Genomic DNA, 68,878 nt, shown 5'->3' on the forward strand with positions numbered 1-68,878 from the left:
CTTCATCCAAGCATTCCAACCTTCAACATTCAATACAAGAGCTAGCAATCCACTCCAAGACACATTCAAAGCCTCCATCTCTCCAAGTTTCACAATTGAGAAAAGAGATCATTAGTGATTAGTGGCTTGAGAGAGAAAGTGATCCGTGTGTTATTTGTCGCTCTTGTCGCTTGGCTTTTTCAATCGTGCTTTCTTGATTCCTTCATTGCGATCAAACTCACTTGTAATTGAGGCAAGAGACACCAAACTTGTGGTGGTCCTTGTGGGAACTTTGTGTTCCAAGTGATTGAGAAAAGAAAGCTCACTCGATCCGTGGATCGTTTGAGAGAGGGAAGGGTTGAAAGAGACCCGGCCTTTGTGGCCTCCTCAACGGGGACTAGGTTTGCAAGAACCGAACCTCGGTAAAACAAATCTCTGTGTCTCACTTGCTTATTTGCTTGAGATTTGTTTTGCGCCCTCTCTCGCGGACTCGTTTCTTTATTACTAACGTTAACCCTGCTTGTAGTTTTGTTTATATTTGTAAATTTCAGTTTCGCCCTATTCACCCCCCTCTAGGCGACTTTCAATTGGTATCGGAGCCCGGTGCTTCATCAGAGCCTAACCGCTCGAAGTGATGTCGGGAGATCACGCCAAGAAGGAGATGGAGACCGGCGAAAAGCCCGCTACAAGCCAAGGGAGCACTTCATCGGAAGAGTCCCGCACCAAAAAGAGGGAGAAGAAGAAGAGCTCCTCCATCAAAGGGAAGGAGAAGAAATCTTCTTCTCACCACAAAGAGAAGAAGGAAAAATCTTCTTCCCACAAGCCGCACCGGAGTAAGAACAAGGAAAAGAGGATGAGGAAAGTGGTCTACTACGAGACCGACACTTCATCAACATCGACCTCCGACTCCGATGCGCCCTCCGTAACTTCTAAACGCCAAGAGCGTAAGAAGTTTAGTAAGATCCCTTTGCACTACTCGCGTACATCTAAACATACACCTTTACTTTCCGTCCCATTAGGCAAACCACCAACTTTTGATGGTGAAGATTATGCAAGGTGGAGTGATTTAATGCGTTTTCATCTAACCTCACTCCACAAAAGTATATGGGATGTTGTTGAGTTTGGTGCACAGGTACCATCTATAGGGGATAAGGATTATGATGAGGATGAGGTGGCCCAAATCGAGCACTTCAACTCTCAAGCAACAACAATACTCCTCGCCTCTCTAAGTAAAGAGGAGTATAACAAAGTTCAAGGGTTGAAGAGCGCCAAGGAAGTTTGGGATGTGCTCAAAACCGCGCACGAGGGAGACGAGCTCACCAAGATTACCAAGCGGGAAACGATCGAGGGGGAGCTCGGTCGGTTCCGGCTTCTCAAAGGGGAAGAGCCACAACAAATGTACAACCGGCTCAAAACCCTGGTGAACCAAGTGCGCAACCTCGGGAGCATAAAATGGGACGACCACGAAATGGTTAAGGTTATTCTAAGATCTCTCATTTTCCTTAACCCAACTCAAGTTCAATTAATTCGTGGTAATCGTCGATATACAAAAATGACTCCCGAGGAAGTTATCAGGCATTTTGTTAGTTTTGAGTGCATGGTTGAAGGCTCGAGGAAGATCAACGAGCTCGACGAACCCTCCACATCCGGAGCTCAACCCGTCGCATTCAAGGCGACGGAAGACAAGAAGGAGGAAGCTACACCAAGTCGACAACCAATAGACGCTTCCAAGCTTGACAATGAGGAAATGGCGCTCGTCATCAAAAGCTTCCGCCAAATCCTCAAGCAAAGGAGAGGGAAAGACTACAAGTCCCGCTCCAAGAAGGTTTGCTACAAGTGTGGTAAGCCCGGTCATTTTATTGCAAAATATCCTTTATCTAGTGACAGTGACCGAGGCGACGACAAGAAGGGAAGAAGAAAGGAGAAGAAGAGATACTACAAGAAGAAGGGCGGCGATGCCCATGTTTGTCAGGAGTGGGACTCCGACGAAAGCTCAAGCGACTCCTCCGACGACGAGGACGCCGCCAACATCGCCGTCACCAAGGGACTCCTCTTCCCCAACGTCGGCCACAAGTGCCTCATGGCCAAGGACGGCAAAAAGAAGGTAAAATCAAGATCCTCCACTAAATATGAAACCTCTAGTGATGAGGATGATGCTAAAAATGAGGAGGATAACTTGCGCACTCTTTTTGCTAACCTAAACATGCAACAAAAAGAAAAATTAAATGAATTGATTAGTGCTATTCATGAGAAGGATGATCTCTTGGATTCTCAAGAGGACTTCCTTATTAAAGAAAACAAGAAGCATGTTAAGGTTAAGAATGCTTATGCTCTAGAAGTAGAAAAATGTGAAAAATTATCTAGTGAGCTTAGCACTTGCCGTGAGATGATTGACAACCTTAGGAATGAAAATGCTAGTTTAAATGTTAAGGTTGATTCACATGTTTGTAATGTTTCAATTCCCAATCCTAGAGATAATAATAATGATTTGCTTGCTAGGATTGAAGAATTAAACATTTCTCTTGCTAGCCTCAAAGTAGAAAATGAATATTTAATTGCTAAGGCTAAAGAACTAGATGTTTGCAATACTACCATTTCCAATCTTAGGGATAAAAATGATATTCTTCATGCTAAGATTGTTGAACTTAATTCTTGCAAACCCTCTACATCTACCGTTGAGCACACTTCTATTTGCACTAGATGTAGAGATATTAACATTGATGCTATACATGATCACATGGCTTTAATTAAACAACAAAATGATCATATAGCCAAATTAGATGCTAAAATTGCCGAGCACAACTTAGAAAATGAGAAATTTAAATTTGCTCGTAGCATGCTTTATAATGGGAGACGCCCGGGCATCAAGGATGGCATTGGCTTCCAAAGGGGAGACAATGTCAAAATTAGTGCCCCTCCTAAAAGATTGTCCAACTTTGTTAAGGGCAAGGCTCCCATGCCTCAGGATAACAAGGGTTACATTTTATACCCTGTCGGTTATCCCGAGAGCAAAATTAGGAGAATTCATTCTAGGAAGTCTCACTCTGGCCCTAATCATGCTTTTATGTATAAGGGTGAGACATCTAGCTCTAGGCAACCAACCCATGCTAAGTTGCCTAGAAAGAAAACTCCTAGTGCATCAAATGATCATAACATTTCATTTAAAACTTTTGATGCATCGTATGTTTTGACTAACAAATCCGGCAAGGTAGTTGCCAAATATGTTGGGGGCAAGCACAAGGGGTCAAAGACTTGTGTTTGGGTACCCAAAGTTCTTGTGTCTAATGCCAAAGGACCCAAAACCATTTGGGTACCTAAAATCAAGAACTAAACTTGTTTTGTAGGTTTATGCATCCGGGGGCTCAAGTTGGATACTCGACAGCGGGTGCACAAACCACATGACTGGGGAGAAAAAGATGTTCTCCTCATATGAGAAAAACCAAGATCCCCAAAGAGCGATCACATTCGGGGATGGAAATCAAGGTTTGGTCAAAGGTTTGGGTAAAATTGCTATATCTCCTGAACATTCCATTTCCAATGTTTTTCTTGTTGATTCTTTAGATTACAATTTGCTTTCCGTATCTCAATTATGTCAAATGGGCTACAACTGTCTATTCACTGATGTAGGTGTCACTGTCTTTAGAAGAAGTGATGATTCAATAGCATTTAAGGGAGTGTTAGAGGGTCAGCTATACTTAGTAGATTTTGATAGAGCTGAACTCGACACTTGCTTAATTGCTAAGACCAACATGGGTTGGCTCTGGCACCGCCGACTAGCTCATGTTGGGATGAAGAATCTTCACAAGCTTCTAAAGGGAGAACACATTTTAGGATTAACAAATGTTCATTTTGAGAAAGACAGGATTTATAGCGCATGCCAGGCAGGGAAGCAAGTTGGCACTCATCATCCGCATAAGAACATAATGACGACCGACAGGCCACTGGAGCTCCTACACATGGATCTATTTGGCCCGATCGCTTACATAAGCATCGGCGGGAGTAAGTACTGTCTAGTTATTGTGGATGATTATTCTCGCTTCACTTGGGTATTCTTTTTACAGGAAAAATCTCAAACCCAAGAAACCTTAAAGGGATTCTTGAGACGGGCTCAAAATGAGTTCGGCTTAAGGATCAAGAAAATAAGAAGCGACAACGGGACGGAGTTCAAGAACTCTCAAATTGAAGGATTCCTTGAGGAGGAGGGCATCAAGCATGAGTTCTCCTCTCCCTACACTCCACAACAAAATGGTGTAGTGGAGAGGAAGAATAGAACTCTATTGGACATGGCAAGGACCATGCTTGATGAGTACAAGACTTCGGATCGGTTTTGGGCCGAGGCGGTCAACACCGCTTGCTACGCCATCAACCGGTTATATCTACACCGAATCCTCAAGAAGACATCGTATGAACTCCTAATCGGTAAAAAGCCCAATATTTCATATTTTAGGGTCTTTGGTAGCAAATGCTTTATTCTTGTTAAAAGAGGAAGAAAATCTAAATTTGCTCCTAAGACTGTAGAAGGCTTTTTACTTGGTTATGACTCAAACACAAGGGCATATAGGGTCTTTAACAAGTCCACTGGACTAGTTGAAGTCTCATGTGACGTTGTGTTTGATGAGACTAACGGCTCTCAAGTAGAGCAAGTGGATCTTGATGAGATAGGTGAAGAAGAGGCTCCATGCATCGCACTAAGGAACATGTCCATTGGGGATGTGTGTCCTAAGGAATCCGAAGAGCCTCCAAATGCACAAGATCAACCTTCCTCCTCCACGCAAGCATCTCCACCAACTCAAAATGAGGATGAAGCTCAAGTTGATGAAGTAGAAGATCAAGCAAATGAGCCACCTCAAGATAATGGCAATGATCAAGGGGGAGATGCAAATGAGGAAGACAAGGAGGAAGAGGAACAAAGGCCGCCACACCCAAGAGTCCACCAAGCAATTCAACGAGATCACCCCGTCGACACCATCCTCGGCGACATTCATAAGGGGGTAACTACTCGATCTCGTGTTGCACATTTTTGCGAACATTACTCGTTTGTTTCCTCTATTGAGCCACACAGGGTAGAGGAAGCACTCCAAGATTCGGATTGGGTGGTGGCAATGCAAGAGGAGCTCAACAACTTCACTAGAAATGAGGTATGGCATTTAGTTCCACGTCCTAACCAAAATGTTGTAGGAACCAAATGGGTCTTCCGCAACAAGCAAGATGAGCATGGTGTGGTGACAAGGAACAAAGCTCGACTTGTGGCCAAAGGATACTCCCAAGTCGAAGGTTTGGATTTCGGTGAAACCTATGCACCCGTAGCTAGGCTTGAGTCAATTCGCATTTTATTGGCCTATGCTACTTACCATGGCTTTAAGCTTTATCAAATGGACGTGAAAAGTGCCTTCCTCAATGGACCAATCAAGGAAGAGGTCTATGTTGAGCAACCTCCCGGCTTTGAAGACAGTGAGTATCCTAACCATGTCTATAAGCTCTCTAAGGCGCTTTATGGGCTCAAGCAAGCCCCAAGAGCATGGTATGAATGCCTTAGAGATTTCCTTATTGCAATGGCTTCAAAGTTGGTAAGGCCGATCCTACACTCTTTACTAAAACTCTTGAAAATGACTTGTTTGTATGCCAAATTTATGTTGATGATATTATATTTGGGTCTACTAACGAGTCTACATGTGAAGAGTTTAGTAGGATCATGACACAGAAATTCGAGATGTCAATGATGGGGGAGTTGAAGTATTTTCTAGGATTCCAAGTCAAACAACTCCATGAGGGCACCTTCATCAGCCAAACGAAGTACACTCAAGACATTCTAACCAAGTTTGGGATGAAGGATGCCAAGCCCATCAAGACACCCATGGGAACCAATGGGCATCTCGACCTCGACACAGGAGGTAAGTCCGTAGATCAAAAGGTATACCGGTCGATGATAGGTTCTTTACTCTATCTATGTGCATCTCGACCGGATATTATGCTTTCCGTATGCATGTGTGCAAGATTCCAAGCCGACCCTAAGGAAGCTCACCTTACGGCCGTAAAACGAATCTTGAGATATTTGGCTTACACTCCTAAGTTTGGACTTTGGTATCCCAGGGGATCCACATTTGATTTGATTGGTTATTCGGATGCCGATTGGGCGGGGTGCAAAATCAATAGGAAGAGCACATCGGGGACTTGCCAGTTCTTGGGAAGATCCTTGGTGTCTTGGGCTTCAAAGAAGCAAAATTCGGTCGCTCTTTCCACCGCCGAAGCCGAGTATATTGCCGCAGGACATTGTTGCGCGCAATTACTTTGGATGAAGCAAACCCTGCGGGACTACGGTTACAAATTGACCAAAGTCCCTTTGCTATGTGACAATGAGAGTGCAATCAAAATGGCCGACAATCCCGTCGAGCATAGCCGCACTAAGCACATAGCCATTCGGTATCATTTTCTTAGGGATCACCAACAAAAGGGAGATATCGAGATTTCTTACATTAATACTAAAGATCAATTAGCCGATATCTTTACCAAGCCTCTTGATGAACAATCTTTTAACAAACTTAGGCATGAGCTCAATATTCTTGATTCGCGCAATTTCTTTTGCTAGATTGCACACATAGCTCATTTATATACCTTTGATCATATCTTCTTCACATGCTATGACTAATATGTCTTCAAGTATATTTCAAACCAAGTCATAGGTATATTGAAAGGGAATTGGAGTCTTCGGCGAAGACAAAGGCTTCCACTACGTAACTCATCCTTCGCCGTCACTCCAAGCATGAGCATCAAAGAAAAGGACCTTATCTTTGGGGGAGAGAGTAAGAGCCCAAAGCTAAAGGATCGGACTTCGTCTTTGGTATAATCTTAACTCATTTATTTATAACCAAAGGGGAAGAAAAGCACGTCGAGGGCTCTAATGATTCCGTTTTTGGCGATTCATGCCAAAGGGGGAGAAAGTAAGAGCCCAAAGCAAACGGACCGCACCACCACCAATTTCAAAAACTTCGTGTTTCCAAGAATATTATCAATTGGTTTTCCTACTGTGTTCAAAAGGGGGAGAAAGTAGTATTTCAAAATGATACATCAAAACCCTCTTGAACACTAAGAGGAGGATTTCATTTAGGGGGAGTTTCGTTTAGTCAAAGGAAAAGCATTTGAAACAGGGGGAGAAAATTTCAAATCTTGAAAATGCTTCTCAAAATCTTATTCATTTACCTTTGACTATTTGCAAAAGATCTTTGAAAAGGATTTACAAAATAGTTTGCAAAAACAAAACATGTGGTGCAAACGTGGTCCAAAATGTTATATAAGAAAGAAACATTTCATGCATATTTTGTAAGTATTTATATTGGCTCAACTTCAAGCAACCTTTGCACTTACATTATGCAAACTAGTTCAATTATGCACTTTTATATTTGCTTTGGTTTGTGTTGGCATCAATCACCAAAAAGGGGGAGATTGAAAGGGAATTAGGCTTACACCTAGTTCCTAAATAGTTTTGGTGGTTGAATCGCCCAACACAAACAACTGGACTAACTAGTTTGCTCTAGATTATATGTTCTACAGGTGCCAAAGGTTCATCTATAACTATACTAAATCGACTGTCCGGAATACCGTAGATTATTCCGGACAGGAGAAGCTTTTTGGAAAAACAGGCCAAGCGCGGACCGTCCGGGCCCTTGCGGCGGACCGTCCGCGACACAAGGATGTCTCTCGGACAGAACCAATGCAAAAATACAAGTTTCCACTACGGACTGTCCGGAGGAAAAGCTAAGACCGTCCGAGCCCTCGCGCGGACCGTCCGGCCTCAGGCGCGGACCGTCCGGTCGGTAAGAAACCGAAAAACCCGAAGGTAACGGGTTCGGAATAATGAATTATAGGGGGCCTCGCGGACCGTCCGGGGTGCACGACCGGACCGTCCGCGACTGGCTCAGTCTGACATCTGACGACGCATTAAATGCAATATAGCCGTTGATATAGCCGTTACTGCTGACCGTTGCATTTTCAGCCGTTGATCTACAGGGGCGGACCGTCCGCACCAGGAGGGCGGACCGTCCGCGCTCAGCAGAAAGGCCCAACGGCTAGGAAGTGGTTGGTGGCTATAAATACCACCCCAACCACCTCCATTCACTTCATCCAAGCATTCCAACCTTCAACATTCAATACAAGAGCTAGCAATCCACTCCAAGACACATTCAAAGCCTCCATCTCTCCAAGTTTCACAATTGAGAAAAGAGATCATTAGTGATTAGTGGCTTGAGAGAGAAAGTGATCCGTGTGTTATTTGTCGCTCTTGTCGCTTGGCTTTTTCAATCGTGCTTTCTTGATTCCTTCATTGCGATCAAACTCACTTGTAATTGAGGCAAGAGACACCAAACTTGTGGTGGTCCTTGTGGGAACTTTGTGTTCCAAGTGATTGAGAAAAGAAAGCTCACTCGATCCGTGGATCGTTTGAGAGAGGGAAGGGTTGAAAGAGACCCGGCCTTTGTGGCCTCCTCAACGGGGACTAGGTTTGCAAGAACCGAACCTCGGTAAAACAAATCTCTGTGTCTCACTTGCTTATTTGCTTGAGATTTGTTTTGCGCCCTCTCTCGCGGACTCGTTTCTTTATTACTAACGTTAACCCTGCTTGTAGTTTTGTTTATATTTGTAAATTTCAGTTTCGCCCTATTCACCCCCCTCTAGGCGACTTTCAAGCTCAAATGAACACTACAAATCACTCTCTCTAGTCACTAAGGCTTTGTGTGGAGTTGGGAGAGGATTTGATCTCTTTTTGGTGTGCTTTGCAATGAATGCTAGCTCTTGTATAGTGGTTGGAAGCTGGAAAACTTGGATGCAATGAATGGTGGGGTGGTTGGGGTATTTATAGCCCCAACCAACAAACATGACCGTTGGTGGAGGCTGTCTGTCGTATGGTGCACCGGACAGTCCGGTGTACACCGGACATGTCCGGTGCGCCAGCCACGTCATCAATGTCGTTGGGATTCGACCGTTGGAGCTCTGTCTTCTGGGCCCGCCTGGATGTCCGGTGCACACCGGACATGTACTGTTCAATGTCCGGTGCGCCAGTATGGGCGTGCCTGACTTCTGCGCGCTTCTGGCGCGCATTAAATGCGCCTGTAGGTGACCGTTGGCGCGAAGTAGCCGTTGCTCTGCTGGTTCACCGGACAGTTCGGTGTACACCGGACAGTCCGATGAATTATAGCGGAGCAGCCGTTTCGATTTCCCGAGGCTGCCAAGTTCCAGAGCCGCGTTCCTTTGGAGCACCAGACACTGTCCGGTGTACACCGGACAGTCCGGTGAATTATAGCGCGCCGGCTCTGAGAAATTCCCGAGGCTGAGAAGTTCTGCGCGAAGTCCCCTGGTGCACCGGACACTGTCCGGTGCGCCACCGGACAGTCCGGTGCGCCAGACCAGGGAGCCTTTCGGGATGCCTTTAGCTCTCTGTTTTGAACCCAACTTTGGTCTTTTTAATTAGCTTGTTGTGAACCTTTGTCACCTGTATAACTTATACACTAAAGCAAACTAGTTAGTCCAATTATTTGTGTTGGGCAATTCAACCACCAAAATTATTTAGGAACTAGGTGTAAGCCTAATTCCCTTTCAGATACAATCAAAGGTATATGAATGAGCTATGTGTGCAAAACATCAAAAGAAATTCCTAGAATCAAGAATATTTAGCTCATGCCTAAGTTTGTTAAAAGATTGTTCATCTAGTGGCTTGGTAAAGATATCGGCTAATTGTTCCTTAGTGTTAATATATGCAATCTCGATATCTCCCTTTTGTTGGTGATCCCTTAAGAAATGATACCGAATGGCTATGTGCTTAGTGCGGCTATGCTCAACGGGATTATCTGCCATGCGGATTGCACTCTCATTATCACATAAAAGAGGAACTTTGGTTAATTTGTAACCATAGTCCCTAAGGGTTTGCCTCATCCAAAGCAATTGCGCGCAACAATGTCCTGTGGCAATATACTCGGCTTCGGCGGTAGAAAGAGCTACGGAATTTTGCTTCTTTGAAGCCCAAGACACCAGGGACCTTCTCAAGAACTGGCAAGTCCCCGATGTGCTCTTTCTATTAATTTTACACCCCGCCCAATCCGCATCCGAATAACCAATTAAATCAAATGTGGATCCCCGAGGGTACCAAAGCCCAAACTTATGAGTATAAACTAAATATCTCAAGATTCGTTTTACGGCCGTAAGGTGAGCTTCCTTAGGGTCGGCTTGGAATCTTGCACACATGCATACGGAAAGCATAATGTCCGGTCGAGATGCACATAAATAGAGTAAAGAGCCTATCATCGACCGGTATACCTTTTGATCGACGGATTTACCTCCCGTGTCGAGGTCGAGATGCCCATTGGTTCCCATGGGTGTCTTGATGGGCTTGGCATCCTTCATCCCAAACTTGTTTAGAATGTCTTGAATATACTTCGTTTGGCTAATGAAGGTGCCTTCTTGGAGTTGCTTCACTTGAAATCCCAAGAAGTACTTCAACTCCCCCATCATAGACATCTCGAATTTCTGTGTCATGATCCTACTAAATTCCTCACATGTAGATTTGTTAGTAGACCCAAAGATAATATCATCAACATAAATTTGGCATACAAACAAATCATTGTCAAGAGTTTTAGTGAATAGAGTAGGATCGGCTTTTCCGACTTTGAAGCCATTAGTGATAAGGAAATCTCTTAGGCATTCATACCATGCTCTTGGGGCTTGCATGAGCCCATAAAGCGCCTTAGAGAGTTTGTAAACATAGTTAGGGTACTCACTATCTTCAAAGCCGGGAGGTTGCTCAACATAGACCTCCTCCTTGATTGGTCCATTGAGGAAGGCACTTTTCACGTCCATTTGATAAAGCTTAAAGCCATGGTAAGTAGCATAGGCAAGTAATATGCGAATTGATTCTAACCTAGCTACGGGTGCATAGGTTTCACCGAAATCCAAACCTTCGACTTGTGAATATCCTTTGGCCACAAGTCGGGCTTTGTTCCTTGTCACCACACCATGCTCGTCTTGCTTGTTGCGGAAGACCCACTTGGTTCCTACAACATTTTGATTAGGACGTGGAACCAAATGCCATACCTCGTTCCTAGTGAAGTTGTTGAGCTCCTCTTGCATCGCCACCATCCAGTCCGAATCTTGTAGTGCTTCCTCTACCCTGTGTGGCTCAATAGAGGAAACAAAAGAATAATGCTCACAAAAATGTGCAACACGAGATTGAGTGGTTACCCCCTTATGAATGTCGCATAGGATGGTGTCGACGGGGTGATCTCGTTGGATTGCTTGGTGGACTCTTGGGTGTGGCGGCCTTGGAACTTGTTCATCTTCCTCATCTTGATCATGAGCATCTCCCCCTTGATCATTGCTCTCTTGTTGAGGTGGCTCAACATCTTGATCTTCTCCTTCATCATTATGAGCCCCATCCTCATCTTGAGTTGGTGGAGATGCTTGTGTGGAGAAAGATGGTTGATCTTGTGCATGTGGTGGCTCTTCGGATTCCTTAGGACACACATCCTTAATGGACATGTTCCTTAGCGCGACGCACAGAGCCTCTTCATTACCTATCTCATCAAGATCAACTTGCTCTACTTGAGAGTCGTTAGTCTCATCAAACACAACGTCACAATAAACTTCAACTAGTCTTGAGGACTTGTTAAAGACTCTATATGCCCTTGTGTTTGAATCGTATCCTAGTAAAAAGCCTTCTACTGTCTTAGGAGCAAATTTAGATTTTCTACTTCTTTTAACAAGAATAAAGCATTTGCTACCAAAGACTCTATATGAAATATTGGGCTTTTTACCGGTTAGGAGTTCATATGATGTCTTCTTGAGGATTCGGTGTAGATACAACCGGTTGATGGCGTAGCAGGCGGTGTTGACCGCCTCGGCCCAAAACCGATCCGAAGTCTTGTACTCATCAAGCATGGTCCTTGCCATGTCCAATAGAGTTCTATTCTTCCTCTCCACTACACCATTTTGTTGTGGCGTGTAGGGAGAAGAGAACTCATGCTTGATGCCCTCCTTCTGAAGGAAGCCTTCGATTTGAGAGTTCTTGAACTCCGTCCCGTTGTCGCTTCTAATCCTTTTGATCCTTAAGCCGAACTCATTTTGAGTCCGTCTCAAGAATCCCTTTAAGGTCTCTTGGGTATGAGATTTTTCCTGCAAAAAGAACACCCAAGTGAAGCGAGAATAATCATCCACAATAACTAGACAGTACTTACTCCCGCCGATGCTTATGTAAGCTATCGGGTCGAATAGGTCCATATGTAGGAGCTCGAGTGGTCTGTCAGTCGTCATGATGTTCTTGTGTGGATGATGAACACCAACTTGCTTCCCTGCCTGACATGCGCTACAAACCCTGTCTTTCTCAAAGTGAACATTTGTTAGTCCCAAAATGTGTTCTCCCTTTAGAAGTTTATGAAGATTCTTCATTCCAACATGTGCTAGTCGGCGATGCCAGAGCCAGCCCATGTTAGTCTTAGCAATTAAGCAAGTGTCGAGTTCAGCTCTATCAAAATCTACTAAGTATAGCTGACCTTCTAACACTCCCTTAAATGCTATTGAATCATCACTCCTTCTAAAGACAGTAACACCTACATCTGTGAAAAGACAGTTGTAGCCCATTTTGCATAATTGAGATACGGAAAGCAAATTGTAATCTAAAGAAACTACAAGAAAAACATTGGAAATTGAATGGTCAGGAGATATAGCAATTTTACCCAATCCTTTGACCAAACCTTGATTTCCATCCCCGAATGTGATAGCTCGTTGGGGATCTTGGTTTTTGTCATAGGAGGAGAACATCTTCTTCTCCCATGTCATGTAGTTTGTGCACCCGCTATCGATGATCCAACTTGAGCCCCCGGATGCATAAACCTACAAAACAAGTTTAGTTCTTGATTTTAGGTACCCAAATGGTTTTGGGTCCTTTGACATTAGATACAAGAACTTTGGGTACCCAAACACAAGTCTTTGATACCTTGTGTTTGCCCCCAACATACTTGGCAACTACCTTGCCGAATTTGTTAGTTAAAACATAAGATGCATCAAAAGTTTTAAATGAAATGTTTTGATCATTTGATGCATTAGGAGTTTTCTTCTTAGGCAATTTAGCACGGGTTGATTGCCTAGAGCTAGATGTCTCACCCTTATACATAAAAGCATGATTTGGGCCAGAGTGAGACTTCCTAGAGTGAATTCTCCTAATTTTGCTCTCGGGATAACCGGCAGGGTACAAAATGTAACCCTCGTTATCCTGAGGCATGGGAGCCTTGCCCTTTACAAAATTAGACGATCTTTTAGGAGGGGCATTAAGTTTGACATTGTCCCCCTTTTGGAAGCCAATGCCATCCTTTATGCCAGGGCGTCTCCCACTATAGAGCATGCTCCTAGCAAATTTAAATTTTTTATTTTCTAAGTCATGCTCACTAATCTTAGCATTAAGTTGAGCTATGTGATCATTTTGTTTCTTAATTAAAGCTAGGTGGTCATGGATAGCATCAACATTAATGTCTCTACATCTATTACAAATGGAAGTATGCTCAGCGGCAAATGTAGAGGGTTTGCAAGATTTTAATTCAACAACATTAGCATGTAATATATCATTTTTGCTTCTAAGGTTAGAAATAGTAGCATTGCAAACATCAAAGACTTTAGCCTTAGCAATCAAATTTTCATTTTCATTTCTAAGGCTAGCGAGAGAAACATTCAATTCTTCAATCTTAGCAAGCAAGTTAACATTATCATCTCTAAGATTGGGAATTGAAATATCACAAACATTTGAATCAACCTTAGCAATTAAATTAGCATTCTCATTTCTAAGGTTGGTAATAACATCATGGCAAGTGCTTAGCTCACTAGATAGTTTTTCACATTTTTCTACTTCTAGAGCGTAAGCATTTTTAACCTTAACATGCTTCTTATTTTCCTTAATTAGGAAGTCCTCTTGGGTGTCCAAGAGTTCATCCTTTTCATAGATAGCACTAATCAATTCATTTAATTTTTCTTTTTGTTGCATGTTTAGGTTTGCAAAAAGAATGCACAAGTTATCCTCCTCATCACTAGCATTATCTTCATCACTAGAGGATGCATATTTAGTGGAGGATCTAGATTTCACCTTCTTCTTTTTGTCGTCCTTTGCCATGAGGCACTTGTGGCCAACGTTGGGGAAGAGAAGACCCTTGGTGATGGCGATGTTTGCGGCGTCCTCGTCGGAGGAGGAGTCGGAGGAACTCTCGTCGGAGTCCCACTCACGGCACACATGGGCATCGCCACCCTTCTTCTTGTAATACCTCTTCTTCTCCTTTCTTCTCCCTTTCTTGTCATCGCCCCTGTCACTATCACTAGATAATGGACATTTAGCAATGAAATGACCGGGCTTACCACATTTGTAGCAAACTTTCTTGGAGCGGGATTTGTAGTCCTTCCCCCTCCTTTGCTTGAGGATTTGGCGGAAGCTCTTGATGATGAGCGCCATCTCCTCATTGTCGAGCTTTGAGGCATCGATTGGTTGTCTACTTGATGTAGACTCCTCCTTCTTCTCCTCCGTTGCCTTGAATGCGACCGGTTGTGCTTCGGGTGTGGAGGGGCCATCTAGCTCGTTAATTTTCTTTAAGCCTTTGATCATCAATTCAAAGCTCACAAAGTTTCCTATCACTTCCTCGAGAGTCATTAGTGTATATCTAGGATTACCATGAATTAATTGAACTTGAGTAGGGTTAAGGAAAACAAGTGATCTAAGGATAACCTTAACCACTTCGTGGTCATCCCATTTTTTGCTCCCGAGGTTGCGCACTTGGTTCACCAAGGTTTTGAGCTGGTTGTACATGTCTTGTGGCTCCTCCCCTTGGCGAAGTCGGAAGCGACCGAGCTCCCCCTCGATCGTCTCCCGCTTGGTGATCTTGGTCACCTCGTCTCCATGCGCGGTCTTTAGCACATCCCAAATCTCCTTTGCGCTCTTCAACCCTTGCACCTTATTATACTCCTCTCGACTTAGAGAGGCGAGGAGTATAGTGGTGGCTTGGGAGTTGAAGTGCACAATTTGGGCTACTTCGTCCTCATCATAGTCTTCATCCCCTACGGATGGTACCTGTACACCAAACTCAACAACATCCCATATACTTTTGTGGAGTGAGGTTAGGTGATATCGCATCATATCACTCCACCTAGCATAATCTTCACCATCAAACGTTGGTGGTTTGCCCAATGAGACGGAAAGTAATGGCGTATGTTTAGGAATGCGAGGGTAGCGTAGGGGGATCTTAATAAACTTCTTGCGCTCATGGCGCTTATAAGTTATGGACGGCGTGTCGGAGCCGGAGGTGGATGGCGACGAGGAGTCGGTCTCGTAGTAGACCACCTTCCTCATCTTCTTCTTCTTGTCACCGCTCCGACGCGATTTGTGTGAAGGGGATTCCTTGTCCTTCCCCTTCCCTTTGTTGTAGGACTCTCCCTATGGAGCCTTCCCGTGGCTTGTAATGGGCTTCTCGCCGGTCCCCATCTCTTTCTTGGCGTGATCTCCCGACATCACTTCGAGCGGTTAGGCTCAAATGAAGCACCGGGCTCTGATACCAATTGAAAGTCGCCTAGAGGGGGGTGAATAGGGCAAATCTGAAATTTACACACTTAAGCACAAACTACAATCCGGGTTAGCGTTAGAAATAGAAACGAGTCCGAGAGAGAGGGCGCAAAACAAATCGTGAGCGAACAAAGAGCGAGACACGATGATTTGTTTTACCGAGGTTCGGTTTTTGCAAACCTACTCCCCGTTGAGGTGGTCACAAAGACCGGGTCTCTTTCAACCCTTTCCCTATCTCAAACGGTCACTTAGACCGAGTGAGCTTCTCTTCTCAATCAAACGAAACACGAAGTTCCCGCAAGAACCACCACACAATTGGTGTCTCTTGCCTTGGTTACAATTGAGTTTGATCACAAGAATGAAGGAAGAAAAGAAGCAATACAAGCGCAAGAGCTCAAAAGAACACAACAAATCACTCTCTAATCACTAAAGCTTTGTGTAGAGTTGGGAGAGGATTTGATCTCTTTGGTGTGTCTTGTATTGAATGCTAGCTCTTGTAAGGTGTAGAAGAGTGGAAAACTTGGATACAATTAAATGTGGGGTGGTTGGGGTATTTATAGCCCCAACCACCAAAAATGGTCGTTGGAAGTGTGCTGTCGCATGGCGCACCGGACAGTCCGGTGCGCCGCCGGACACTGTCCGGTGCGCCAGCCACGTCAGCAGACCGTTGGGGTTCGACCGTTGGAGCTCTGACTTGTGGGGCCTCTGGGCTGTCCGGTGGTGCACCGGACATGTCCTGTAGACTGTCCGGTGCGCCTCCCGCGCGTGCTCTGACCTCCGCGCACTGTAGCGCATTGAATGCGGTTGCAGTCGATCGTTGCGCGCGAAGTAGCCGTTGCTCTGCTGACACACCGGACACTGTCCGGTGACTCACCGGACAGTCCGGTGAATTATAGCGGAGCGCCCTTGAAAATTCTCGAAGGTAGCGAGTTTGGCTTCGAGTGCCCTGGTGCACCGGACACTGTCCGGTGGCACACCGGACAGTCCGGTGCGCCAGACCAGGGTGCCTTTCGGGTTGCCTTTTGCTCTCTTGTTTGAACCCTTTTCTTGGTCTTTTTATTGGCTTATTGTGAACCTTTGGCACCTGTAGAACTTATAGACTAGAGCAAACTAGTTAGTCCAATTATTTGTGTTGGGCAATCCAACCACCAAAATCAATTAGAAAATAAGTGTAAGCCTAATTCCCTTTCAATGTTGCATGCTTGATGCCATGTGATGATACCCAAGCTAATTTGGACTTGTGTCTCCTAGATTCCAGCGCGCAATATGGAATGCAGGGGCTCTGGTTGTTGCTGTAACATCAACAGTAAGAGCTTCTTCTGTTGCGTCTGGATCGAAGGAGATTGATGATTTAATCCCCTCCAATCTCCTTCAATTCAGACGCAATCGAACAAGCCCTGAATGAGAAAGGAAAAATAGGGAGATAGAGAGAGACTATACCTAGTTTTATTAAGTTATCAGAAGCACAATGGTTGCAAATTTCTGTTATGTAATTATACCTCTTAAATTGCATTGTATGTGTGTCTAGCTAGCTAGTAGGTACCCACAAATATACTCTAATGCCTCCTTTGGAACAAAGGAGAAGTGAAGGAATTTTGAAGGATTGAAACCCTATAGAAAAATTTTCTATGTGGCCCTTTGGAACAAAAGATTGAGTTCCTACAAATCCTATAAAATTCTTATGGAATGAACCATTGTAGTGAGATTTTAGAGGATTTCTAACATGAGATCCAACCTTATGGAAATTTTCCCTTAGAATTGCAAGTGTCATGCATTCCAAAGGAGCCCGAAGAAGGAGAAATATACAAATTATATTGCTAGAGCTGAATGTAAACAATTCAATGCCCATGAGTGGTGCTTGTAACTGTACAACAGATCAATCTCCAGCTTCTTCCAATGTCCATCATATATATCTCGTCATGTCAGAAATAATACACGTACGGAGAGGCCTATTTGTTTGGAATTATAATATGTCCAGATTATATAATCTAACTTATTTTGGACTAACACTTAGTTCAAAATAAGTTAAATCATATATATGATCAAGGCAAATTATAATTCTAAACAAAAAGATCTTAAGGTGTGGAAATAAACAGGGTTAAAACAAACAAACAAACAAAGAAGAGAAACACTGTAGCTAGCTAGCTAGGGTTCCGATCCATGCGAGAAAGCGATCAGCTAGCTGCTTTGTGCGAAAGGAACTTGCCTCAAAAGAGACAATTGGGGATATATTATATATATACATTTCTAGCACTACATATATTTTAGGGCCGGCCGGCCTTGTTCTTTTGGAGAAAAGCACACGTACTTACGTGTGTGTGTTTGCAATTATGTCGATCAAAGTAGGCACATTGTAGAACAACAGTAACTAATCTAGGGATTGCATTCATATATATGCATGTGTATGTGTGTGTTATATATCCATCTACACCGGATGTCAATTCCATATGTTGAAGCAGCTAGTGCATCATGTGTGTCCTGTTGACTTGACTACACCTTCGCACAGCTGACAAGTCCAGCTCTGTATGCTGCTAGCTGCAATCGACGCAGAGGGCAGAGGCATGCACGCTGATTATTTTACATCTCATGCTGCCGCAGCATGTCATTACAGCCACGCATGCATCATATATATATATATATGCCATTATAGTATTAATTTGTTCTGGGATGCATGGGGAGGAATCTGCAGCTCACGCAGGACAACAACAGCTGTGGTATGTATTGTCCATGTATATATGCGGCAGCTAGAATCTTTGCAATGCAACCAAACACCTAGCTCCTCATTGGTAGCTAAACTTTAACTAATCAATCCTTCCAGCTAAACTTCATCCAGCTAGGATGAAATAATGCCTAGTATGTCTAGGAAGCAACTGCTTCTTGTTGTCTACCCGAGGACAGGAGAGAGGGAACGAAGGTGCACATTGGCTGAAGCAGGAAACCTAGGAATTCAGTGCTCTCCTGCTCTGCTTTCGTCACACACACTACACATTAGCTTGGCTGTACCGACTTATACTGTTTCTACAGTATTTTTGTCTTTATAAATTGCAGCTGCACCAGTTCGAAAAGTTGACTTTAATCCGAAGTGAACAATCCCAATTGCTTGTCTACCTAGGTTCAAGTGCAGCCTAGCAGCTCATTGCTTGTCCACGAGAAATATGCAAGCTCATGCTCCAGTCCACCCCATTCAATATTGACCAAGCTGGATCCCATATATCATTTAACTATGACATGTCACTATCGATTTGATGTACGATGGGTTGATGATGAGTACTCCTACTCCTAGCTAGTTAGTTAAGATTACACTCTATATCTGCATCTCAGTCCAACAGATTATTTATCTAGTTTGGCTAGTCAGGTAGCTAGCCAAATTTAGCTAGCTAGTGAGAGAGCCAATTTAGAGAGCCAGATAGCTTGCGAGTCAGATAGCTAGTCTGTTGGAGATTTATTTTGCTATTGAGTAGCTAAAATTTGGCTTGACGAGTTATTTAGCTAGTCTCTTATAGAGAGACTTATGTACTCCATCTTTATGCATGGGGCCGGCCGGCTGGTCCAGGTCGGCAAAATTCCCATCTTCTTCGTGAATGAATGAAAGAAAAGAAGCCTGAAAAGAGGAGAGGACAGAAGAGAGAAAGAATGCAGGTAGTAGGTAAGCTAGCAGCAGCAGGGCATGGGGCTGGGCCTAGGGATGCGTGAGATATATAAAAGCCAGGACCTTCACGAGGGTGCAGGCAGGCGTGCAGGAGAGAGAGATGGACTTTGTTGAGACTTGAGAGAGAAAGAGAGAGAGAGGGGGTATGAAAGCCACGCGGGGCAGCAGCCATCAATCCATGGATGGAAACCTAGCTCAGCTGCTTCTCCTTCGTTGCTTTCTCTCTCACTCCCGCTGATCGATCAGTTCCTCTGATAGCATGGCCATGGCAACAAGTACTAGCTAGTACTCGCACCCACATCAGCCTTGCAGTTGCATATGCATGCGTCGCCTGCTCCTGCTGCGGTTGCTGTAGTTTGTTGCTGCACCCCCGATCGCCATTATTCTATTCCTCTCTCATGCATGCATGCTGCATCACCATATATTACCCTATTTAGTAACCACCTTATCCATCATATATCATATGGGCAGACCCCACCTCGCTCGCGCCCTAGCAGTTATTAGTTTATACCATGCCAAGGCCCTTTGAATCTTTGTCCTCGTCGAGCCTCCAGCCGTCAACTCTCTTTCGCAATAAATACCCGAAATGTGATGATGATATTAGAGCCAGACACGGGGCAAGAAATAAACCGTATGACCAAATCAAACAAGATCTTAAAAAACACTACTGTTATATATAATGCAAGTTTCATATCAATACATCATACAAGTATATAATTCAAGTTTCATATCAATGCACCATACAAGTTTGAACAAAAAAACTATGTAAACAAAAAAAAAGCAAATTAATATATATACCGCTAAGTTCTTGTTGACCGAATAAAAGTTGTGTGTACCTTGTTGAATTCCGATCTCCTCGAAGAACGGGGACGCCAAAAAGAGAGCAGGTCAGTTGGTCTCTCCGACAAAGAGATAGGACTCGCTGGTTCACTAAACTCGTCGTCCATCGGGAGAGGGTCGCATTGTCGCGACAAGCAAGATTGGACCTATCAAGTAGGCCAGCATCACGACGACGACGACGAGCGGGGCGAGGGCATCAGGATGGGGTGGGGCGAGGGCATCAGGATCGAACGGAAGGACTGACCGAGGAGGAGGATGGGAGTTGGGAGGATATTAGACTGACCTAACGAGAAGGCCTAGGACAGAGTTTTGGTTTGGTCCACCCAAAACTTAAATTTTTTCTTTAGTTATTAGGTGTTTGGAACTACTCCAGTTCCAGCTACAACGTGGAACTATAGTTTGTTATATAAATTTAAATAGTTTTAAAAAATATTTTTGATCTAAATAATAAACAAAATAACTTATCAAATGTCTTTTAAATGTTCACAACTTTAGCTTCACGATTTTGTGGAGCTCCTAATGATGTGTTCTACTAATTCCACTAAAAATTTTAGAGCTAGAGCAGTTCTAAATAGAGTCTAATGAATATTAGATACTAGCTAGGTTACTCCTCCCACAATTCCAAATTGCAATTCACTTTGGTCTTGTCTTAATAAGTCAAGCTTTTCTTAAAATTGATTAACTAGGGAAACATAGAAATCAAGCTCTAGAGTTATTATTGTTGAGCATCATAATGTATATGTGTTGTTGACAAGGTCATATATGCATATGTGTTGTTGACGTGATTTTTAGTTACATCGAAGCTATATAAAGTTTACCAAAGATAGAGAGGGAGGTTGACCAAACAAAGATTTGCCCTCGAGACTCCTCATTCCGAGTAGTATATATACTATATAGAGTTTACAAACACTTATAATTGTCCATGATGATAGTGGTATAGCATGATGCATATCTATATATACATGCTGGACAAGCACAAGCTAAATATACGCAGAGATACAAAGAGAGAAACATGAGCGATCCTCAAACTTATACGTGTATTGTATCACTTAAGTCCCCGAACTCAGAAAATAAAATACAGATCCTAAACTTTATCGACCAATGCAGAAATGTTCAAACCAAATTTGCTCAGACCGGATACCTGACATTATGGCGTACCATGTTGGAGCCTCTCCCACGGCGTCAAGGCATGCTACTACTCTGTACATAGGGATTGTCGATTAGCTAGCTAGTGACTAACTGTCAAGGCATGTATAGATATATGGGATCATGTATATATAGGCGGTACCTAGATGTTAAGGCAAACTTTGCCCCATCTTCAAAACATGCATATGCATGGCTCATTGGCCCCTTATCTAAGTAGCACAATTAGGGGTGGTAATGGATCATGATTCAAATGCAAGGTAGGGCACTTAAATAATTTTAGTTTAAAAATAAATAGAAATAAGATCTGATCTTAATCTGATTCAATCCTTAAAAATTTTAGTGTAAAATTTAGAACCTATTACCACCCCTAACCACAACAACATGACATGCTAGCTTCTTTTAGCCTCAGCCCTCATGACACCTGCTGGCTGCACTAACATACCATGCATATATCTAGGAAGGAGGACTAGTGCACAAAACACCCTCTTTCTTGCACATTATGATATTATTTAAATATTTATCGCTTCACCAAGATGCCTTCTTCCTCTCGATCTTAGCTACTTCCACCTCACCTCCTTCTCTCCCATTTCTTGCTACTGATATTGCCAGCTCTCCTCGCTCCCCATTCCCCTCGCTCTCACTTATGTGACCACTCGTGGGCTCCCTCTCTTCTCTCACTCCATAATGTCCCTCCGAGGCGAGACAGCAACAACTGCAGCATCATCTGCTAGCAGCGTAGCTAGCTAGGTTTGCATACAACGACTGCACTTGGGAGCTGAGAGTCTCTGAGAGGAGCTCGTCTATTACACAGTGTGTGGTCGCTGTACCAAGGCAGGCTGCAAGTGGTCGCCGAGGGCGGCGCTGTGTCCGTGTGTCGGCGGCCGGCATGAACAACATTACGCAGCACAACTCGAGCAGCAGCAGCTCATGGGATTTGGACATGAGCCTCGGCACCCATCACCACCCTCTCCTCTTCGACAGCCACCCCAACCCGGGGCCGCCGCCGCCGCCATTACCCTTCCACCCCTCCTCCTCCCACCACCCTCCGCCGCATCCTGCACACCACCATCCCGGCTTGGGTCCTTCGCTGTCTTCCTCCCTCTTCCCACAACCACCGCACCACCACCATCATCGGCTCCACCGCCTCGGCCTCGACATCGACGACCCTTCCTCCCAATCCCACGGCCACCGCGGGAACGACGAGCTGGAGGAGGAGATGCGGAAGCAGCACGAGGCGGCAGCCGAGCACGTGGACGAGGAGCTCGGCGCCATGAAGGAGATGATGTACCGGATCGCGGCCATGCAGCCGGTGGACATCGACCCGGCCACCGTCAAGAAGCCGCGCCGCCGCAACGTACGCATCAGCGAGGACCCCCAGAGCGTGGTGGCCCGGCACCGGCGCGAGCGGATTAGCGAGCGCGTCCGCGTCCTGCAGCGGCTCGTGCCCGGCGGCACCAAGATGGACACCGCCTCCATGCTCGACGAGGCCATCCGCTACATCAAGTTCCTCAAGCGCCAGGTGCAGGAGCTCCAGCACCCGGCGCCCGCGGCCGCCGGAGCAGGAGCCGGGCCCAGCGTCTCGGCCGTGGGCGGCCTGCCGCTCATTGACTGGGCCGGGCTCGTGAGGCCCGTCGACATCCACGGGCCGACGTCGCCATCGTCCTCGTCGTCCATGGGCGGCGCCGGCGCCCACGCCGCGCTAGGGTTCGGGTTCAGCAGCGCCGGCGGCCAGAGCAGCCATGGAATGCACTGAGCGATCGAGCGAGGAGAGGAAATTCGATAGTGGTAGGAGCTTCCTTTCCTTTCCTTAATTTGTACCGGATCGGATTAACTAGCTAGGAATCAATATAGTCTGTCTCTATCGATCAATGGTGGCGTGGTGTGGTGGTGGATCGATGGATTGGTGGATGGAGATGATGAACTATAGAGAGATCAGAGGTAATTTTGATCTGATCGTAATTTAATCATTCTGGGTAGCTAGCTAGCCAAGCTCTCTTGTTATTATCGACTCCATGCAGGGAAAACTTTATCGCCGATAACGTATCCGATAAACCCGATTTTCCCGTTTATCGCTGGGCTCCGATTTTTTTACATACCGGCCAAAAATTTCGGCCCATTTTGAATTTTGGCCCAAATCAGAGATCCCGCGCGAGCTAGGGTTTGCACAGGCATTTCTTGCAGCCGCCGGACGAGTCACATTCACATTCACTGTTTCACATTTCTTCCCAGTTCGTTTTCCTTCACACCCGACGCCGCCGCCCGTCCTGCTCGTGCCTCCGTCAAGAAGAAGCGAGCTCGGAGCCTCGGACCCGGACCCGGCGCACCTGCTCCCTGCCGCCACCGCGCCGGTACGTGTCTCTGTTCCCCGTTACGCCGCATTGCCGCTACGTTGCAGCTACATCGATCTCCCAGCTTAGAGGGGAACGGGAGGGTCAGCGGTGTGACGGCACTACGGCAGTATGTGCCTCACCGACAACAGCTTCAACTACCTGCCGCAGGGGACGTCGTGGACCGCCTCATCGCGGATTGGCGGGCGACTGCGCGGGCCGGCGCCACGGACGCGCAGGGGCGCAGGGCTACTTCGAGGCCGACTGGCCGAGCTCGTCCACGGCGAGTACAAGGTCACTGCAAGCCACCTGGCGCTCAACAGCTCCATCAGCCACCCGGCGCTCAACAGCTCCTTCTCCCGGAGCGTCAAGGTGGAGCTGGGCTCAGGGACTGACCACAACTTCATTGACATGCAGGACTGGGTGCGCCGCGAGGAGTGGCGAGAGCAGCGGGACGTTGAAGAGCAGTGGGAGGTTGGCGGGCGAGGTGCGCCGCGTTTGATTAGGTTCGCCATGATCCACTGCAGCGCCGCTGTCATTTTTTTATAAATAGAAATATTAAAAGTAGATGCTTGCTTTCTGGTTAATATACAATTATTTGAGTGATTGTAGAAAGTTAGAAACACAACATGGCATTTGAGGTTGAGGAAGACGATGCACATCCTAGAGGGCGTTCAAATGCAACTGTGATAGACGAACAAGGCGATTGCCATCGCAAAGGAAAGAGTGTCATTGGAGCATCATCAAGTGACGTTGCTGGTATGAGCACAATGCCTGAAAACACGGTTGAGGTGGTCACACAAAATGGTAGGTACATGTTAGTGTATTTTTATGTGATGGTCAATAAAAAAATCATTGTTTATGGTATTATACTCATGCACTTTTAAAATATTGTGGTCTTACACTGCAGGGAGGCGTGTGAAATTAAAAGGAGGCATTGAGAGCCCATGGAGCCATGGTGAGCCTTATGGAAATGGTTTTAGTTGTAATTATTGCACTAGTCGTATCAAGGGCGGAGGTGCGACCCGTCTAAGAGAGCATTTGGGAGGATTGCCTGGAAATGTGGCTGCATGTATTAATGTTCCACTTAATGTTAAGGCAATAATGACTGATCAAGTGGCTATTCGGAGAATAAGGAGGCGGCGAAACAATGACCTTAGACACTATGTTGAGCGAGAGGTTAGAGAATCAAATAAAGGATTAGGGACTTCGAGTAAAGCAAGAATTCCTCTAGATGAAGAAGGTCAAATACAGATGGCATTGAAAGAGTCATTGAGGGAATATGATGAGGAGAGGTTCTACCGAAGTCCAAGTGGTAGTAGGTCTGCAAGTTGTTCTGCTAATCAACAAACTAGACTTGACAGGTAAATAATTTGTTTTTAGTTATTTTGTGTTTTATTTAACAATCTTATTTGTGTGTTGACTACTTTTTTTATGGATGGATAGGTTCTACCGAAGTCCAAGTATTTCACAGGGTCCTTTTGATATTGATCTGGCACATAGTAGGGCACAAGCACAGCCTCGGGTGGATATCATGCTTAGGGGCGGTAGCAGAGATAAGCTAGGAAAAGCATTGGCGAAGTGGTTTCACGCCAATGATATTCCAGGAAGAAAAGCAGATTGTCCATATTTTCGATCAGCCATTAAATTGGCACAAGAATGTGGACAAGGGGTGCACATCCCTAGTGGAAAGGATTTAGATGGCAAATTTTTGGATATGAACTATGAAGATATGGAGGCTCACATGGCCAAATTCAAGGATGATTGGAAGGAATATGGTGTTACTGTCATGTGTGATTCATGGACAGGTAAAATATGATGAATTTTCATATGCTAACATTTTCTTATATGGTGTTACTGTCATGTGTGTTACTTATATTTATATACTTGATGTTTTAGGTCCTACCATGATGTGTATCATTAATTTTATGGTATATTGCAATGGAAGGATGTTTTTTCACAAGTCTATAAATGCAACTGGCCGTGTTCAAAATGCTGAATTTATTTATGATTGTATTAGAGAGGTGGTTGTTGATGAGATTGGGGTGAAGAATGTCATTCAAATTGTTACAGATAATGGGTCCAACTATAAGAAGGCATGTCGACAGCTCATTACTCGGTATCCGCACATTACATGGCAGCCCTGTGCAGCTCATACAATTAATTTGATGCTGAAAGATATAAGTCGCTTTTCTGAGGTCTCTCAAGTAGTGGACGATGCAAAAAGAATTTGTAGATTCTTCTATAACCATAACAGGTAAGTGTATATATATATTTGATAAACATATATCCAATACTTCTATATTTGTGTTTAAAGTCTATTTTTGTACTTGCAGGCTTCATGCTATGATGAGGGAGAAAATTGGTGGAGAGTTGATTAGGTGGAATGCTACTAGGTTCGGCACCGTCTTTATCTTCCTTCAGAGTTTCTGGGATAGACAAGATAAGTTTATGCAATGGATGGTGTCTGATGATTGGAAAAACAACGCATGGAAAGATGAAGCAGATCATGCATTTACTTATGATTGTTTGTTAAATAGAAGATGGTGGAGTGACATGGAATTGGTGTTGAATGCTGTCACACCAATTTATACTGTGCTTCGCTATGCTGATCAACAAAAAAATGCAACTATAGCTGGATTTCTTCCAAAGATAATGACAGCCATGGCTCAAATACGTGGTAATTTAAGTAAAGAGAAAGATCTTCTTGATAGAATAGTTGGAGTGATCAAGAAGAGACTAAAATATATGGTTGATGATACTCTCATTGTTGCAGGTAAGAGATGAAATGAGAATTGTTCAATTTATGTTCTTTTTTGTTGAATTTGTTTCTAATAATAATCTTGCTTCTTTCTCTAGCTGGTGCACTTGATCCTAAAACATTATATATGACTAAGCTTTCAAGAAAATCATCTACTAGACATGCAGTTACATTGGCTCTTAAGAAGCTTGCAAGCTCATCTAAGATTGCATCTGCTGCAATTGAGCAATATGCTTTTTTCTGTGAAAAAAGAGGATTATTTGCAGGGGAGGAAGCCGAACGTTCAGCAACTAATGGACGCATGAGTGCAGGTTTTTACTTGACTCATTATTATGCCTCTTTGGTGGTGGCCTTTCAATTTTAGTACTTTTATTAAATGGTCTGTGTTCATTTTTTGTAGCTGAATGGTGGAGTGCATATGGAGGAGAGCACAAAGAACTACAAATGCTTGCACGTCGGATTGTTTCACAATGTCTATCCTCTAGTGGATGCGAGCGAAACTGGAGCACATTTGCATTGGTCCATACCAAACTGAGAAATCGTTTGGGTTATGAGAAGCTCCACAAATTGGTTTATGTCCACTACAATTTGAAATTACGCATCCAACATTTCGAGAATGACATGCAAAGTCTTCAAGAAATGCAAGTCTTCAAAGATACTGAGTTAGATCCATATAGTGTTATGATAGATTGTGCTATGTATGATGAAGGTAACCCAATCATGGATTGGTTGTGCAACTCAAGGAGTGAGTCTACGCCTATTCTTGATGAGTATGATGACAATGAGCTTGAATCCCCAATCCCATCTAGAGTTCTCATGGATGAGTTAGGAATGGATGTAGAAGTGACCGCATTGAAGAGGAAGCTTGATTTTAATACAAGAGAAGGTAAGAAGAAAAGAAAGGCAGGACTTGTTGATATTGAGGAAGAAATTGAGGATGATGTTGAGTCAGATTCTTCAGATGGTAGCCCAATAAATGTTGAATTATGTGATAGCAGTTCAGATGATGATGGCACAGGTATTCTATGCGAGTAATGAACTTTCAAATTCTTTGATAATTTTAACAACATATAACTATTGTAATTTTTTATGGTCTCAAAGTAGGTGATGAGTTTGGTGACGAATGGGAATTTAGAGGACCTAGTGGTGGTGGAGCATGTGAAGTTGGACCTAGTGGTGGTGGAGCATGTGATGTTGGACCTAGTGGTGATGGATCAAGGGATGGTGAGTGGGTTTTCCATTTAGATTGGACTATAACATATTGAATTACAAAAGGTAGATAGAAAACATGTTGAGACTTGTATTTATGTTTGTAGGTGCTATGCATGAGCAAGCAGCTCCAAATCCTCCACTTCGTCCAAGATCAACAAGGCTAAAGAAAGTCCCTGTGAAGGAACTTTATAAGGTTAGACAAACATCTAATCTTTGTATATGAACATCGAATTACAATTTAGCGACTGACTATAAACATGTCAACATTCACAGTGACAAGTGATCAAAGCCTCTCCAAAGACTATGGAGGATTTCATTGTCATATTTTCAGCACATGTCTTTGCCTTATTTTGGACTTTTGATTCATGTGTGAACTATGAATGGACTATGAATGTGTGAAACTGTGAACTATGAATGTGTGACTGTGAACTATGAATGTGTGACTGTGAACTATGAATGTGTTAAACTGTGAACTATGAATGTGCTAATGTGTTGTTTTATTTTGTTAAATGTCTAGATATAATCTACATGATATTCTAGATAAACTGGCATTTTTTTTTAAATTTGTGCCGAAAAAATTTACTTATCGCCGATAGAAATCCGATAAACCCGATAATCCTGTTTATCGCCAACCTCCGATATTTTTTCCCTATCGATAGAGTAAACCTTGGCGAGGAGAGGAAATTCGATAGTGGTAGGAGCTTCCTTTCCTTTCCTTAATTTGTACCGGATCGGATTAACTAGCTAGGAATCAATATAGTCTGTCTCTATCGATCAATGGTGGCGTGGTGTGGTGGTGGATCGATGGATTGGTGGATGGAGATGATGAACTATAGAGAGATCAGAGGTAATTTTGATCTGATCGTAATTTAATCATTCTGGGTAGCTAGCTAGCCAAGCTCTCTTGTTATTATCGACTCCATGTATGGATGCGTTCTCCTCTCTAGCACGGTGCGGTGTTGAGCCATGTTTTTACCATCAAATTAAGTAGACTGGTCAATATAATTAAGCTTATTATATAGCTAGGGTTTGTGGCAATTTTACTGCCCCTTCTTCGTCAGCTCGTCGTCTTCATCAGTCCATATATAAGCGAGCTAGGCCAGGTTTGTGGCTGTTCTTTTAATTTCTCCCCCGCTCCCTGATTAATTATATACACATATCCCTGAATGCCCATCATCATATATGTAATATATCTTTAGGAAATTTCAACCAGCAATATGTAAGGAAGGAACAGTAGTAATCGCATGCATGATGTGTTGTTGTGTCGTTGTACACTAGCTACTAGCTAGCATTGCTGACCGACTTGTGTTGCTGTACTAGATAGCTCCTTCAGTCAAGCATGAAGGAAGAGTGAGATGATGAGAGGTATATACACTAGTAGTCGTAGTAGATATGAGGCGTGAATTGTTGGTGCTGAACTCTATATATAATATGCCCATGATCAGTCACGAGTGGTGAGGTGCTGAATTATTTTATGCTAGCTTCAAAGATAGAGTCGATATGTGTAGTCCTAGGAAAAAGAAATATTTGAGATTTTGGTTGACCACAACTCTAGCTAGACCGAGGGTCACGGAGCCGGTAATTAGCGCCGGCTACACTGGTTTTGCATTTGGAAAAAAAAACTGTAATTTTTGAAAACTTTTGATGCCAATTTTTGTATAAATATTATGGAATATTTGAAGACTTTCTGCTCAAAGCAAAATTTAAAATACGCAACGGATTCAAACTAAAAATCATAAAAGTTTCGGAAAAATACAAAAGAAAAGAAGAAGAAGACTGATATATCGGCTTTAATCGCTCCTCAAAACCGATAAATCGATGTGTAGAAATGATTAGCCGGCGATCTAGAAGGAGCTAGGGTTTGATGGATTTCATGTGGGTGCACTGATATATGCATGTGTGCTCCATTGTTTTTTACGGTGAACACACCTGATAAGAACATATATTAATCATGGAGCTATACATTAACGAATATAGTACTAGCACAAAATTAATTAGATCTGTAGGCATGTGAATGGCCATTGGCCAACACAAACACTGACGGCGATCAGAGCACACAGCGTCGGTCTCCCTGGTGCCTCCCGATTGCAAATACTCCGGCTGGCCGGCCGCCGGCGATGGATGGAGGAGGATATGATCGCCACCGGTCGTCTTCCGGCCAGGCGGAGCATATCATATGTGCCTACTGCATGGCCAGAGGGGCTACATGCATGATCGATCAAGTAAAACTGTTTCAGCCATAAATCGGTAAATGACATTAGTATCGGTTGCAACCGCTACTAAAGCTCCAGTCATTTAAATTATGTTAAGGTCTAGTTTGGTTACTAGAGTATTGACTCCAATCCACATGTATTAAAGTGAATTGGAATGTAATTTAGTTTAAATTACACTCTAATCCATTTTGGATTGGAGCAATACTAGAGTACCCAAACAAAGTCTAGAAGGGTTCCTTTCCTTAAATTCAGTACTGAATTTTTAAGAGATGGAAGCCTTACTGCCGGCCATACTTAGTGTTGGGACCATGCTTCATCGCCGAAGGTCCTGCAGGAAGAAACAGCTTCGGCTGAAGCTGTCTGTACGTGATGCCGAAGGGTGCCGTTCATGAGGCTTCGGAATTACAAACCGACTTAAAGATAGAATGACCTTTTAGACCATAAGAGTTTGAGTCGTTGTTGTAAACTTTTATGAGGGGTATGATTGTAATTGCTCACAGGCTGTGTCAAACAGTATTCCTTTACTGTTCACGCATTCCTGTAATTGCAATCACATCACTCGGAAATTATTCTTTGTCAAGGCAGAGGTATAAATGTATCTAAACATTATATTTGAATACATCAAACTTATATAATGTATAAATGATGTTGTTTACTTCTAATTTACTTGTCTTTAATGCTTTATGTCTTCGTGTTATTTTATATTACCTCTGAGAGTTCAATTACGAAAATACAACCTTCGTAATTGTGTCATTATAATCTTCGTTCGAAGTTCATTAAATCCTTGGGGAAATAATGCTTCAGCGGACGAAGAACATTAATATTTAACATTTTATGTTGCCTTGTTCTTAATTCATAGCATTTGAGAACAAGTCCCCAACATTGGCGCCCACCTCCGGTGAACTCACTTCCACTTTTCTGAGCTGATGGCTTCGTTCAACATTCAAGATGGAGCTGCTTCGGCTCCAAAGCTGGTACTCCCGATAACAGGCGGTTCATGCTCAGAGCCAGCCAACAAGAAGCAGAAGAAGGAGGCACAGAGAAGGGTACAACATGTCGGGGTGCAAGGACCCTTCATCAAGTCAAGATGGTCTCATATTCCTATTACCTTCTCCCAAGAGGATCTTCAACTCAAGGATTACCCACACAACGATGCTATGGTTATCTCTTGTGTTATCAAAGGATTTCTGGTCCACAATGTTTTGGTTGATACAGGCAGTGCAGCTGATATCATATTTGCTAAGGCCTTCAGACAGATGCAAGAGCCCGAAGATAAAATTCTTGATGCCACACATCCCCTTTGCGGCTTCGGAGGAAGGCAGATTGTAGCACTCGGCAAAATCTCAATGTCAGTGACCTTCGGATTTATCAACAACACAAGGACTGAACAAGTTGTGTTTGATATTGTTGACATGGAATACCCTTACAATGCAATCATTGGTCGTGGTACTCTTAATGCCTTCGAAGCAATTCTGCATCCAGCTTACCTTTGCATGAAGATTCATTCGGACCAAGGGCCCATTGCTATTCATGGAAGTCAAGAAGCTGCCAGAAGGGCCGAAGGAAATTGGACAGACTCAAAAGCAATCCATAATATAGATGGAACTAAAGCTTGTGAGTAATACAAGTTCAGAAGGGAAAAAGCTGCTTCGGCTGATCAGCCGAAGCCCATGCTCTTATGTGAGGATATAGCAGATCAGAAGGTGCTATTGGGATCTCAATTGTCTGAAGAGCAGGAGAAAACCTTGATAAGGTTTCTGTTCAACAATAAAGATGTTTTTGCTTGGTCAGCTAATGATCTTTGTGGAGTTAACAGGGATGTTATTGAGCACTCGCTCAATGTTGATCCATCCTTCAGACCCAGAAAGCAGAGGCTTCGGAAGATGTCTGATGACAAGGCCGAAGGTGCTCGGAATGAAGTGAAAAGACTCCTCAGTGCCGGAGTTATTAGAGAGGTAAAATACCCAGAATGGTTGGCTAACATTGTTATGGTGAAGAAGGTCAATGGTAAATGGAGAATGTGTATCGATTTTACTGATCTCAATAAGGCCTGTCCGAAGGACGAGTTTCCATTGCCAAATCGGCAGCCCAGAGGCTGCCTATACCTTCGGAAGTATTTTTCGAAACAATAAAAGCACCTTCGGTCGAGCTTCTTGAAAGAGCAATCCTTAACATATCCCCTGTTTATAGCGAAGATTGGAGAACTGAGATCGTCTCTTTCCTCCAGGGTAATTTTCTTTCAGACGACGAAGCTTATAACAGGAGAATAGAAGCAAGAGCTCGACCATATGTCATGATAGAAGGGGAGTTATACAAGCGGTGGGGTCTGTTCCCCATTGCTCAAGTGTTTATCCAGATCCGAAGGTATAGAATTAATGAAGAAAATACATGCAGGCCTGTGTGGATCTCACATTGGATCTAGGCCCTTGCTTGGGAAAGTTTTTCGCCAAGGATTTTATTGGCCAAAGGCAGCTTCGGATGCAGCGGATTTAGTCCAAAAGTGCGAAGGTTGTCAGAAATGTGCAAGAGATCAAAAACAACCTTCGTCTTTAACTCAATTAATAGATATGCTTCGATTCTGGCACAGTACTGTTGACTGTGCGAGCTTCGGACTCCCCCCTGAAATCTCACTGTTGGTGGGTCTGTTGGCTCCCTTCTGGCTGCTGGCCCCGTGGATATACAGGTTGTAATGGTGGCGGAGGTGGAGGCTGTTGCCATGATGCCTGTGGCTGGCTAGCTGAGGCAACAGAAGCTGCAGGATGGTTACCCACATACTCTGGTATGTAGGGTGAGTGATACGAAGCAGTGTGCATGACCTGCTTCGGCTAGTTCTATTGAGCTGCAGCTTCTGCTATTTCCTTCTGTTTCTGAATGGTGACATGGCACATCCTTGTAGTATGGCCCTTCTCCTCACCACAGAATAGGCAATAAATTTTTCTAGGCTGATCCCCAAACCTTCCTCCGAAGCCCCTGGCGCCTCTGCCTCTTGGAGCTGGCGGCCGAAGATAGCTTTGTTGCTACCCCGAAGCTTGCGAGGAATATTGTGGCCTCTGTTGCTGACTTCCTCTGTCGTCATTTTGGGTGGAGTGGATTGATCTGACGTGCCTTGAGTGTATTCTCCCTCTGAAGCCCCTGGTCATCTCAGAGAACCTATAAGCTTTCTCCCTTCTTTGACGAAAGTCATTGTCAGCGTGGATGTATTCATCCATCTTTTGAAGCAGCTTCTCCAAAGTCTATGGAGGCTTTCTAGCAAAATACTGGGCAGTAGGTCCTGGACAAAGCCCCTTGATCATGGCCTCAATGACAATTTCATTGGGCACTGTAGGCGCTTGTGCTCTCAGTAGCAAGAACCTTCGGACGTATGCCTAGAGATACTCCTCGTGATCTTGCATGCATTGAAACAGAGCCTGACACTAGTACAGATAAGCTCTATACTGACGGTCCTAAACATATTTACAGTGACGTTTTTCGTAACCGCCAGTGCTAGAGGTCAGTAGAAATCACCATTTTTACAGGCGGGTAACTGAAGACCGCCAGTGAAAATCGATTTTTACTGGCGGTCGACGTAATAAAACCGCCAGTGCAAATCGTTTCCAGAAAACATAAAACAGATTTTAAAAATAGTAAAAAAATTTATTTGTATTAGGACCACCCCACCCCACCCGCCCCCGTCGAAGTCGCAAGTCGCGGCATTTTTCGCGCGCTACGCGGTTGTGAGGAATCGAACCGTAGACCTCACCCTCGCGCGTACCCTCCACTACCACTCCGTCTATGACATGACTTGTGTCTAGTTTGTAGTTGTTTTCTCCACATATTACAACCATTTGAGTGTAAATTGCTTATTTGAGACCCTAAACGAATTCAAATAAAAAAGTTGTCAACTACAAAGATAAATAACTTTTGAAGTTCTACAACTTTTATTTTGACACTTTTTTCATCCGAGGTAGTTTGCAAAATTTGAATTTTAAATTTGCCATACTTAGATTCAATTTTTGAGAACCGAAATGAGTTCAAATAAAAAAGTTGTCAACTACAAAGTTTCATAACTTTTAGAGATCTACAACTTTTATTTTAGTGGTTTTATCATACGAGGTCGTTTGAAAAACTCGAAAAATTAAGGATAAAAATGATTTCTAGTGGCGGTTCCTTAAGAAAACCGCCACTAGAAATCGTATTTCTACTGGCGGTTCCTTAAGAAAACCGCCACTACAAATCATGGATTTCTACTGGCGGTTTTCTTAAGGAACCGCCACTAGAAATACGATTTCTAGTGGCGGTTTTCTTAAGGAACCGCCACTAGAAATAGCACTTGCATGTATGGCTATAACAATTTATACTTTTAAAAATGGATACTTATTTAGACCTGATAACCACATTCAGCTAGCTTAGCAGGAGGGAGAATGCTAACTCATAATGCCTTGTAATTACTGGATACTGATGAACCAGCGGAGCCATACCTCATTGATATTCTCAAGTAGCTCTGACAAACAAATTAGGGGACATGACAAACAAATTAGGGGACACTACCTCTACGTATCTGCACAAGGGCCCAAGAGAGGTGGGGCCCGGCCATAGGAACGGAGCTCTCAGCTCCCACACCGTGCACCAGTGAATGCGAGCAGCTGTTCTGGCCTTCCAGTAATCCGATCTGCATGCAGTGTGATCCAGGATTCACGTGGATAAGGATGAAATCAAGAGAGCGCTAGCTAGGATCACACGCCAATAGCACAAGGAAGGAAGGAATGAGCGAGCGAACCTTGAGGAAAACATCGCCGACGGGCTTCTTTGTGTGGCTCTCCATCGTTGGTCGCAACCCCCGCCACCACCCTCACTCGTCGCACATCGCGCTGTGGTCACGGTCGGGGCTGCCCTTCCGTCCGGTCGAGCGGTCGAGCATGGGGCGATCAAGCAGGACTCGAGGAGGAGGTAGCTATTTATGGCAACGGATCAGGGTAGCGGGGTCGAGTGTGGGTTGTTGGCTTGTTGCGTCCGTGGGCGTGGCAGGCGGGGGGTGGGGGCGGGCGGAGGGATCATGAGCTAGAGGGGGAGATCGTGGAAGGAGTGGGCAGTTTGGAGGGAGATCGTGGGGGATTCCTTTGCGCGGGCGTTTGGCAGTGAGCGGGTGCTCCTGAGATGGCTAAGTTCGACGATGAACAGGAGAGCACGGGACGGAGACGGCGCTAGCAGGAAGAGCTAGAGGGCGAGGGATCGCTGGGCAGAGAAAGCAAGGGAGACTGACCCTAAAGCCAAGCTAGGTCAGGGTAAGAAGCGTGAGACCTCCTGCTAGCTACTTGGGCCGCACCAAAGAAACACAGCCCACGCGACCTATGTCGTCGTCACGGCTTGCACATTTTTATGACCATACCGGCCAGCCAACGTAGCTTCTACCGGCTTATAAGCCTTCCTTCTTCAGAGAAAGCAATCGTGGTCAAATGCTCCTGCCAGTGTCAAATTGAGGCAACTTTTTGCGCGAGCAGACGTGGGCCTGGTGTGTGCAAAACTAAGGGTGGCTGTCACGTGGGCGCTCGTAGTCTGCAATGTGGGCCCAACGTCCGAAGTGTGTGATGGCTTGCACAGTAGGAATGGCTGAATGGGAATGGGGGATTTTGTCACATGGGACCGGAGTGCCTCAGTAGTTGCTCTACGTCCCGCGTCACAGAATGTGATGGTTTGTCAGACAGGGACGAGGGAAAAACAGGAAATGAAAAAAGGCAGAACAGAAAATGGCAGGCTACCCTTACAGCCTTAATAAGTAGTAGAGATATACATGTCGTACAAGTACAAGCTAAATATACGCAGAGATACAAAGAGAGTAAAACATGAGCGATCCTCAAACTTACACGTTGTATCACTTAAATCTCCGAACTCAGAAAACAGAATACAACTCCTAAACTTTATAGATCAATGTAAAAATATTCAAACCAGATTTGCTCAGACTAGATACCGACAGCGTGCCACATTTGATCCTCTCCCACTGCGTCAAGGCATGCTACTACTCTATACTCTATATAGCATGGGGATTGTCGATTAGCTAGCTAGTGACTAACTGTCAAGGCATGTATAGATATATACGGGATCAGGTATATATATGCGGTACCTAGATGTTATGGCAAACTTTGCCCCCGTCTTCAAAACATGCATATGCATGGCTCAGTGGCCCCTATCTAAGCAGCACAGCTAGGGGTGATAATGGATCATAATCCAAATGCCTCTTTATAAAAAGGTAGGGCACCTAAATAATTTTAGTTCAAAAATTGATAGGAATAGGATCCGATCTTAATCCGATTCGATCCTTAAAGTTTTTAGTGTAAAATCTAGAACTCATTATCACCCCTAAGCACAGCACCATGACAGGCTAGCTTCTTCTTGTAGCCTCATGACACCTGCTGGCTGCACTACCATGCATATATCTAGGATAGAGGACTAGTGCACAAAACACCATCTTTCTTGCACATTATGATATTATTTATTTATTTATCGCTTCATCAAGATGCCTTCTTCCTCTCTTAGTTACTTCCACAGTTCCACTTCACCTCCTCCTCTCCCATTTCTTGCTATTGATATTGCCAGCTCTCCTCCCCATTCCCCTCGCTCTCACTTATGTGACCACTCGTGGGCTCCCCTCTCTTCTCTCACTCCATAATGTCCCTCCAAGGCGAGACAGCAACAACTGCAGCATCATCTGCTAGCAGCGTAGCTAGCTAGGTTTACATACAACTGCACTTGGGAGCTATCTGAGAGGAGCTCGTCTATTACACAGTGTGTGGTCGCTGTACCAAGGCAGCTGGCTGCAAGTGGTCGCCGAGGGCGGCGCTGTGTCCGTGTGTCGGCGGCCGGCATGAACAACATTACGCAGCACAACTCGAGCAGCTCATGGGATTTGGACATGAGCCTCGGCACCCACCACCACCCTCTCCTCTTCGACAGCCACCCCAACCCGGGGCCGCCGCCGCCGCCATTATCCTTCCACCTCTCCTCCTCCTCCCACCACCCTCCGGCGCCGCATCCTGCACACCACCATCCCAGCTTGGGTCCTTCGCTGTCTTCCTCCCTCTTCCCACAACCACCGCACCACCACCATCATCGGCTCCACCGCCTCGGCCTCGACATCGACGACCCTTCCTCCCATTCCCACGGCCACCGCGGGAACGACGAGCTGGAGGAGATGCGGAAGCAGCACGAGGCGGCAGCCGAGCACGTGGACGAGGAGCTCGGCGCCATGAAGGAGATGATGTACCGGATCGCGGCCATGCAGCCGGTGGACATCGACCCGGCCACCGTCAAGAAGCCGCGCCGCCGCAACGTACGCATCAGCGAGGACCCCCAGAGCGTGGCGGCCCGGCACCGGCGCGAGCGGATCAGCGAGCGCGTCCGCGTCCTGCAGCGGCTCGTGCCCGGCGGCACCAAGATGGACACCGCCTCCATGCTCGACGAGGCCATCCGCTACATCAAGTTCCTCAAGCGCCAGGTGCAGGAGCTCCACAGCGCCGGCGGCCAGAGCAGCCATGGAATGCACTGAGCGATCGAGCGAGGAGCAGGGAAAACTTTATCGCCGATAACGTATCCGATAAACCCGATTTTCCCGTTTATCGCTGGGCTCCAATTTTTTTACATACCGGCCAAAAATTTCGGCCCATTTTGAATTTTGGCCCAAATCAGAGATCCCGCGCGAGCTAGGGTTTGCACAGGCATTTCTTGCAGCCGCCGGACGAGTCACATTCACATTCACTGTTTCACATTTCTTCCCAGTTCGTTTTCCTTCACACCCGACGCCGCCGCCCGTCCTGCTCGTGCCTCCGTCAAGAAGAAGCGAGCTCGGAGCCTCGGACCCGGACCCGGCGCACCTGCTCCCTGCCGCCACCGCGCCGGTACGTGTCTCTGTTCCCCGTTACGCCGCATTGCCGCTACGTTGCAGCTACATCGATCTCCCAGCTTAGAGGGGAACGGGAGGGTCAGCGGTGTGACGGCACTACGGCAGTATGTGCCTCACCGACAACAGCTTCAACTACCTGCCGCAGGGGACGTCGTGGACCGCCTCATCGCGGATTGGCGGGCGACTGCGCGGGCCGGCGCCACGGACGCGCAGGGGCGCAGGGCTACTTCGAGGCCGACTGGCCGAGCTCGTCCACGGCGAGTACAAGGTCACTGCAAGCCACCTGGCGCTCAACAGCTCCATCAGCCACCCGGCGCTCAACAGCTCCTTCTCCCGGAGCGTCAAGGTGGAGCTGGGCTCAGGGACTGACCACAACTTCATTGACATGCAGGACTGGGTGCGCCGCGAGGAGTGGCGAGAGCAGCGGGACGTTGAAGAGCAGTGGGAGGTTGGCGGGCGAGGTGCGCCGCGTTTGATTAGGTTCGCCATGATCCACTGCAGCGCCGCTGTCATTTTTTTATAAATAGAAATATTAAAAGTAGATGCTTGCTTTCTGGTTAATATACAATTATTTGAGTGATTGTAGAAAGTTAGAAACACAACATGGCATTTGAGGTTGAGGAAGACGATGCACATCCTAGAGGGCGTTCAAATGCAACTGTGATAGACGAACAAGGCGATTGCCATCGCAAAGGAAAGAGTGTCATTGGAGCATCATCAAGTGACGTTGCTGGTATGAGCACAATGCCTGAAAACACGGTTGAGGTGGTCACACAAAATGGTAGGTACATGTTAGTGTATTTTTATGTGATGGTCAATAAAAAAATCATTGTTTATGGTATTATACTCATGCACTTTTAAAATATTGTGGTCTTACACTGCAGGGAGGCGTGTGAAATTAAAAGGAGGCATTGAGAGCCCATGGAGCCATGGTGAGCCTTATGGAAATGGTTTTAGTTGTAATTATTGCACTAGTCGTATCAAGGGCGGAGGTGCGACCCGTCTAAGAGAGCATTTGGGAGGATTGCCTGGAAATGTGGCTGCATGTATTAATGTTCCACTTAATGTTAAGGCAATAATGACTGATCAAGTGGCTATTCGGAGAATAAGGAGGCGGCGAAACAATGACCTTAGACACTATGTTGAGCGAGAGGTTAGAGAATCAAATAAAGGATTAGGGACTTCGAGTAAAGCAAGAATTCCTCTAGATGAAGAAGGTCAAATACAGATGGCATTGAAAGAGTCATTGAGGGAATATGATGAGGAGAGGTTCTACCGAAGTCCAAGTGGTAGTAGGTCTGCAAGTTGTTCTGCTAATCAACAAACTAGACTTGACAGGTAAATAATTTGTTTTTAGTTATTTTGTGTTTTATTTAACAATCTTATTTGTGTGTTGACTACTTTTTTTATGGATGGATAGGTTCTACCGAAGTCCAAGTATTTCACAGGGTCCTTTTGATATTGATCTGGCACATAGTAGGGCACAAGCACAGCCTCGGGTGGATATCATGCTTAGGGGCGGTAGCAGAGATAAGCTAGGAAAAGCATTGGCGAAGTGGTTTCACGCCAATGATATTCCAGGAAGAAAAGCAGATTGTCCATATTTTCGATCAGCCATTAAATTGGCACAAGAATGTGGACAAGGGGTGCACATCCCTAGTGGAAAGGATTTAGATGGCAAATTTTTGGATATGAACTATGAAGATATGGAGGCTCACATGGCCAAATTCAAGGATGATTGGAAGGAATATGGTGTTACTGTCATGTGTGATTCATGGACAGGTAAAATATGATGAATTTTCATATGCTAACATTTTCTTATATGGTGTTACTGTCATGTGTGTTACTTATATTTATATACTTGATGTTTTAGGTCCTACCATGATGTGTATCATTAATTTTATGGTATATTGCAATGGAAGGATGTTTTTTCACAAGTCTATAAATGCAACTGGCCGTGTTCAAAATGCTGAATTTATTTATGATTGTATTAGAGAGGTGGTTGTTGATGAGATTGGGGTGAAGAATGTCATTCAAATTGTTACAGATAATGGGTCCAACTATAAGAAGGCATGTCGACAGCTCATTACTCGGTATCCGCACATTACATGGCAGCCCTGTGCAGCTCATACAATTAATTTGATGCTGAAAGATATAAGTCGCTTTTCTGAGGTCTCTCAAGTAGTGGACGATGCAAAAAGAATTTGTAGATTCTTCTATAACCATAACAGGTAAGTGTATATATATATTTGATAAACATATATCCAATACTTCTATATTTGTGTTTAAAGTCTATTTTTGTACTTGCAGGCTTCATGCTATGATGAGGGAGAAAATTGGTGGAGAGTTGATTAGGTGGAATGCTACTAGGTTCGGCACCGTCTTTATCTTCCTTCAGAGTTTCTGGGATAGACAAGATAAGTTTATGCAATGGATGGTGTCTGATGATTGGAAAAACAACGCATGGAAAGATGAAGCAGATCATGCATTTACTTATGATTGTTTGTTAAATAGAAGATGGTGGAGTGACATGGAATTGGTGTTGAATGCTGTCACACCAATTTATACTGTGCTTCGCTATGCTGATCAACAAAAAAATGCAACTATAGCTGGATTTCTTCCAAAGATAATGACAGCCATGGCTCAAATACGTGGTAATTTAAGTAAAGAGAAAGATCTTCTTGATAGAATAGTTGGAGTGATCAAGAAGAGACTAAAATATATGGTTGATGATACTCTCATTGTTGCAGGTAAGAGATGAAATGAGAATTGTTCAATTTATGTTCTTTTTTGTTGAATTTGTTTCTAATAATAATCTTGCTTCTTTCTCTAGCTGGTGCACTTGATCCTAAAACATTATATATGACTAAGCTTTCAAGAAAATCATCTACTAGACATGCAGTTACATTGGCTCTTAAGAAGCTTGCAAGCTCATCTAAGATTGCATCTGCTGCAATTGAGCAATATGCTTTTTTCTGTGAAAAAAGAGGATTATTTGCAGGGGAGGAAGCCGAACGTTCAGCAACTAATGGACGCATGAGTGCAGGTTTTTACTTGACTCATTATTATGCCTCTTTGGTGGTGGCCTTTCAATTTTAGTACTTTTATTAAATGGTCTGTGTTCATTTTTTGTAGCTGAATGGTGGAGTGCATATGGAGGAGAGCACAAAGAACTACAAATGCTTGCACGTCGGATTGTTTCACAATGTCTATCCTCTAGTGGATGCGAGCGAAACTGGAGCACATTTGCATTGGTCCATACCAAACTGAGAAATCGTTTGGGTTATGAGAAGCTCCACAAATTGGTTTATGTCCACTACAATTTGAAATTACGCATCCAACATTTCGAGAATGACATGCAAAGTCTTCAAGAAATGCAAGTCTTCAAAGATACTGAGTTAGATCCATATAGTGTTATGATAGATTGTGCTATGTATGATGAAGGTAACCCAATCATGGATTGGTTGTGCAACTCAAGGAGTGAGTCTACGCCTATTCTTGATGAGTATGATGACAATGAGCTTGAATCCCCAATCCCATCTAGAGTTCTCATGGATGAGTTAGGAATGGATGTAGAAGTGACCGCATTGAAGAGGAAGCTTGATTTTAATACAAGAGAAGGTAAGAAGAAAAGAAAGGCAGGACTTGTTGATATTGAGGAAGAAATTGAGGATGATGTTGAGTCAGATTCTTCAGATGGTAGCCCAATAAATGTTGAATTATGTGATAGCAGTTCAGATGATGATGGCACAGGTATTCTATGCGAGTAATGAACTTTCAAATTCTTTGATAATTTTAACAACATATAACTATTGTAATTTTTTATGGTCTCAAAGTAGGTGATGAGTTTGGTGACGAATGGGAATTTAGAGGACCTAGTGGTGGTGGAGCATGTGAAGTTGGACCTAGTGGTGGTGGAGCATGTGATGTTGGACCTAGTGGTGATGGATCAAGGGATGGTGAGTGGGTTTTCCATTTAGATTGGACTATAACATATTGAATTACAAAAGGTAGATAGAAAACATGTTGAGACTTGTATTTATGTTTGTAGGTGCTATGCATGAGCAAGCAGCTCCAAATCCTCCACTTCGTCCAAGATCAACAAGGCTAAAGAAAGTCCCTGTGAAGGAACTTTATAAGGTTAGACAAACATCTAATCTTTGTATATGAACATCGAATTACAATTTAGCGACTGACTATAAACATGTCAACATTCACAGTGACAAGTGATCAAAGCCTCTCCAAAGACTATGGAGGATTTCATTGTCATATTTTCAGCACATGTCTTTGCCTTATTTTGGACTTTTGATTCATGTGTGAACTATGAATGGACTATGAATGTGTGAAACTGTGAACTATGAATGTGTGACTGTGAACTATGAATGTGTGACTGTGAACTATGAATGTGTTAAACTGTGAACTATGAATGTGTGAACTATGAATGTGCTAATGTGTTGTTTTATTTTGTTAAATGTCTAGATATAATCTACATGATATTCTAGATAAACTGGCATTTTTTTTTAAATTTGTGCCGAAAAAATTTACTTATCGCCGATAGAAATCCGATAAACCCGATAATCCTGTTTATCGCCAACCTCCGATATTTTTTCCCTATCGATAGAGTAAACCTTGGCGAGGAGAGGAAATTCGATAGTGGTAGGAGCTTCCTTTCCTTTCCTTAATTTGTACCGGATCGGATTAACTAGCTAGGAATCAATATAGTCTGTCTCTATCGATCAATGGTGGCGTGGTGTGGTGGTGGATCGATGGATTGGTGGATGGAGATGATGAACTATAGAGAGATCAGAGGTAATTTTGATCTGATCGTAATTTAATCATTCTGGGTAGCTAGCTAGCCAAGCTCTCTTGTTATTATCGACTCCATGTATGGATGCGTTCTCCTCTCTAGCACGGTGCGGTGTTGAGCCATGTTTTTACCATCAAATTAAGTAGACTGGTCAATATAATTAAGCTTATTATATAGCTAGGGTTTGTGGCAATTTTACTGCCCCTTCTTCGTCAGCTCGTCGTCTTCATCAGTCCATATATAAGCGAGCTAGGCCAGGTTTGTGGCTGTTCTTTTAATTTCTCCCCCGCTCCCTGATTAATTATATACACATATCCCTGAATGCCCATCATCATATATGTAATATATCTTTAGGAAATTTCAACCAGCAATATGTAAGGAAGGAACAGTAGTAATCGCATGCATGATGTGTTGTTGTGTCGTTGTACACTAGCTACTAGCTAGCATTGCTGACCGACTTGTGTTGCTGTACTAGATAGCTCCTTCAGTCAAGCATGAAGGAAGAGTGAGATGATGAGAGGTATATACACTAGTAGTCGTAGTAGATATGAGGCGTGAATTGTTGGTGCTGAACTCTATATATAATATGCCCATGATCAGTCACGAGTGGTGAGGTGCTGAATTATTTTATGCTAGCTTCAAAGATAGAGTCGATATGTGTAGTCCTAGGAAAAAGAAATATTTGAGATTTTGGTTGACCACAACTCTAGCTAGACCGAGGGTCACGGAGCCGGTAATTAGCGCCGGCTACACTGGTTTTGCATTTGGAAAAAAAAACTGTAATTTTTGAAAACTTTTGATGCCAATTTTTGTATAAATATTATGGAATATTTGAAGACTTTCTGCTCAAAGCAAAATTTAAAATACGCAACGGATTCAAACTAAAAATCATAAAAGTTTCGGAAAAATACAAAAGAAAAGAAGAAGAAGACTGATATATCGGCTTTAATCGCTCCTCAAAACCGATAAATCGATGTGTAGAAATGATTAGCCGGCGATCTAGAAGGAGCTAGGGTTTGATGGATTTCATGTGGGTGCACTGATATATGCATGTGTGCTCCATTGTTTTTTACGGTGAACACACCTGATAAGAACATATATTAATCATGGAGCTATACATTAACGAATATAGTACTAGCACAAAATTAATTAGATCTGTAGGCATGTGAATGGCCATTGGCCAACACAAACACTGACGGCGATCAGAGCACACAGCGTCGGTCTCCCTGGTGCCTCCCGATTGCAAATACTCCGGCTGGCCGGCCGCCGGCGATGGATGGAGGAGGATATGATCGCCACCGGTCGTCTTCCGGCCAGGCGGAGCATATCATATGTGCCTACTGCATGGCCAGAGGGGCTACATGCATGATCGATCAAGTAAAACTGTTTCAGCCATAAATCGGTAAATGACATTAGTATCGGTTGCAACCGCTACTAAAGCTCCAGTCATTTAAATTATGTTAAGGTCTAGTTTGGTTACTAGAGTATTGACTCCAATCCACATGTATTAAAGTGAATTGGAATGTAATTTAGTTTAAATTACACTCTAATCCATTTTGGATTGGAGCAATACTAGAGTACCCAAACAAAGTCTAGAAGGGTTCCTTTCCTTAAATTCAGTACTGAATTTTTAAGAGATGGAAGCCTTACTGCCGGCCATACTTAGTGTTGGGACCATGCTTCATCGCCGAAGGTCCTGCAGGAAGAAACAGCTTCGGCTGAAGCTGTCTGTACGTGATGCCGAAGGGTGCCGTTCATGAGGCTTCGGAATTACAAACCGACTTAAAGATAGAATGACCTTTTAGACCATAAGAGTTTGAGTCGTTGTTGTAAACTTTTATGAGGGGTATGATTGTAATTGCTCACAGGCTGTGTCAAACAGTATTCCTTTACTGTTCACGCATTCCTGTAATTGCAATCACATCACTCGGAAATTATTCTTTGTCAAGGCAGAGGTATAAATGTATCTAAACATTATATTTGAATACATCAAACTTATATAATGTATAAATGATGTTGTTTACTTCTAATTTACTTGTCTTTAATGCTTTATGTCTTCGTGTTATTTTATATTACCTCTGAGAGTTCAATTACGAAAATACAACCTTCGTAATTGTGTCATTATAATCTTCGTTCGAAGTTCATTAAATCCTTGGGGAAATAATGCTTCAGCGGACGAAGAACATTAATATTTAACATTTTATGTTGCCTTGTTCTTAATTCATAGCATTTGAGAACAAGTCCCCAACATTGGCGCCCACCTCCGGTGAACTCACTTCCACTTTTCTGAGCTGATGGCTTCGTTCAACATTCAAGATGGAGCTGCTTCGGCTCCAAAGCTGGTACTCCCGATAACAGGCGGTTCATGCTCAGAGCCAGCCAACAAGAAGCAGAAGAAGGAGGCACAGAGAAGGGTACAACATGTCGGGGTGCAAGGACCCTTCATCAAGTCAAGATGGTCTCATATTCCTATTACCTTCTCCCAAGAGGATCTTCAACTCAAGGATTACCCACACAACGATGCTATGGTTATCTCTTGTGTTATCAAAGGATTTCTGGTCCACAATGTTTTGGTTGATACAGGCAGTGCAGCTGATATCATATTTGCTAAGGCCTTCAGACAGATGCAAGAGCCCGAAGATAAAATTCTTGATGCCACACATCCCCTTTGCGGCTTCGGAGGAAGGCAGATTGTAGCACTCGGCAAAATCTCAATGTCAGTGACCTTCGGATTTATCAACAACACAAGGACTGAACAAGTTGTGTTTGATATTGTTGACATGGAATACCCTTACAATGCAATCATTGGTCGTGGTACTCTTAATGCCTTCGAAGCAATTCTGCATCCAGCTTACCTTTGCATGAAGATTCATTCGGACCAAGGGCCCATTGCTATTCATGGAAGTCAAGAAGCTGCCAGAAGGGCCGAAGGAAATTGGACAGACTCAAAAGCAATCCATAATATAGATGGAACTAAAGCTTGTGAGTAATACAAGTTCAGAAGGGAAAAAGCTGCTTCGGCTGATCAGCCGAAGCCCATGCTCTTATGTGAGGATATAGCAGATCAGAAGGTGCTATTGGGATCTCAATTGTCTGAAGAGCAGGAGAAAACCTTGATAAGGTTTCTGTTCAACAATAAAGATGTTTTTGCTTGGTCAGCTAATGATCTTTGTGGAGTTAACAGGGATGTTATTGAGCACTCGCTCAATGTTGATCCATCCTTCAGACCCAGAAAGCAGAGGCTTCGGAAGATGTCTGATGACAAGGCCGAAGGTGCTCGGAATGAAGTGAAAAGACTCCTCAGTGCCGGAGTTATTAGAGAGGTAAAATACCCAGAATGGTTGGCTAACATTGTTATGGTGAAGAAGGTCAATGGTAAATGGAGAATGTGTATCGATTTTACTGATCTCAATAAGGCCTGTCCGAAGGACGAGTTTCCATTGCCAAATCGGCAGCCCAGAGGCTGCCTATACCTTCGGAAGTATTTTTCGAAACAATAAAAGCACCTTCGGTCGAGCTTCTTGAAAGAGCAATCCTTAACATATCCCCTGTTTATAGCGAAGATTGGAGAACTGAGATCGTCTCTTTCCTCCAGGGTAATTTTCTTTCAGACGACGAAGCTTATAACAGGAGAATAGAAGCAAGAGCTCGACCATATGTCATGATAGAAGGGGAGTTATACAAGCGGTGGGGTCTGTTCCCCATTGCTCAAGTGTTTATCCAGATCCGAAGGTATAGAATTAATGAAGAAAATACATGCAGGCCTGTGTGGATCTCACATTGGATCTAGGCCCTTGCTTGGGAAAGTTTTTCGCCAAGGATTTTATTGGCCAAAGGCAGCTTCGGATGCAGCGGATTTAGTCCAAAAGTGCGAAGGTTGTCAGAAATGTGCAAGAGATCAAAAACAACCTTCGTCTTTAACTCAATTAATAGATATGCTTCGATTCTGGCACAGTACTGTTGACTGTGCGAGCTTCGGACTCCCCCCTGAAATCTCACTGTTGGTGGGTCTGTTGGCTCCCTTCTGGCTGCTGGCCCCGTGGATATACAGGTTGTAATGGTGGCGGAGGTGGAGGCTGTTGCCATGATGCCTGTGGCTGGCTAGCTGAGGCAACAGAAGCTGCAGGATGGTTACCCACATACTCTGGTATGTAGGGTGAGTGATACGAAGCAGTGTGCATGACCTGCTTCGGCTAGTTCTATTGAGCTGCAGCTTCTGCTATTTCCTTCTGTTTCTGAATGGTGACATGGCACATCCTTGTAGTATGGCCCTTCTCCTCACCACAGAATAGGCAATAAATTTTTCTAGGCTGATCCCCAAACCTTCCTCCGAAGCCCCTGGCGCCTCTGCCTCTTGGAGCTGGCGGCCGAAGATAGCTTTGTTGCTACCCCGAAGCTTGCGAGGAATATTGTGGCCTCTGTTGCTGACTTCCTCTGTCGTCATTTTGGGTGGAGTGGATTGATCTGACGTGCCTTGAGTGTATTCTCCCTCTGAAGCCCCTGGTCATCTCAGAGAACCTATAAGCTTTCTCCCTTCTTTGACGAAAGTCATTGTCAGCGCGGATGTATTCATCCATCTTTTGAAGCAGCTTCTCCAAAGTCTATGGAGGCTTTCTAGCAAAATACTGGGCAGTAGGTCCTGGACAAAGCCCCTTGATCATGGCCTCAATGACAATTTCATTGGGCACTGTAGGCGCTTGTGCTCTCAGTAGCAAGAACCTTCGGACGTATGCCTAGAGATACTCCTCGTGATCTTGCATGCATTGAAACAGAGCCTGACACTAGTACAGATAAGCTCTATACTGACGGTCCTAAACATATTTACAGTGACGTTTTTCGTAACCGCCAGTGCTAGAGGTCAGTAGAAATCACCATTTTTACAGGCGGGTAACTGAAGACCGCCAGTGAAAATCGATTTTTACTGGCGGTCGACGTAATAAAACCGCCAGTGCAAATCGTTTCCAGAAAACATAAAACAGATTTTAAAAATAGTAAAAAAATTTATTTGTATTAGGACCACCCCACCCCACCCGCCCCCGTCGAAGTCGCAAGTCGCGGCATTTTTCGCGCGCTACGCGGTTGTGAGGAATCGAACCGTAGACCTCACCCTCGCGCGTACCCTCCACTACCACTCCGTCTATGACATGACTTGTGTCTAGTTTGTAGTTGTTTTCTCCACATATTACAACCATTTGAGTGTAAATTGCTTATTTGAGACCCTAAACGAATTCAAATAAAAAAGTTGTCAACTACAAAGATAAATAACTTTTGAAGTTCTACAACTTTTATTTTGACACTTTTTTCATCCGAGGTAGTTTGCAAAATTTGAATTTTAAATTTGCCATACTTAGATTCAATTTTTGAGAACCGAAATGAGTTCAAATAAAAAAGTTGTCAACTACAAAGTTTCATAACTTTTAGAGATCTACAACTTTTATTTTAGTGGTTTTATCATACGAGGTCGTTTGAAAAACTCGAAAAATTAAGGATAAAAATGATTTCTAGTGGCGGTTCCTTAAGAAAACCGCCACTAGAAATCGTATTTCTACTGGCGGTTCCTTAAGAAAACCGCCACTACAAATCATGGATTTCTACTGGCGGTTTTCTTAAGGAACCGCCACTAGAAATACGATTTCTAGTGGCGGTTTTCTTAAGGAACCGCCACTAGAAATAGCACTTGCATGTATGGCTATAACAATTTATACTTTTAAAAATGGATACTTATTTAGACCTGATAACCACATTCAGCTAGCTTAGCAGGAGGGAGAATGCTAACTCATAATGCCTTGTAATTACTGGATACTGATGAACCAGCGGAGCCATACCTCATTGATATTCTCAAGTAGCTCTGACAAACAAATTAGGGGACATGACAAACAAATTAGGGGACACTACCTCTACGTATCTGCACAAGGGCCCAAGAGAGGTGGGGCCCGGCCATAGGAACGGAGCTCTCAGCTCCCACACCGTGCACCAGTGAATGCGAGCAGCTGTTCTGGCCTTCCAGTAATCCGATCTGCATGCAGTGTGATCCAGGATTCACGTGGATAAGGATGAAATCAAGAGAGCGCTAGCTAGGATCACACGCCAATAGCACAAGGAAGGAAGGAATGAGCGAGCGAACCTTGAGGAAAACATCGCCGACGGGCTTCTTTGTGTGGCTCTCCATCGTTGGTCGCAACCCCCGCCACCACCCTCACTCGTCGCACATCGCGCTGTGGTCACGGTCGGGGCTGCCCTTCCGTCCGGTCGAGCGGTCGAGCATGGGGCGATCAAGCAGGACTCGAGGAGGAGGTAGCTATTTATGGCAACGGATCAGGGTAGCGGGGTCGAGTGTGGGTTGTTGGCTTGTTGCGTCCGTGGGCGTGGCAGGCGGGGGGTGGGGGCGGGCGGAGGGATCATGAGCTAGAGGGGGAGATCGTGGAAGGAGTGGGCAGTTTGGAGGGAGATCGTGGGGGATTCCTTTGCGCGGGCGTTTGGCAGTGAGCGGGTGCTCCTGAGATGGCTAAGTTCGACGATGAACAGGAGAGCACGGGACGGAGACGGCGCTAGCAGGAAGAGCTAGAGGGCGAGGGATCGCTGGGCAGAGAAAGCAAGGGAGACTGACCCTAAAGCCAAGCTAGGTCAGGGTAAGAAGCGTGAGACCTCCTGCTAGCTACTTGGGCCGCACCAAAGAAACACAGCCCACGCGACCTATGTCGTCGTCACGGCTTGCACATTTTTATGACCATACCGGCCAGCCAACGTAGCTTCTACCGGCTTATAAGCCTTCCTTCTTCAGAGAAAGCAATCGTGGTCAAATGCTCCTGCCAGTGTCAAATTGAGGCAACTTTTTGCGCGAGCAGACGTGGGCCTGGTGTGTGCAAAACTAAGGGTGGCTGTCACGTGGGCGCTCGTAGTCTGCAATGTGGGCCCAACGTCCGAAGTGTGTGATGGCTTGCACAGTAGGAATGGCTGAATGGGAATGGGGGATTTTGTCACATGGGACCGGAGTGCCTCAGTAGTTGCTCTACGTCCCGCGTCACAGAATGTGATGGTTTGTCAGACAGGGACGAGGGAAAAACAGGAAATGAAAAAAGGCAGAACAGAAAATGGCAGGCTACCCTTACAGCCTTAATAAGTAGTAGAGATATACATGTCGTACAAGTACAAGCTAAATATACGCAGAGATACAAAGAGAGTAAAACATGAGCGATCCTCAAACTTACACGTTGTATCACTTAAATCTCCGAACTCAGAAAACAGAATACAACTCCTAAACTTTATAGATCAATGTAAAAATATTCAAACCAGATTTGCTCAGACTAGATACCGACAGCGTGCCACATTTGATCCTCTCCCACTGCGTCAAGGCATGCTACTACTCTATACTCTATATAGCATGGGGATTGTCGATTAGCTAGCTAGTGACTAACTGTCAAGGCATGTATAGATATATACGGGATCAGGTATATATATGCGGTACCTAGATGTTATGGCAAACTTTGCCCCCGTCTTCAAAACATGCATATGCATGGCTCAGTGGCCCCTATCTAAGCAGCACAGCTAGGGGTGATAATGGATCATAATCCAAATGCCTCTTTATAAAAAGGTAGGGCACCTAAATAATTTTAGTTCAAAAATTGATAGGAATAGGATCCGATCTTAATCCGATTCGATCCTTAAAGTTTTTAGTGTAAAATCTAGAACTCATTATCACCCCTAAGCACAGCACCATGACAGGCTAGCTTCTTCTTGTAGCCTCATGACACCTGCTGGCTGCACTACCATGCATATATCTAGGATAGAGGACTAGTGCACAAAACACCATCTTTCTTGCACATTATGATATTATTTATTTATTTATCGCTTCATCAAGATGCCTTCTTCCTCTCTTAGTTACTTCCACAGTTCCACTTCACCTCCTCCTCTCCCATTTCTTGCTATTGATATTGCCAGCTCTCCTCCCCATTCCCCTCGCTCTCACTTATGTGACCACTCGTGGGCTCCCCTCTCTTCTCTCACTCCATAATGTCCCTCCGAGGCGAGACAGCAACAACTGCAGCATCATCTGCTAGCAGCGTAGCTAGCTAGGTTTACATACAACTGCACTTGGGAGCTATCTGAGAGGAGCTCGTCTATTACACAGTGTGTGGTCGCTGTACCAAGGCAGCTGGCTGCAAGTGGTCGCCGAGGGCGGCGCTGTGTCCGTGTGTCGGCGGCCGGCATGAACAACATTACGCAGCACAACTCGAGCAGCTCATGGGATTTGGACATGAGCCTCGGCACCCACCACCACCCTCTCCTCTTCGACAGCCACCCCAACCCGGGGCCGCCGCCGCCGCCGCCATTATCCTTCCACCTCTCCTCCTCCTCCCACCACCCTCCGGCGCCGCATCCTGCACACCACCATCCCAGCTTGGGTCCTTCGCTGTCTTCCTCCCTCTTCCCACAACCACCGCACCACCACCATCATCGGCTCCACCGCCTCGGCCTCGACATCGACGACCCTTCCTCCCATTCCCACGGCCACCGCGGGAACGACGAGCTGGAGGAGATGCGGAAGCAGCACGAGGCGGCAGCCGAGCACGTGGACGAGGAGCTCGGCGCCATGAAGGAGATGATGTACCGGATCGCGGCCATGCAGCCGGTGGACATCGACCCGGCCACCGTCAAGAAGCCGCGCCGCCGCAACGTACGCATCAGCGAGGACCCCCAGAGCGTGGCGGCCCGGCACCGGCGCGAGCGGATCAGCGAGCGCGTCCGCGTCCTGCAGCGGCTCGTGCCCGGCGGCACCAAGATGGACACCGCCTCCATGCTCGACGAGGCCATCCGCTACATCAAGTTCCTCAAGCGCCAGGTGCAGGAGCTCCAGCACCCGGCGCACGCGGCCGCCGGAGCAGGAGCCGGGCCCAGCGTCTCGGCCGTGGGCGGCCTGCCGCTCATTGACTGGGCCGGGCTCGTGAGGCCCGTCGACATCCACGGGCCGACGTCGCCATCGTCCTCGTCGTCCATGGGCGGCGCCGGCGCCCACGCCGCGCTAGGGTTCGGGTTCAGCAGCGCCGGCGGCCAGAGCAGCCATGGAATGCACTGAGCGATCGAGCGAGGAGCAGGGAAAACTTTATCGCCGATAACGTATCCGATAAACCCGATTTTCCCGTTTATCGCTGGGCTCCGATTTTTTTACATACCGGCCAAAAATTTCGGCCCATTTTGAATTTTGGCCCAAATCAGAGATCCCGCGCGAGCTAGGGTTTGCACAGGCATTTCTTGCAGCCGCCGGACGAGTCACATTCACATTCACTGTTTCACATTTCTTCCCAGTTCGTTTTCCTTCACACCCGACGCCGCCGCCCGTCCTGCTCGTGCCTCCGTCAAGAAGAAGCGAGCTCGGAGCCTCGGACCCGGACCCGGCGCACCTGCTCCCTGCCGCCACCGCGCCGGTACGTGTCTCTGTTCCCCGTTACGCCGCATTGCCGCTACGTTGCAGCTACATCGATCTCCCAGCTTAGAGGGGAACGGGAGGGTCAGCGGTGTGACGGCACTACGGCAGTATGTGCCTCACCGACAACAGCTTCAACTACCTGCCGCAGGGGACGTCGTGGACCGCCTCATCGCGGATTGGCGGGCGACTGCGCGGGCCGGCGCCACGGACGCGCAGGGGCGCAGGGCTACTTCGAGGCCGACTGGCCGAGCTCGTCCACGGCGAGTACAAGGTCACTGCAAGCCACCTGGCGCTCAACAGCTCCATCAGCCACCCGGCGCTCAACAGCTCCTTCTCCCGGAGCGTCAAGGTGGAGCTGGGCTCAGGGACTGACCACAACTTCATTGACATGCAGGACTGGGTGCGCCGCGAGGAGTGGCGAGAGCAGCGGGACGTTGAAGAGCAGTGGGAGGTTGGCGGGCGAGGTGCGCCGCGTTTGATTAGGTTCGCCATGATCCACTGCAGCGCCGCTGTCATTTTTTTATAAATAGAAATATTAAAAGTAGATGCTTGCTTTCTGGTTAATATACAATTATTTGAGTGATTGTAGAAAGTTAGAAACACAACATGGCATTTGAGGTTGAGGAAGACGATGCACATCCTAGAGGGCGTTCAAATGCAACTGTGATAGACGAACAAGGCGATTGCCATCGCAAAGGAAAGAGTGTCATTGGAGCATCATCAAGTGACGTTGCTGGTATGAGCACAATGCCTGAAAACACGGTTGAGGTGGTCACACAAAATGGTAGGTACATGTTAGTGTATTTTTATGTGATGGTCAATAAAAAAATCATTGTTTATGGTATTATACTCATGCACTTTTAAAATATTGTGGTCTTACACTGCAGGGAGGCGTGTGAAATTAAAAGGAGGCATTGAGAGCCCATGGAGCCATGGTGAGCCTTATGGAAATGGTTTTAGTTGTAATTATTGCACTAGTCGTATCAAGGGCGGAGGTGCGACCCGTCTAAGAGAGCATTTGGGAGGATTGCCTGGAAATGTGGCTGCATGTATTAATGTTCCACTTAATGTTAAGGCAATAATGACTGATCAAGTGGCTATTCGGAGAATAAGGAGGCGGCGAAACAATGACCTTAGACACTATGTTGAGCGAGAGGTTAGAGAATCAAATAAAGGATTAGGGACTTCGAGTAAAGCAAGAATTCCTCTAGATGAAGAAGGTCAAATACAGATGGCATTGAAAGAGTCATTGAGGGAATATGATGAGGAGAGGTTCTACCGAAGTCCAAGTGGTAGTAGGTCTGCAAGTTGTTCTGCTAATCAACAAACTAGACTTGACAGGTAAATAATTTGTTTTTAGTTATTTTGTGTTTTATTTAACAATCTTATTTGTGTGTTGACTACTTTTTTTATGGATGGATAGGTTCTACCGAAGTCCAAGTATTTCACAGGGTCCTTTTGATATTGATCTGGCACATAGTAGGGCACAAGCACAGCCTCGGGTGGATATCATGCTTAGGGGCGGTAGCAGAGATAAGCTAGGAAAAGCATTGGCGAAGTGGTTTCACGCCAATGATATTCCAGGAAGAAAAGCAGATTGTCCATATTTTCGATCAGCCATTAAATTGGCACAAGAATGTGGACAAGGGGTGCACATCCCTAGTGGAAAGGATTTAGATGGCAAATTTTTGGATATGAACTATGAAGATATGGAGGCTCACATGGCCAAATTCAAGGATGATTGGAAGGAATATGGTGTTACTGTCATGTGTGATTCATGGACAGGTAAAATATGATGAATTTTCATATGCTAACATTTTCTTATATGGTGTTACTGTCATGTGTGTTACTTATATTTATATACTTGATGTTTTAGGTCCTACCATGATGTGTATCATTAATTTTATGGTATATTGCAATGGAAGGATGTTTTTTCACAAGTCTATAAATGCAACTGGCCGTGTTCAAAATGCTGAATTTATTTATGATTGTATTAGAGAGGTGGTTGTTGATGAGATTGGGGTGAAGAATGTCATTCAAATTGTTACAGATAATGGGTCCAACTATAAGAAGGCATGTCGACAGCTCATTACTCGGTATCCGCACATTACATGGCAGCCCTGTGCAGCTCATACAATTAATTTGATGCTGAAAGATATAAGTCGCTTTTCTGAGGTCTCTCAAGTAGTGGACGATGCAAAAAGAATTTGTAGATTCTTCTATAACCATAACAGGTAAGTGTATATATATATTTGATAAACATATATCCAATACTTCTATATTTGTGTTTAAAGTCTATTTTTGTACTTGCAGGCTTCATGCTATGATGAGGGAGAAAATTGGTGGAGAGTTGATTAGGTGGAATGCTACTAGGTTCGGCACCGTCTTTATCTTCCTTCAGAGTTTCTGGGATAGACAAGATAAGTTTATGCAATGGATGGTGTCTGATGATTGGAAAAACAACGCATGGAAAGATGAAGCAGATCATGCATTTACTTATGATTGTTTGTTAAATAGAAGATGGTGGAGTGACATGGAATTGGTGTTGAATGCTGTCACACCAATTTATACTGTGCTTCGCTATGCTGATCAACAAAAAAATGCAACTATAGCTGGATTTCTTCCAAAGATAATGACAGCCATGGCTCAAATACGTGGTAATTTAAGTAAAGAGAAAGATCTTCTTGATAGAATAGTTGGAGTGATCAAGAAGAGACTAAAATATATGGTTGATGATACTCTCATTGTTGCAGGTAAGAGATGAAATGAGAATTGTTCAATTTATGTTCTTTTTTGTTGAATTTGTTTCTAATAATAATCTTGCTTCTTTCTCTAGCTGGTGCACTTGATCCTAAAACATTATATATGACTAAGCTTTCAAGAAAATCATCTACTAGACATGCAGTTACATTGGCTCTTAAGAAGCTTGCAAGCTCATCTAAGATTGCATCTGCTGCAATTGAGCAATATGCTTTTTTCTGTGAAAAAAGAGGATTATTTGCAGGGGAGGAAGCCGAACGTTCAGCAACTAATGGACGCATGAGTGCAGGTTTTTACTTGACTCATTATTATGCCTCTTTGGTGGTGGCCTTTCAATTTTAGTACTTTTATTAAATGGTCTGTGTTCATTTTTTGTAGCTGAATGGTGGAGTGCATATGGAGGAGAGCACAAAGAACTACAAATGCTTGCACGTCGGATTGTTTCACAATGTCTATCCTCTAGTGGATGCGAGCGAAACTGGAGCACATTTGCATTGGTCCATACCAAACTGAGAAATCGTTTGGGTTATGAGAAGCTCCACAAATTGGTTTATGTCCACTACAATTTGAAATTACGCATCCAACATTTCGAGAATGACATGCAAAGTCTTCAAGAAATGCAAGTCTTCAAAGATACTGAGTTAGATCCATATAGTGTTATGATAGATTGTGCTATGTATGATGAAGGTAACCCAATCATGGATTGGTTGTGCAACTCAAGGAGTGAGTCTACGCCTATTCTTGATGAGTATGATGACAATGAGCTTGAATCCCCAATCCCATCTAGAGTTCTCATGGATGAGTTAGGAATGGATGTAGAAGTGACCGCATTGAAGAGGAAGCTTGATTTTAATACAAGAGAAGGTAAGAAGAAAAGAAAGGCAGGACTTGTTGATATTGAGGAAGAAATTGAGGATGATGTTGAGTCAGATTCTTCAGATGGTAGCCCAATAAATGTTGAATTATGTGATAGCAGTTCAGATGATGATGGCACAGGTATTCTATGCGAGTAATGAACTTTCAAATTCTTTGATAATTTTAACAACATATAACTATTGTAATTTTTTATGGTCTCAAAGTAGGTGATGAGTTTGGTGACGAATGGGAATTTAGAGGACCTAGTGGTGGTGGAGCATGTGAAGTTGGACCTAGTGGTGGTGGAGCATGTGATGTTGGACCTAGTGGTGATGGATCAAGGGATGGTGAGTGGGTTTTCCATTTAGATTGGACTATAACATATTGAATTACAAAAGGTAGATAGAAAACATGTTGAGACTTGTATTTATGTTTGTAGGTGCTATGCATGAGCAAGCAGCTCCAAATCCTCCACTTCGTCCAAGATCAACAAGGCTAAAGAAAGTCCCTGTGAAGGAACTTTATAAGGTTAGACAAACATCTAATCTTTGTATATGAACATCGAATTACAATTTAGCGACTGACTATAAACATGTCAACATTCACAGTGACAAGTGATCAAAGCCTCTCCAAAGACTATGGAGGATTTCATTGTCATATTTTCAGCACATGTCTTTGCCTTATTTTGGACTTTTGATTCATGTGTGAACTATGAATGGACTATGAATGTGTGAAACTGTGAACTATGAATGTGTGACTGTGAACTATGAATGTGTGACTGTGAACTATGAATGTGTTAAACTGTGAACTATGAATGTGTGAACTATGAATGTGCTAATGTGTTGTTTTATTTTGTTAAATGTCTAGATATAATCTACATGATATTCTAGATAAACTGGCATTTTTTTTTAAATTTGTGCCGAAAAAATTTACTTATCGCCGATAGAAATCCGATAAACCCGATAATCCTGTTTATCGCCAACCTCCGATATTTTTTCCCTATCGATAGAGTAAACCTTGGCGAGGAGAGGAAATTCGATAGTGGTAGGAGCTTCCTTTCCTTTCCTTAATTTGTACCGGATCGGATTAACTAGCTAGGAATCAATATAGTCTGTCTCTATCGATCAATGGTGGCGTGGTGTGGTGGTGGATCGATGGATTGGTGGATGGAGATGATGAACTATAGAGAGATCAGAGGTAATTTTGATCTGATCGTAATTTAATCATTCTGGGTAGCTAGCTAGCCAAGCTCTCTTGTTATTATCGACTCCATGTATGGATGCGTTCTCCTCTCTAGCACGGTGCGGTGTTGAGCCATGTTTTTACCATCAAATTAAGTAGACTGGTCAATATAATTAAGCTTATTATATAGCTAGGGTTTGTGGCAATTTTACTGCCCCTTCTTCGTCAGCTCGTCGTCTTCATCAGTCCATATATAAGCGAGCTAGGCCAGGTTTGTGGCTGTTCTTTTAATTTCTCCCCCGCTCCCTGATTAATTATATACACATATCCCTGAATGCCCATCATCATATATGTAATATATCTTTAGGAAATTTCAACCAGCAATATGTAAGGAAGGAACAGTAGTAATCGCATGCATGATGTGTTGTTGTGTCGTTGTACACTAGCTACTAGCTAGCATTGCTGACCGACTTGTGTTGCTGTACTAGATAGCTCCTTCAGTCAAGCATGAAGGAAGAGTGAGATGATGAGAGGTATATACACTAGTAGTCGTAGTAGATATGAGGCGTGAATTGTTGGTGCTGAACTCTATATATAATATGCCCATGATCAGTCACGAGTGGTGAGGTGCTGAATTATTTTATGCTAGCTTCAAAGATAGAGTCGATATGTGTAGTCCTAGGAAAAAGAAATATTTGAGATTTTGGTTGACCACAACTCTAGCTAGACCGAGGGTCACGGAGCCGGTAATTAGCGCCGGCTACACTGGTTTTGCATTTGGAAAAAAAAAACTGTAATTTTTGAAAACTTTTGATGCCAATTTTTGTATAAATATTATGGAATATTTGAAGACTTTCTGCTCAAAGCAAAATTTAAAATACGCAACAGATTCAAACTAAAAATCATAAAAGTTTCGGAAAAATACAAAAGAAAAGAAGAAGAAGACTGATATATCGGCTTTAATCGCTCCTCAAAACCGATAAATCGATGTGTAGAAATGATTAGCCGGCGATCTAGAAGGAGCTAGGGTTTGATGGATTTCATGTGGGTGCACTGATATATGCATGTGTGCTCCATTGTTTTTTACGGTGAACACACCTGATAAGAACATATATTAATCATGGAGCTATACATTAACGAATATAGTACTAGCACAAAATTAATTAGATCTGTAGGCATGTGAATGGCCATTGGCCAACACAAACACTGACGGCGATCAGAGCACACAGCGTCGGTCTCCCTGGTGCCTCCCGATTGCAAATACTCCGGCTGGCCGGCCGCCGGCGATGGATGGAGGAGGATATGATCGCCACCGGTCGTCTTCCGGCCAGGCGGAGCATATCATATGTGCCTACTGCATGGCCAGAGGGGCTACATGCATGATCGATCAAGTAAAACTGTTTCAGCCATAAATCGGTAAATGACATTAGTATCGGTTGCAACCGCTACTAAAGCTCCAGTCATTTAAATTATGTTAAGGTCTAGTTTGGTTACTAGAGTATTGACTCCAATCCACATGTATTAAAGTGAATTGGAATGTAATTTAGTTTAAATTACACTCTAATCCATTTTGGATTGGAGCAATACTAGAGTACCCAAACAAAGTCTAGAAGGGTTCCTTTCCTTAAATTCAGTACTGAATTTTTAAGAGATGGAAGCCTTACTGCCGGCCATACTTAGTGTTGGGACCATGCTTCATCGCCGAAGGTCCTGCAGGAAGAAACAGCTTCGGCTGAAGCTGTCTGTACGTGATGCCGAAGGGTGCCGTTCATGAGGCTTCGGAATTACAAACCGACTTAAAGATAGAATGACCTTTTAGACCATAAGAGTTTGAGTCGTTGTTGTAAACTTTTATGAGGGGTATGATTGTAATTGCTCACAGGCTGTGTCAAACAGTATTCCTTTACTGTTCACGCATTCCTGTAATTGCAATCACATCACTCGGAAATTATTCTTTGTCAAGGCAGAGGTATAAATGTATCTAAACATTATATTTGAATACATCAAACTTATATAATGTATAAATGATGTTGTTTACTTCTAATTTACTTGTCTTTAATGCTTTATGTCTTCGTGTTATTTTATATTACCTCTGAGAGTTCAATTACGAAAATACAACCTTCGTAATTGTGTCATTATAATCTTCGTTCGAAGTTCATTAAATCCTTGGGGAAATAATGCTTCAGCGGACGAAGAACATTAATATTTAACATTTTATGTTGCCTTGTTCTTAATTCATAGCATTTGAGAACAAGTCCCCAACATTGGCGCCCACCTCCGGTGAACTCACTTCCACTTTTCTGAGCTGATGGCTTCGTTCAACATTCAAGATGGAGCTGCTTCGGCTCCAAAGCTGGTACTCCCGATAACAGGCGGTTCATGCTCAGAGCCAGCCAACAAGAAGCAGAAGAAGGAGGCACAGAGAAGGGTACAACATGTCGGGGTGCAAGGACCCTTCATCAAGTCAAGATGGTCTCATATTCCTATTACCTTCTCCCAAGAGGATCTTCAACTCAAGGATTACCCACACAACGATGCTATGGTTATCTCTTGTGTTATCAAAGGATTTCTGGTCCACAATGTTTTGGTTGATACAGGCAGTGCAGCTGATATCATATTTGCTAAGGCCTTCAGACAGATGCAAGAGCCCGAAGATAAAATTCTTGATGCCACACATCCCCTTTGCGGCTTCGGAGGAAGGCAGATTGTAGCACTCGGCAAAATCTCAATGTCAGTGACCTTCGGATTTATCAACAACACAAGGACTGAACAAGTTGTGTTTGATATTGTTGACATGGAATACCCTTACAATGCAATCATTGGTCGTGGTACTCTTAATGCCTTCGAAGCAATTCTGCATCCAGCTTACCTTTGCATGAAGATTCATTCGGACCAAGGGCCCATTGCTATTCATGGAAGTCAAGAAGCTGCCAGAAGGGCCGAAGGAAATTGGACAGACTCAAAAGCAATCCATAATATAGATGGAACTAAAGCTTGTGAGTAATACAAGTTCAGAAGGGAAAAAGCTGCTTCGGCTGATCAGCCGAAGCCCATGCTCTTATGTGAGGATATAGCAGATCAGAAGGTGCTATTGGGATCTCAATTGTCTGAAGAGCAGGAGAAAACCTTGATAAGGTTTCTGTTCAACAATAAAGATGTTTTTGCTTGGTCAGCTAATGATCTTTGTGGAGTTAACAGGGATGTTATTGAGCACTCGCTCAATGTTGATCCATCCTTCAGACCCAGAAAGCAGAGGCTTCGGAAGATGTCTGATGACAAGGCCGAAGGTGCTCGGAATGAAGTGAAAAGACTCCTCAGTGCCGGAGTTATTAGAGAGGTAAAATACCCAGAATGGTTGGCTAACATTGTTATGGTGAAGAAGGTCAATGGTAAATGGAGAATGTGTATCGATTTTACTGATCTCAATAAGGCCTGTCCGAAGGACGAGTTTCCATTGCCAAATCGGCAGCCCAGAGGCTGCCTATACCTTCGGAAGTATTTTTCGAAACAATAAAAGCACCTTCGGTCGAGCTTCTTGAAAGAGCAATCCTTAACATATCCCCTGTTTATAGCGAAGATTGGAGAACTGAGATCGTCTCTTTCCTCCAGGGTAATTTTCTTTCAGACGACGAAGCTTATAACAGGAGAATAGAAGCAAGAGCTCGACCATATGTCATGATAGAAGGGGAGTTATACAAGCGGTGGGGTCTGTTCCCCATTGCTCAAGTGTTTATCCAGATCCGAAGGTATAGAATTAATGAAGAAAATACATGCAGGCCTGTGTGGATCTCACATTGGATCTAGGCCCTTGCTTGGGAAAGTTTTTCGCCAAGGATTTTATTGGCCAAAGGCAGCTTCGGATGCAGCGGATTTAGTCCAAAAGTGCGAAGGTTGTCAGAAATGTGCAAGAGATCAAAAACAACCTTCGTCTTTAACTCAATTAATAGATATGCTTCGATTCTGGCACAGTACTGTTGACTGTGCGAGCTTCGGACTCCCCCCTGAAATCTCACTGTTGGTGGGTCTGTTGGCTCCCTTCTGGCTGCTGGCCCCGTGGATATACAGGTTGTAATGGTGGCGGAGGTGGAGGCTGTTGCCATGATGCCTGTGGCTGGCTAGCTGAGGCAACAGAAGCTGCAGGATGGTTACCCACATACTCTGGTATGTAGGGTGAGTGATACGAAGCAGTGTGCATGACCTGCTTCGGCTAGTTCTATTGAGCTGCAGCTTCTGCTATTTCCTTCTGTTTCTGAATGGTGACATGGCACATCCTTGTAGTATGGCCCTTCTCCTCACCACAGAATAGGCAATAAATTTTTCTAGGCTGATCCCCAAACCTTCCTCCGAAGCCCCTGGCGCCTCTGCCTCTTGGAGCTGGCGGCCGAAGATAGCTTTGTTGCTACCCCGAAGCTTGCGAGGAATATTGTGGCCTCTGTTGCTGACTTCCTCTGTCGTCATTTTGGGTGGAGTGGATTGATCTGACGTGCCTTGAGTGTATTCTCCCTCTGAAGCCCCTGGTCATCTCAGAGAACCTATAAGCTTTCTCCCTTCTTTGACGAAAGTCATTGTCAGCGCGGATGTATTCATCCATCTTTTGAAGCAGCTTCTCCAAAGTCTATGGAGGCTTTCTAGCAAAATACTGGGCAGTAGGTCCTGGACAAAGCCCCTTGATCATGGCCTCAATGACAATTTCATTGGGCACTGTAGGCGCTTGTGCTCTCAGTAGCAAGAACCTTCGGACGTATGCCTAGAGATACTCCTCGTGATCTTGCATGCATTGAAACAGAGCCTGACACTAGTACAGATAAGCTCTATACTGACGGTCCTAAACATATTTACAGTGACGTTTTTCGTAACCGCCAGTGCTAGAGGTCAGTAGAAATCACCATTTTTACAGGCGGGTAACTGAAGACCGCCAGTGAAAATCGATTTTTACTGGCGGTCGACGTAATAAAACCGCCAGTGCAAATCGTTTCCAGAAAACATAAAACAGATTTTAAAAATAGTAAAAAAATTTATTTGTATTAGGACCACCCCACCCCACCCGCCCCCGTCGAAGTCGCAAGTCGCGGCATTTTTCGCGCGCTACGCGGTTGTGAGGAATCGAACCGTAGACCTCACCCTCGCGCGTACCCTCCACTACCACTCCATCTATGACATGACTTGTGTCTAGTTTGTAGTTGTTTTCTCCACATATTACAACCATTTGAGTGTAAATTGCTTATTTGAGACCCTAAACGAATTCAAATAAAAAAGTTGTCAACTACAAAGATAAATAACTTTTGAAGTTCTACAACTTTTATTTTGACACTTTTTTCATCCGAGGTAGTTTGCAAAATTTGAATTTTAAATTTGCCATACTTAGATTCAATTTTTGAGAACCGAAATGAGTTCAAATAAAAAAGTTGTCAACTACAAAGTTTCATAACTTTTAGAGATCTACAACTTTTATTTTAGTGGTTTTATCATACGAGGTCGTTTGAAAAACTCGAAAAATTAAGGATAAAAATGATTTCTAGTGGCGGTTCCTTAAGAAAACCGCCACTAGAAATCGTATTTCTACTGGCGGTTCCTTAAGAAAACCGCCACTACAAATCATGGATTTCTACTGGCGGTTTTCTTAAGGAACCGCCACTAGAAATACGATTTCTAGTGGCGGTTTTCTTAAGGAACCGCCACTAGAAATAGCACTTGCATGTATGGCTATAACAATTTATACTTTTAAAAATGGATACTTATTTAGACCTGATAACCACATTCAGCTAGCTTAGCAGGAGGGAGAATGCTAACTCATAATGCCTTGTAATTACTGGATACTGATGAACCAGCGGAGCCATACCTCATTGATATTCTCAAGTAGCTCTGACAAACAAATTAGGGGACATGACAAACAAATTAGGGGACACTACCTCTACGTATCTGCACAAGGGCCCAAGAGAGGTGGGGCCCGGCCATAGGAACGGAGCTCTCAGCTCCCACACCGTGCACCAGTGAATGCGAGCAGCTGTTCTGGCCTTCCAGTAATCCGATCTGCATGCAGTGTGATCCAGGATTCACGTGGATAAGGATGAAATCAAGAGAGCGCTAGCTAGGATCACACGCCAATAGCACAAGGAAGGAAGGAATGAGCGAGCGAACCTTGAGGAAAACATCGCCGACGGGCTTCTTTGTGTGGCTCTCCATCGTTGGTCGCAACCCCCGCCACCACCCTCACTCGTCGCACATCGCGCTGTGGTCACGGTCGGGGCTGCCCTTCCGTCCGGTCGAGCGGTCGAGCATGGGGCGATCAAGCAGGACTCGAGGAGGAGGTAGCTATTTATGGCAACGGATCAGGGTAGCGGGGTCGAGTGTGGGTTGTTGGCTTGTTGCGTCCGTGGGCGTGGCAGGCGGGGGGTGGGGGCGGGCGGAGGGATCATGAGCTAGAGGGGGAGATCGTGGAAGGAGTGGGCAGTTTGGAGGGAGATCGTGGGGGATTCCTTTGCGCGGGCGTTTGGCAGTGAGCGGGTGCTCCTGAGATGGCTAAGTTCGACGATGAACAGGAGAGCACGGGACGGAGACGGCGCTAGCAGGAAGAGCTAGAGGGCGAGGGATCGCTGGGCAGAGAAAGCAAGGGAGACTGACCCTAAAGCCAAGCTAGGTCAGGGTAAGAAGCGTGAGACCTCCTGCTAGCTACTTGGGCCGCACCAAAGAAACACAGCCCACGCGACCTATGTCGTCGTCACGGCTTGCACATTTTTATGACCATACCGGCCAGCCAACGTAGCTTCTACCGGCTTATAAGCCTTCCTTCTTCAGAGAAAGCAATCGTGGTCAAATGCTCCTGCCAGTGTCAAATTGAGGCAACTTTTTGCGCGAGCAGACGTGGGCCTGGTGTGTGCAAAACTAAGGGTGGCTGTCACGTGGGCGCTCGTAGTCTGCAATGTGGGCCCAACGTCCGAAGTGTGTGATGGCTTGCACAGTAGGAATGGCTGAATGGGAATGGGGGATTTTGTCACATGGGACCGGAGTGCCTCAGTAGTTGCTCTACGTCCCGCGTCACAGAATGTGATGGTTTGTCAGACAGGGACGAGGGAAAAACAGGAAATGAAAAAAGGCAGAACAGAAAATGGCAGGCTACCCTTACAGCCTTAATAAGTAGTAGAGATATACATGTCGTACAAGTACAAGCTAAATATACGCAGAGATACAAAGAGAGTAAAACATGAGCGATCCTCAAACTTACACGTTGTATCACTTAAATCTCCGAACTCAGAAAACAGAATACAACTCCTAAACTTTATAGATCAATGTAAAAATATTCAAACCAGATTTGCTCAGACTAGATACCGACAGCGTGCCACATTTGATCCTCTCCCACTGCGTCAAGGCATGCTACTACTCTATACTCTATATAGCATGGGGATTGTCGATTAGCTAGCTAGTGACTAACTGTCAAGGCATGTATAGATATATACGGGATCAGGTATATATATGCGGTACCTAGATGTTATGGCAAACTTTGCCCCCGTCTTCAAAACATGCATATGCATGGCTCAGTGGCCCCTATCTAAGCAGCACAGCTAGGGGTGATAATGGATCATAATCCAAATGCCTCTTTATAAAAAGGTAGGGCACCTAAATAATTTTAGTTCAAAAATTGATAGGAATAGGATCCGATCTTAATCCGATTCGATCCTTAAAGTTTTTAGTGTAAAATCTAGAACTCATTATCACCCCTAAGCACAGCACCATGACAGGCTAGCTTCTTCTTGTAGCCTCATGACACCTGCTGGCTGCACTACCATGCATATATCTAGGATAGAGGACTAGTGCACAAAACACCATCTTTCTTGCACATTATGATATTATTTATTTATTTATCGCTTCATCAAGATGCCTTCTTCCTCTCTTAGTTACTTCCACAGTTCCACTTCACCTCCTCCTCTCCCATTTCTTGCTATTGATATTGCCAGCTCTCCTCCCCATTCCCCTCGCTCTCACTTATGTGACCACTCGTGGGCTCCCCTCTCTTCTCTCACTCCATAATGTCCCTCCGAGGCGAGACAGCAACAACTGCAGCATCATCTGCTAGCAGCGTAGCTAGCTAGGTTTACATACAACTGCACTTGGGAGCTATCTGAGAGGAGCTCGTCTATTACACAGTGTGTGGTCGCTGTACCAAGGCAGCTGGCTGCAAGTGGTCGCCGAGGGCGGCGCTGTGTCCGTGTGTCGGCGGCCGGCATGAACAACATTACGCAGCACAACTCGAGCAGCTCATGGGATTTGGACATGAGCCTCGGCACCCACCACCACCCTCTCCTCTTCGACAGCCACCCCAACCCGGGGCCGCCGCCGCCGCCGCCATTATCCTTCCACCTCTCCTCCTCCTCCCACCACCCTCCGGCGCCGCATCCTGCACACCACCATCCCAGCTTGGGTCCTTCGCTGTCTTCCTCCCTCTTCCCACAACCACCGCACCACCACCATCATCGGCTCCACCGCCTCGGCCTCGACATCGACGACCCTTCCTCCCATTCCCACGGCCACCGCGGGAACGACGAGCTGGAGGAGATGCGGAAGCAGCACGAGGCGGCAGCCGAGCACGTGGACGAGGAGCTCGGCGCCATGAAGGAGATGATGTACCGGATCGCGGCCATGCAGCCGGTGGACATCGACCCGGCCACCGTCAAGAAGCCGCGCCGCCGCAACGTACGCATCAGCGAGGACCCCCAGAGCGTGGCGGCCCGGCACCGGCGCGAGCGGATCAGCGAGCGCGTCCGCGTCCTGCAGCGGCTCGTGCCCGGCGGCACCAAGATGGACACCGCCTCCATGCTCGACGAGGCCATCCGCTACATCAAGTTCCTCAAGCGCCAGGTGCAGGAGCTCCAGCACCCGGCGCACGCGGCCGCCGGAGCAGGAGCCGGGCCCAGCGTCTCGGCCGTGGGCGGCCTGCCGCTCATTGACTGGGCCGGGCTCGTGAGGCCCGTCGACATCCACGGGCCGACGTCGCCATCGTCCTCGTCGTCCATGGGCGGCGCCGGCGCCCACGCCGCGCTAGGGTTCGGGTTCAGCAGCGCCGGCGGCCAGAGCAGCCATGGAATGCACTGAGCGATCGAGCGAGGGAAAACTTTATCGCCGATAACGTATCCGATAAACCCGATTTTCCCGTTTATCGCTGGGCTCCGATTTTTTTACATACCGGCCAAAAATTTCGGCCCATTTTGAATTTTGGCCCAAATCAGAGATCCCGCGCGAGCTAGGGTTTGCACAGGCATTTCTTGCAGCCGCCGGACGAGTCACATTCACATTCACTGTTTCACATTTCTTCCCAGTTCGTTTTCCTTCACACCCGACGCCGCCGCCCGTCCTGCTCGTGCCTCCGTCAAGAAGAAGCGAGCTCGGAGCCTCGGACCCGGACCCGGCGCACCTGCTCCCTGCCGCCACCGCGCCGGTACGTGTCTCTGTTCCCCGTTACGCCGCATTGCCGCTACGTTGCAGCTACATCGATCTCCCAGCTTAGAGGGGAACGGGAGGGTCAGCGGTGTGACGGCACTACGGCAGTATGTGCCTCACCGACAACAGCTTCAACTACCTGCCGCAGGGGACGTCGTGGACCGCCTCATCGCGGATTGGCGGGCGACTGCGCGGGCCGGCGCCACGGACGCGCAGGGGCGCAGGGCTACTTCGAGGCCGACTGGCCGAGCTCGTCCACGGCGAGTACAAGGTCACTGCAAGCCACCTGGCGCTCAACAGCTCCATCAGCCACCCGGCGCTCAACAGCTCCTTCTCCCGGAGCGTCAAGGTGGAGCTGGGCTCAGGGACTGACCACAACTTCATTGACATGCAGGACTGGGTGCGCCGCGAGGAGTGGCGAGAGCAGCGAGACGTTGAAGAGCAGTGGGAGGTTGGCGGGCGAGGTGCGCCGCGTTTGATTAGGTTCGCCATGATCCACTGCAGCGCCGCTGTCATTTTTTTATAAATAGAAATATTAAAAGTAGATGCTTGCTTTCTGGTTAATATACAATTATTTGAGTGATTGTAGAAAGTTAGAAACACAACATGGCATTTGAGGTTGAGGAAGACGATGCACATCCTAGAGGGCGTTCAAATGCAACTGTGATAGACGAACAAGGCGATTGCCATCGCAAAGGAAAGAGTGTCATTGGAGCATCATCAAGTGACGTTGCTGGTATGAGCACAATGCCTGAAAACACGGTTGAGGTGGTCACACAAAATGGTAGGTACATGTTAGTGTATTTTTATGTGATGGTCAATAAAAAAATCATTGTTTATGGTATTATACTCATGCACTTTTAAAATATTGTGGTCTTACACTGCAGGGAGGCGTGTGAAATTAAAAGGAGGCATTGAGAGCCCATGGAGCCATGGTGAGCCTTATGGAAATGGTTTTAGTTGTAATTATTGCACTAGTCGTATCAAGGGCGGAGGTGCGACCCGTCTAAGAGAGCATTTGGGAGGATTGCCTGGAAATGTGGCTGCATGTATTAATGTTCCACTTAATGTTAAGGCAATAATGACTGATCAAGTGGCTATTCGGAGAATAAGGAGGCGGCGAAACAATGACCTTAGACACTATGTTGAGCGAGAGGTTAGAGAATCAAATAAAGGATTAGGGACTTCGAGTAAAGCAAGAATTCCTCTAGATGAAGAAGGTCAAATACAGATGGCATTGAAAGAGTCATTGAGGGAATATGATGAGGAGAGGTTCTACCGAAGTCCAAGTGGTAGTAGGTCTGCAAGTTGTTCTGCTAATCAACAAACTAGACTTGACAGGTAAATAATTTGTTTTTAGTTATTTTGTGTTTTATTTAACAATCTTATTTGTGTGTTGACTACTTTTTTTATGGATGGATAGGTTCTACCGAAGTCCAAGTATTTCACAGGGTCCTTTTGATATTGATCTGGCACATAGTAGGGCACAAGCACAGCCTCGGGTGGATATCATGCTTAGGGGCGGTAGCAGAGATAAGCTAGGAAAAGCATTGGCGAAGTGGTTTCACGCCAATGATATTCCAGGAAGAAAAGCAGATTGTCCATATTTTCGATCAGCCATTAAATTGGCACAAGAATGTGGACAAGGGGTGCACATCCCTAGTGGAAAGGATTTAGATGGCAAATTTTTGGATATGAACTATGAAGATATGGAGGCTCACATGGCCAAATTCAAGGATGATTGGAAGGAATATGGTGTTACTGTCATGTGTGATTCATGGACAGGTAAAATATGATGAATTTTCATATGCTAACATTTTCTTATATGGTGTTACTGTCATGTGTGTTACTTATATTTATATACTTGATGTTTTAGGTCCTACCATGATGTGTATCATTAATTTTATGGTATATTGCAATGGAAGGATGTTTTTTCACAAGTCTATAAATGCAACTGGCCGTGTTCAAAATGCTGAATTTATTTATGATTGTATTAGAGAGGTGGTTGTTGATGAGATTGGGGTGAAGAATGTCATTCAAATTGTTACAGATAATGGGTCCAACTATAAGAAGGCATGTCGACAGCTCATTACTCGGTATCCGCACATTACATGGCAGCCCTGTGCAGCTCATACAATTAATTTGATGCTGAAAGATATAAGTCGCTTTTCTGAGGTCTCTCAAGTAGTGGACGATGCAAAAAGAATTTGTAGATTCTTCTATAACCATAACAGGTAAGTGTATATATATATTTGATAAACATATATCCAATACTTCTATATTTGTGTTTAAAGTCTATTTTTGTACTTGCAGGCTTCATGCTATGATGAGGGAGAAAATTGGTGGAGAGTTGATTAGGTGGAATGCTACTAGGTTCGGCACCGTCTTTATCTTCCTTCAGAGTTTCTGGGATAGACAAGATAAGTTTATGCAATGGATGGTGTCTGATGATTGGAAAAACAACGCATGGAAAGATGAAGCAGATCATGCATTTACTTATGATTGTTTGTTAAATAGAAGATGGTGGAGTGACATGGAATTGGTGTTGAATGCTGTCACACCAATTTATACTGTGCTTCGCTATGCTGATCAACAAAAAAATGCAACTATAGCTGGATTTCTTCCAAAGATAATGACAGCCATGGCTCAAATACGTGGTAATTTAAGTAAAGAGAAAGATCTTCTTGATAGAATAGTTGGAGTGATCAAGAAGAGACTAAAATATATGGTTGATGATACTCTCATTGTTGCAGGTAAGAGATGAAATGAGAATTGTTCAATTTATGTTCTTTTTTGTTGAATTTGTTTCTAATAATAATCTTGCTTCTTTCTCTAGCTGGTGCACTT

The 68,878-nt window shown here is 44.8% G+C and overlaps 8 protein-coding genes across 19 annotated transcripts in view; all 8 read left to right on the plus strand.

Annotated features, from left to right (window-relative positions):
- Positions 1 to 21,795: 21,795 nt before the first annotated feature.
- Positions 21,796 to 23,169, plus strand: LOC118476897 (transcription factor IND). Its single transcript, XM_035967242.1, has one exon. It carries the CDS (start codon positions 22,072 to 22,074, stop codon positions 22,936 to 22,938), a length of 867 nt encoding a protein of 288 aa, XP_035823135.1. The 5' UTR covers positions 21,796 to 22,071; the 3' UTR covers positions 22,939 to 23,169.
- A 31-nt stretch (positions 23,170 to 23,200) lies between these two features.
- LOC103655242 (uncharacterized) lies at positions 23,201 to 27,989 on the plus strand. Of its 4 annotated transcripts, none has more exons than XM_020552522.3 (12): positions 23,201 to 23,806; positions 23,930 to 24,018; positions 24,125 to 24,319; positions 24,423 to 24,876; positions 24,959 to 25,320; positions 25,412 to 25,769; positions 25,849 to 26,288; positions 26,372 to 26,584; positions 26,674 to 27,291; positions 27,378 to 27,497; positions 27,590 to 27,678; positions 27,759 to 27,989. In XM_020552522.3, exons 3-12 carry the CDS (start codon positions 24,142 to 24,144, stop codon positions 27,759 to 27,761), a joined length of 2,835 nt encoding a protein of 944 aa, XP_020408111.1. In that variant the 5' UTR covers positions 23,201 to 23,806; positions 23,930 to 24,018; positions 24,125 to 24,141; the 3' UTR covers positions 27,762 to 27,989. The 4 variants fall into 4 exon arrangements, with proteins under 4 accessions (XP_020408111.1, XP_020408110.1, XP_020408112.1 ...); XM_020552521.3 differs by having other exon boundaries at positions 23,204 to 23,806; positions 27,375 to 27,497; XM_020552523.3 differs by having other exon boundaries at positions 23,685 to 23,806; positions 25,586 to 25,769; positions 27,375 to 27,497.
- An 8,547-nt stretch (positions 27,990 to 36,536) lies between these two features.
- On the plus strand, positions 36,537 to 37,217 carry LOC118477057 (transcription factor HEC3-like). Its single transcript, XM_035967596.1, has one exon. It carries the CDS (start codon positions 36,537 to 36,539, stop codon positions 37,215 to 37,217), a length of 681 nt encoding a protein of 226 aa, XP_035823489.1.
- Positions 37,218 to 37,406: 189 nt separating this feature from the next.
- Positions 37,407 to 42,078, plus strand: LOC118471923 (uncharacterized). Of its 4 annotated transcripts, none has more exons than XM_035967244.1 (12): positions 37,407 to 37,839; positions 37,963 to 38,051; positions 38,158 to 38,352; positions 38,456 to 38,909; positions 38,992 to 39,353; positions 39,445 to 39,802; positions 39,882 to 40,321; positions 40,405 to 40,617; positions 40,707 to 41,324; positions 41,411 to 41,530; positions 41,623 to 41,711; positions 41,792 to 42,078. In XM_035967244.1, exons 3-12 carry the CDS (start codon positions 38,175 to 38,177, stop codon positions 41,792 to 41,794), a joined length of 2,835 nt encoding a protein of 944 aa, XP_035823137.1. In that variant the 5' UTR covers positions 37,407 to 37,839; positions 37,963 to 38,051; positions 38,158 to 38,174; the 3' UTR covers positions 41,795 to 42,078. The 4 variants fall into 4 exon arrangements, with proteins under 4 accessions (XP_035823137.1, XP_035823139.1, XP_035823136.1 ...); XM_035967246.1 differs by having other exon boundaries at positions 37,718 to 37,839; positions 39,619 to 39,802; positions 41,792 to 42,070; XM_035967243.1 differs by having other exon boundaries at positions 37,718 to 37,839; positions 41,408 to 41,530; positions 41,792 to 42,056.
- An 8,506-nt stretch (positions 42,079 to 50,584) lies between these two features.
- On the plus strand, positions 50,585 to 51,459 carry LOC103650836 (transcription factor IND). Its single transcript, XM_020552524.3, has one exon. It carries the CDS (start codon positions 50,585 to 50,587, stop codon positions 51,449 to 51,451), a length of 867 nt encoding a protein of 288 aa, XP_020408113.2. The 3' UTR covers positions 51,452 to 51,459.
- Positions 51,460 to 51,640: 181 nt separating this feature from the next.
- LOC118476898 (uncharacterized) lies at positions 51,641 to 56,312 on the plus strand. Of its 4 annotated transcripts, none has more exons than XM_035967248.1 (12): positions 51,641 to 52,073; positions 52,197 to 52,285; positions 52,392 to 52,586; positions 52,690 to 53,143; positions 53,226 to 53,587; positions 53,679 to 54,036; positions 54,116 to 54,555; positions 54,639 to 54,851; positions 54,941 to 55,558; positions 55,645 to 55,764; positions 55,857 to 55,945; positions 56,026 to 56,312. In XM_035967248.1, exons 3-12 carry the CDS (start codon positions 52,409 to 52,411, stop codon positions 56,026 to 56,028), a joined length of 2,835 nt encoding a protein of 944 aa, XP_035823141.1. In that variant the 5' UTR covers positions 51,641 to 52,073; positions 52,197 to 52,285; positions 52,392 to 52,408; the 3' UTR covers positions 56,029 to 56,312. The 4 variants fall into 4 exon arrangements, with proteins under 4 accessions (XP_035823141.1, XP_035823143.1, XP_035823140.1 ...); XM_035967250.1 differs by having other exon boundaries at positions 51,952 to 52,073; positions 53,853 to 54,036; positions 56,026 to 56,304; XM_035967247.1 differs by having other exon boundaries at positions 51,952 to 52,073; positions 55,642 to 55,764; positions 56,026 to 56,290.
- An 8,507-nt stretch (positions 56,313 to 64,819) lies between these two features.
- On the plus strand, positions 64,820 to 65,691 carry LOC118476899 (transcription factor IND-like). Its single transcript, XM_035967251.1, has one exon. The coding sequence runs from the start codon at positions 64,820 to 64,822 to the stop codon at positions 65,684 to 65,686; it is 867 nt and encodes a 288-aa protein (XP_035823144.1). The 3' UTR covers positions 65,687 to 65,691.
- Positions 65,692 to 66,463: 772 nt separating this feature from the next.
- The window catches only part of LOC118476900 (uncharacterized), a 4,078-nt gene continuing 1,663 nt past the window's right edge, over positions 66,464 to 68,878 (plus strand). For 2 of the 3 annotated variants that reach the window (XM_035967253.1, XM_035967252.1), the window contains exons 1-7: positions 66,464 to 66,514; positions 66,621 to 66,815; positions 66,919 to 67,372; positions 67,455 to 67,816; positions 67,908 to 68,265; positions 68,345 to 68,784; positions 68,868 to 68,878. The exon at positions 68,868 to 68,878 is cut by the window's right edge and continues 202 nt beyond it. In XM_035967253.1, the coding sequence (XP_035823146.1) occupies positions 66,638 to 66,815; positions 66,919 to 67,372; positions 67,455 to 67,816; positions 67,908 to 68,265; positions 68,345 to 68,784; positions 68,868 to 68,878 (1,803 nt within the window). In that variant the 5' untranslated portion in view covers positions 66,464 to 66,514; positions 66,621 to 66,637. The remainder of the gene's footprint in view (positions 66,515 to 66,620; positions 66,816 to 66,918; positions 67,373 to 67,454; positions 67,817 to 67,907; positions 68,266 to 68,344; positions 68,785 to 68,867) is intronic. The other variant, XM_035967254.1, reaches the window with a different exon arrangement.

This window comes from Zea mays, chromosome 4 (genome assembly GCF_902167145.1).
Source record: "Zea mays cultivar B73 chromosome 4, Zm-B73-REFERENCE-NAM-5.0, whole genome shotgun sequence".
Lineage (NCBI taxonomy): Eukaryota > Viridiplantae > Streptophyta > Magnoliopsida > Poales > Poaceae > Zea > Zea mays.

Bases quoted from the DNA above. Each gene is read 5' to 3' on its own strand.
- LOC118476897 (XM_035967242.1), top strand. From the start codon at position 22,072: ATGAACAACATTACGCAGCACAACTCGAGCAGCAGCAGCTCATGGGAT.
- LOC103655242 (XM_020552521.3), top strand. From the start codon at position 24,142: ATGGCATTTGAGGTTGAGGAAGACGATGCACATCCTAGAGGGCGTTCA. The intron at 24,877-24,958 runs GTAAATAATTTG...ATGGATGGATAG, and splicing joins CAACAAACTAGACTTGACAG to GTTCTACCGAAGTCCAAGTA. The intron at 25,770-25,848 runs GTAAGTGTATAT...TTGTACTTGCAG, and splicing joins TTCTTCTATAACCATAACAG to GCTTCATGCTATGATGAGGG.
- LOC118477057 (XM_035967596.1), top strand. From the start codon at position 36,537: ATGAACAACATTACGCAGCACAACTCGAGCAGCTCATGGGATTTGGAC.
- LOC118471923 (XM_035967243.1), top strand. From the start codon at position 38,175: ATGGCATTTGAGGTTGAGGAAGACGATGCACATCCTAGAGGGCGTTCA. The intron at 39,354-39,444 runs GTAAAATATGAT...TTGATGTTTTAG, and splicing joins CATGTGTGATTCATGGACAG to GTCCTACCATGATGTGTATC. The intron at 39,803-39,881 runs GTAAGTGTATAT...TTGTACTTGCAG, and splicing joins TTCTTCTATAACCATAACAG to GCTTCATGCTATGATGAGGG.
- LOC103650836 (XM_020552524.3), top strand. From the start codon at position 50,585: ATGAACAACATTACGCAGCACAACTCGAGCAGCTCATGGGATTTGGAC.
- LOC118476898 (XM_035967247.1), top strand. From the start codon at position 52,409: ATGGCATTTGAGGTTGAGGAAGACGATGCACATCCTAGAGGGCGTTCA. The intron at 53,144-53,225 runs GTAAATAATTTG...ATGGATGGATAG, and splicing joins CAACAAACTAGACTTGACAG to GTTCTACCGAAGTCCAAGTA. The intron at 54,037-54,115 runs GTAAGTGTATAT...TTGTACTTGCAG, and splicing joins TTCTTCTATAACCATAACAG to GCTTCATGCTATGATGAGGG.
- LOC118476899 (XM_035967251.1), top strand. From the start codon at position 64,820: ATGAACAACATTACGCAGCACAACTCGAGCAGCTCATGGGATTTGGAC.